The following is a 60,948-nucleotide window of genomic DNA, read 5'->3' on the forward strand; positions in this document are numbered from 1 at the left end:
ATGGGATAATACTCTGAGTCTTTCCCCTGTTGGCATTTATTTTCTTCAAAAGCAAAATTCTTCATTCCACTGGGATCAGGAGTGACTCATCTAATCACAGCCTTACACAGTGGGGCCACTGTCATACCTTATGTCTGCTTCCTGCTGCGACTTTGGAAATGTGCAGGGGCATTTTTTGGATTATCATTAGTAATAGGTAGAACAGCACTTCTATATTAATAGCTGGAGTAATGGAAGACTTAGACTTTCTACAAAGAGCAGGACAGTGTGGCACAACAAGGAAATATCTCACTGGAAAAGAATTATTATCAGAATGTAACATCCTATGCCACCAAGAGTTATCCTCTATGTATTTACATTGGAGTAGACTTCTTTGACTTCAATCATCTCCAAGGTTTTTTTAATAGTGAAAAGAAATTATGGTGAAAATAAAGATTTTTTTCAAGAGATTAATTTTACCTAAATAAGTCAAGACTGGATCTCAGTAACAATGTTAGTTACCTTTTGAAGACAGAGATAATTCTAGCCAGGGGTTGGGTGAAGTGGCAGATATTGTTCAGGATCATTCATCATAGAGAAGTCACATTATGTTGAGTAAATTAAGGAGTAGGCTGTGTTTAGAGGAGCACACTGTGAAGTCACCCGGAACTGGTGGGAAGAAAAGTATGAAGGAGAATATTGCTACTACTAATCTAGTGCTGAGAATGGCTTTGTGTTGTCAGAGAACATGTAAAATGTGGATTTAATGAACAGAGCTTGGTCAGAAGTTTATAGGTAATTTTGAAACAATTTCTTATTGTGAGGTATGGGAAGATAGGATGTTTCATTTACAAATACTTTTGTGGCAGGCACTGTGATTTACAGATATTTCATTTGACCATCAGTCTATGGAATATGGACATTCATTCATTCAGTAGTAAGCAGTAAGTGAAGGATTTTTGAGAATTACATGGTATGAGTTGCACTTTAGGAAGATTAATATGAGAGCATGTGGGATGGCTTATTAAGTTAAAGAGAAACGGGAGGTGCTTAGTAGATAATGGCCATAGTCCTGCTGAGAAGTAATGAGGATGTAAGCCAGAATGAAGGCACTGGAGATAGAGAAGAGGGGATGAGTTTGAATAAATTTGATGAGATATAATGAAAGACTGAGTGAAAATAAGTTCATTTTAGACAGTGGATTTGTTTTTATGGAGTTGTACAGTCCATGGCATTCTCCAGGCCAGAATACTGGAGTGGGTAGCCTTTCCCTTCTCCAGGGGATCTTCCCAACCCAGGGATCGAACCCAGGTCTCCTGCATTGCAGGCAGATTCTTTACCAACTGAGCTGTCAGGGAAACCCTTTATGGAATTGAGGCAGGGTCTAATCAACTGGAGATGTTTTAACAGAATGTAATTTTTAATGACATGCTGACTGCAATAGGAAGATTTATACGTTTGGCCCATCCACCCTCATTCATACTTGGCCGTGGGACTCAGTATATGGACAGTCAGTAGCTCTGGCTTAGATCCCTGTCAGCCACTTTTTTCTGCCTGACTTTGGGCTATTTACTTAGCCAGGCACAGCCTTAGCCTTCTCAGCTACAGTATGTCCATGACAAATGCCTTTTACCTAGAGTCCTTGTGAGACTTAGATATAATTCATGTGCTTGTTCAAAATGGAAGCCTAATAGATGGTTATTATTGTTCATGCTATACTTTGTTTGCCTTATTCATTCTCATTCTTATATGAGTATGCACTGGATTTTTCCAGTGACTGCACGATGTGCTGTATTGGGTTGCAATGGACTGAATGGAGAAGCAGGTATGAGAATTCAGCTGTCTTTTATTAACCCAGGCACAGAATAAATTTGTAAAAATTTAAACAATACTACTCTTCTCACTGAATTCTTATATTTGAAAAACCTTCATAAGAGCAAGAGGAAAAAAGTATTGAGTAAAAAAAATTGCATGTGATGAGTTCAATATTGTCATTTGTCCATAAATAAATATGTGGAATTTGTGAATAAGTATTTAAATATATCTCATTAAAATTTTTTTAATACAATACATATTGACAGATACCATCCCCATAACCAAACATCTCTTAGGGGCTGTAATGATTTTTAGGAGTTGCAAAGGGGTCCTGAAACCCAAAAAATTGAGAACTGCTAAAAAGCCAGACATCCTGGAATGTGAAGTCAAATGGGCCTTAGAAAGCATCACTACGAACAAAGCTAGTGGAGGTGTTGGAATTCCAGTTGAGCGGTTTCAAATCCTGAAAGATGATGCTGTGAAAGTGTTGCACTCAATATGCCAGCAAATTGGGAAAACTCAGCAGTGGCCAAAGGACTGGAAAAGGTCAGTTTTCATTCTAATTCCAAAGAAAGGCAATGCCAAAGAATGCTCAAACTACCACATAATTGTACTCATCTCACATGCTAGTAAAGTAATGCTCAAAATTCTCCAAGCCAGACTTCTGCAATACGTGAACCGTGAACTCCCTGATGTTCAAGCTGGTTTCAGAAAAGGCAGAGGAACCAGAGATCAAATTGCCAACATCCGCTGGATCATGGAAAAAGCAAGAGAGTTCCAGAAAAACATCTATTTCTGCTTTATTGACTATGCCAAAGCCTTTGACTGTGGGGATCACAACAAACTGTGGAAAATTCTGAAAGAGATGGGAATACCAGACCATCTGACCTGCCTCTTGAGAAATCTGTATGCAGGTCAGGAACCAATAGTTAGAACTGGACATGGAACAACACACTGGTTCTAAACAGGAAAAGGAGTACATCAAGGCTGTATATTGTCACCCTGCTTATTTAACTTATATGCAAAGTACATCATGAGAAACGCTGGACTGGAAGAAACACAAGCTGGAATCAAGATTGCTGGGAGAAATATCAATAACCTTAGATATGCAGATGACACCACCCTGATGTCAGAAAGTGAAGAGGAACTAAAAAGCCTCTTGATGAAAATGAAAGAGGAGAGTGAAAAAGTTGGCTTAAAGCTCAACATTCAGAAAATGAAGATCATGGCATCCGGTCCCATCACTTAGATGGGGAAACAGTGGAAACAGTGTCAGACTTTATTTTTTTGGGCTCCAAAATCACTGCAGACGATGACTGCAGCCATGAAATTAAAAGATGCTTACTCCTTGGAAGAAAAGTTATGACCAACCTAGAGAGTATATTCAAAAGCAGAGACATTACTTTGCCGACTAAGGTCCATCTAGTCAAGGCTATGGTTTTTCCAGTAGTCATGTATGGATGTAAGAGTTGGACTGTGAAGAAGGCTGAGCACTGAAGAATTGATGCGTTTGAACTGTGGTGTTGAAGAAGACTCTTGAGAGTCCCTTGGACTGCAAGGAGATCCAACCAGTCCATTCTGAAGGAGATCAGCCCTAGGATTTCTTTGGAAGGAATGATGCTAAAGCTGAAACTCCAGTACTTTGGCCACCTCATGAGAAGAGTTGAATCATTGGAAAAGACTCTGATGCTGGGAGCGATTGGGGGTAGGAGGAGAAGGGGACGACAGAGGATGAGATGGCTGGATGGCATCACTGACTCGATGGACGTGAATCTGAGTGAACTCCGGGAGCTGGTGATGGACAGGGAGGCCTGGCGTGTTACAATTCACGGGGTCGCAAAGAGTCAGACACGACTGAGCGACTGAACTGAACTGAACTGAATTTAGAGACCTGAGAGTGGGATCCAATGGGCTGGTATCTACTTCTCAGAGTCCAATGTCCATTGAAGACTTTAATAAATAGCATTTCTTTTCTGGCAGCTGACAAGTAGCTGAAGAGGTGAGCTTCTGGGAGGGAATGATAAGGGGAATTAGGACTGGGGACTTTAAGGGAAATGATATGCCTGGAAAGGGTGGTTTTAGATGGTGCTAAACCTCTCCATTCAGTTTTTTCTGCCATACCATACTGCTCTCTAAGAGCGCTTTAGGATGAAAGATTGATAGCAATTTCTAAGAATTATTTGTTTTATAGACTTTTTGTCATGCTTTTGGCATGTAAATTGTTCACTGGGGACTATTCCTGGAAAGAGTCTAATTATAACTAGAGAAAGTTATGTCACCACTTGACCCTTAATATGGAAGGACTGAAGTTCAACTGACTCAGTTTAAGTTCATTCAGGTTCCAAGCAGCTTTAGGATAGAAAATCAGAGTCTTCTTTATTTAAAGCTTCTTTCTAAAATCCGGTAGAGGGGGCTTTTGTTAATTTGTGGCAAGTTCCTAAAGATTAAAGGGATGGTGTTCTTCCCCTACTCTTTTCCTTTTTTGAAATAGTTTTAGAAAATTTATTAATGTGATTGCCAACTAGTGTTCACAAGTCAAGGCATGTGTGACAGTTTTTTTTAAAGTCTGTACATACTAGTCATGGTCTGAGGTATTTACTACTGTCTTTTCCTAACCCTGATTTTTTTTTGTTTTTTTTGACAAAAAAATCTTGGCAAACCAAAGGTTAAAGGCTTTAAAAAGAAACAAAACCAAACAAAACTCCTAAATTCCAAGATGTGCATGCTCAGCCTGAGTCTGTCCAACTTTTTGTGACCCCATGGACTGTAGCCCACTAGGCAACTCTGTCCATGGCATTATCCTGGCAAGAATACAGGAGTAGGTTGTCATTCCCACCTCCAGGCGATCTTCCCCCCACCACCCAGGGATCCAACCTACGACTCTTAAGTCTCATGCATTGACAGGTGGATTCTTTACCACTGAGCCTCATGGGAAGCCCCAAAGTAAAATTTGTGTAATAAAAGAATTCTTTTGCATTATGTCACTTGCACTTTCAAAGGTTTCATTTTAATGCAGTCTGATTCTATTACACCTTTTGTAGTTAATTGGAATAGTCTGCTAATTATTGTTATTCCCTAGATAAGGTTGCCAGATAAACTAAGTTAAGCTAAGTGAAAGTCGCTCAGTCATGTCTGACCATTTGTGACCCCATGGACTGACTATACAGTCCATGGAATTCTCCAGGCTAGAATAGTGACCTTCTCCAGGCGATCTTCCCAACCCAGGGATGGTTGGGTGATCTTCCCAGCCCAGGGATGGAATCCAGATCTCCTGCATTGCACAGGGAGATTCTTCACCAGCTGAGCCACGAGGGAAGAATACTGGGGTGGGTAGCCTATCCCTTCACCAGCGGATCTTCCCAACCCAGGAATCAAACCGGGGTCTCCTGCATCGCAGGCGGATTCTTTACCAACTGAGCAATTAAGGAAGCCCTGTCAGATAAAATAGAAGGTAAATTTGAATTTTAGGGAAACAATGAATGATTTTTTAATATGTGTACCATCAATATTGCATAGGATAATGCGTATATTAATGAATGATTGGTTGTTTATTTGAAATTTGAATTTAACATCCTTAGCTTTATTTTGCTAAAGTTGGCAACCCTTACCTAAGCATAAACAGGTTCTCTGTCTTTACTTAGCATTATACAGAGCAGGTTGTATTTCAAATGGTTTTACAGTTAAAGACAAAAATTTAATTTTCTCAGTGAAACAGTGATTAGTTGGTAATGGTAAAATTGTTTCTTTGTGTAGAACAGAAGGGTTAATTCTCAGAAACGGAGTCCTGAGCCTAGTGCCGGGCTTGCAAATCCTGTTTTGCTGCTTAGTTTGGGAAACTCTCTTCTTATGGGTAAGCTGGCTCCACCCAGCTGCTGAGAAAGAGATACGAGTTGTTAACAAAACCGGAAGTTGGATAGGCTGCCTTTGCTTCTCAAGGTAAGTGTCTCCTGTTTTCTTTCTGCCAGAGCTTTTTGCGAGGCGCTTAAGAATTAGTGCCAGCTCAGTGACTGTACTGCGAGAGCAGTCGCTTGTGCTGACCTGGGCTGTCGGAGACGCAGGATGGATGTCTTATTAACGAACTGTGTTCTGGAGCTTGTGAGCTTGTGTTGAGCTAATGAGTGTTCACTAGCGAGTTAGGTTAATAATATGTCCCATGACTTTGACTACAGAGCTTTAATCCCATGAGACATGTTTGGGATTATGAAAAGCACTGACTTTATTCATGCATCAGTGTTTTGCCCTTAATTTTTAGCAATGGAAACTCCCTTTTTACTTAACCTAATGGCATCCTTTATTTGATTTTTAAAGTGTCTTTTAATTTAGCAATCTTAGCTCCCCCACCCCCAGCTCTGGTGTGCCTTTAGAATTTCAGAGAGGCTCTGGGGTGACTAGGTGTTACCTCTGCCTTTAATTTTTTTTTTTTTTTTTAATATCTTGTCGTGCTGTCCTAGGGGTAAAGGGGGGAGTTTTCAGTTTGTAAATGTATTATCAGAAATAATTTTTATAAAGCTAAATTTTTAGTTCAGATATTTTCTTCTTTCTCTGAATTAGAGAAAAGGTGGAAGAAAGCTTTGAATGTTTACTTGGATAGTGCAGAGGTGGCAGGCTAAAACTTGGTCTGTTGATTTACTGAAAACAATGAGCTTGACTTTTTGAAGGACTTTTTAAAATTATTATTAAGGGGAAGAGTTCTACTAAGTCTTTTAATAAGCCAATATGTTGATTCTTTTTGCTGACCGTACCTTCTGTTTCACACTCGTCCACTTAGGTAATGTCAGATTCTCTGGAAGTCACACTGTTGCATTGTGTTGAGTGCTATTTCTGTCTGCTTAGTCATTGTGAAAGGAAATCAAAGAGTAGGATGCCTTTGCTTCCTTAAGACAAGTCAATCAGCTGTGGCAGAAAAATGCATTAACATTTTTTATTAGCAAAAAACTACAGCTTATGGAGCCTCCCAGAAGAGACAAGTTATTAAAGGTTGGTGGAATTAGGCAGTATTCCAAGGAAGAAAGGATTTTATGGAAGATCTGGTTTGTGGTAGACACTGTGCTAAATGCTTCACAGAGGTTATTTTATTTAATCTTCACCAAGGCTCATGATATTGGTATCATAGTTTAACAAAATAAGAAATTTTGCCCAGTGAGGTTAAATAATTTGCCCAAGGTCAGTTACTAAGGTGGTGCCTGCTGGATTCAAACCTGCTGTTGCTAAGTTGCTTCAGTCGTGTCTGACTCTGTGCAACCCCAGAGACAGCAGCCCACCAGGCTCCCCCATCCCTGGGATTCTCCAGGCAAGAACACTGGAGTGGGTTGCCATTTCCTTCTCCAATGCAGGAAAGTGAAAAGTGAAAGTGAAGTCGCTCAGTCGTGCCCGACTTCACGACCCCATGGACTGCAGCCCACCAGGCTCCTCATCCATGGGATTTTCCAGGCAAGAGTACTGGAGTGGGTTACCATTGCCTTCTCCGGATTCAAACCTAGGTCTATGCAATTTCAGAGTCCTTACTACACACTGTCTCATTTTAAATGGACCTTGAAAGAGGCATGGAGGTTTTATGAAAACAAAACAAACAAAAAACAGTAAAAGTAATATAGAATATTTGAAAATCGAAAAAAAATTCTAAACATCTTACAGTTTATTTAAAATTTCTTTACAGTCTTCTGGGGGTAACCGCTATTGAGAATGGTTAAAGGATGATGTTTTCTCTTTTCTCTTTTCTTTTGTACGTAACTTAAGTATCCTTTTGTAGTATGTTGTTTTCATTCATCTCTATGGCGTGAGCATGTCTCCACCTAAGTGCGTGTAGATTCATGTCTTAGGATTTTGTGAAAAGAGTTTATATTTGCAAAGCATTTAAAAGAATTCCTACCTCCTAGAAAGCAGTCAGTAATTATTAGCTGTTATTCCTGTCATTATTTACTCTATTTCATTCTTTTAAATGGATACACAGTATTTTATATTTTATTAAAGTACAGTTGGTTTAAAATGATGTGTTAGTTTAAGTGTACAGGAAAGTGATTCAGTTATATTTATACACACATATATGTTTATATGTATCTATTCTTTTCCCTTATAGGTTATTACAAAATATTGAGTATAGTTCTCTATGCTATTTAGATATCCTTGTTGATTACTTAAGTTATACATAGTGGTGGGTACACATTATTTTAGAATTTGGGGATAGCATAGAATAAGGAGCATCTCAGGTGACTCAGTGATAAAGAATTCACCTGCCAGTGCAGGAGACACTGAAGACACAGTTTCAGTCCCTGGGTTGGGAAGATTCCCTGGAGAAGGAAATGGCAACCCACTCCAGCGTTCTTGCCTGGGAAATCCTGTAGACCGAGGATGGGCCACAGTCCATGGGGTGGCAGATAGTTGGCCATGACTGAGAGACCGAGCATGAGCATGCAAGGCATAGAATATTTTTGTAAACATCTAAACTGTCTTAAATTTTTGTTATTACAAATAATCCTTGCATAACTGTATGGACTTTTCTTTTTATTTTTTGAAAATTGAAGTATAATTGGCCTACAATATCATATTAGTTTCAGGTATCAGTTCAGTCGCTCAGTCGTGTCCGACTCTTTGCTACCCCATGAATCGCAGCACGCCAGGCCTCCCTGTCCATCACCATCTCCCGGAGTTCACTCAGACTCACGTCCATCGAGTCAGTGATGCCATCCAGCCATCTCATCCTCTGTCGTCCCCTTCTCCTCCTGCCCCCATACAACAGAGTAATTCGAATTTATATAAAATATACTCCGTACAAAGTTTTAAAAAATATATCAACTATATTTCCTGTGTTGTTTGTTTTGTGGGTTTTTTTTTTTTTTTGGTAGGATAAATTCCTAGATGTGAAATTCCTCAGTCAAAGGTTAAACATATTTTAGTTCAGTAGGAGATTGTTACATTTCCTCCAAAAATATTGCAGTGATTTACACTCTTCACTGTATAAGAGCACTTACTTCTCCACATCCTTGCTTATATTGGATATTACCAGTCTTTTGCATTTTACATGAAATGATAGGCAATGTACCTTTTTTTTAAAAAACAATGTTCAGATATTTTTGTATCTATTTTTTTTTCATTGAACATATTTCTGATGTTACATGGGTAGGAATTTGATGTGTAGTATAATGGAGGTCCCAGTTAGAAGATAGAACATGGGTAGAAAAAAAGTAAAGTACTTGTTCTAGAAACAAGTACAAATGGTACATTGTTGCTGGAGCATGAATTGGGTTGGACACACATTAAATGCATGATGCTTTTGTCCTTAATTGAATAAGTCTTGAGAAGCTGTAGAAGGTTTTTGGAAAGAGGAGTGATGTAATGAGAATTGTGCCTTAGGGAAATGATCTTGTGGTGTTTTGTAGGAGAGATTAGAATGGAGATGCAAAAACAAGGAGGCAATGGAAAGGATTTCACTAATTTGGGTGACAGATAATGAAAGCTTTATGCTTGAAGGTCTTGTTGGAATGGAAAGCAGCAGACAGATAGAATAGAATGAAAGGTAGAAGAGAGAAGCTGAAGGGATAAGTAGGTGAATGGAAGAGCAGAGGTGGAATCTGCTGAGCTTGTTTGGAAATTGGGATCCCAAAGAGTGTCTGGAGTCAGATCTTGAGAATTTGGGGTTTCAAATCTGTTGACTAGAAATGTTGATAGGCCACCATCAAAATAGGAAAGTCAGATACAAGAGCTAGTTTGGAGGAAAAAATAATGAATTTTATTTCAGAAAAAAAATGAGCTTATTGTCATCCAAAAAGAAGTCTATAGATACTTGGAAATCTGAGTTGAAGCATTATGGAGATGTGGGATGGGGGCAATTGAAAGATTTGGGAAATATTATTCAGGGGTGATAACAGGCTATGGAAGGGATAGTCTGTAGAGAAACGCAGGGGTCAAGGGAAAAAGTCTTGGGGATGGATATCTTCCCAAGTGGCTTAGCGGTGAAGGATCCGCGTGTCAGTGCAGGAGCCACAGAGGATGTGGGTTCAATGCCTGGGTCAAGAACAGCCCCTGGAGAAGGAAACGGCAGTCCATTTCAATATTTTTCCCTGGAAAATTCTAGGGACAGAGGAGCCTGGGGGGCTACAGTCCACGGGGCTGCAAAGAGTTGGAGACGACTGAGCAGTCACACGCTGTACGTCCATTGACAATGACATCTTCATGTAAGAGAACAAGCTTTTAGATGATGCTGTGATTAGGGGAATCAGAATTAGATTGGAGAGCTTCTGGTTCTTATTCTTCAGTGGTTTTCCTTTACCTTTTCTTGTGCTTAAACTCTAAATTCTTTTCAGCCATTTTAGGTTATCACACCTGACAGATGTCAAATGGACTGTCAATGTGCCATTTTTAAAATGCTCTTTGTTTTTCAGAACCTTTACCCAAAATGTCATAACTCCAATTGTTAATTTTAAAAAATCATTTTTCTCTGTACTTCCTGCTGTGAAAATGGAGTATGAAACATTTTTATCTGGGGAAGTGGAAATACTTGACCTGGTTTTCAGTTTCTCTAAAATTTGAGATTCAGCTATCAAAGTCAGTTTAACTCTTGATATGGAAGCTTTCTATGAAAGTGAAGTTAAATTACTGGCAAGAAGGGGAATACATTTTCTGAAATATTTTAAAAGGCTTGAACAAATTAAATACAGATGAAAGAAACACATGGAAATCTCAATTGTTTAACCACAGTGGTGTTCATCAGAAGAACTTAGTGCATAATGGCGATATGGAAAGTGACTAGTGATAATAAATGATGGCAATTACCATTTATTGATGGTGTTTTTAAGCATTAAACTGTTTGTTTTTATATCTGTTGTTTCAGGGGCTTCCGTTTTATGAAAGAAATCTCTACATTGCTTCTCAGACTCATATAGTAGACCCGACATTCTGAATAAAGTAGGCTAATTTCGATTTCTCATTTGTCATAATATGCCCCCACTCACATTGTTTGTTGTGAAATTTGGATTCTCGCTGCACCTTCTGGATCCTCTCTCCAAGGAGGGAGCAAAGATCTGAAGTGAAGAGAATGCAAATGTTGGAGTTAGATTTGGGTTCTAATCCTAAAAGTGTACAGGATTTTGTGTACATTTCCTGGTCTCAGTTTCTTCATCTCTAAAATGATGCTTGTTGTAAGGATTATGTTAGATGTAGTCTCTACCAGTTTATCACCAAATGTATGTTTCTTTTTCTTCTTTTTCACACTATGTCCCCTTTCTCCCCCCCTCTATAGTAAAACTAATCCTTTCCTTTCTTATTGCTATCGAAATTTCATTGCTTTCTGTGTATCTCTTATGCTTAGTCTTATCTGATTTTGTCAGTCTCCTTATCCTTCTCTGGTTCTACCTACCTTTCTAAAACTCTTCATGCCTAGCTCTGCCACTGTAAGGTGAACACCTATGGGTGTCTTTAATCCCAGTCCCTCTAGCCTTTGGTCATAGGCTTAACAGTTTTGCCCTAGCTCCTAGATGAAATCCTGAAATTACAGGTAAAGGTAAGGTAAAGTCGCTAAGTCGTGTCCGACTCTTTGCGACCCCATGGGCTGTAGCCTACCAGGCTCCTCTGTCCATGGGATTTTCCAGGCAATAGTACTGGAGTGGATTGCCATTTCCTTCTCCAGGGGATCTTCCTGACCCAGGGATCGAACCTGGGTCTCCCACATTGTAGACAGACGCTTAACCGTCTGAGCCACCAGGGTACTGTGCCCCCAAATTAATTTATCACTCACCTTGGAATTTCAGTTTCATTTTTTAATGGAAGCATTATTTAAAAATGGTGGTTCTGTTTCTAGGCCAAAACATAAACAAAAGCATGTTTAACTTATAAGCAAATTGAAAAATTTTATACTTATAACAAAGTAAAAGAAAATGATGCCATTGTAATTTTAATTAGTAAAATAAAAGCAATTTTGAATAAAAAGTAGTTATTAATCTTAAACATTATGGAATGTGTTTGATGGAATTTCTGAAAGGAGCATTCAAGTGCTTTAGGGATTGCAATGTTTTTATATTATGGTTATGATGAAATAAATATTCATATTTTATGCCAGACAAGTGAAAGTGAAAATGTTAGGCACTCAGTCATGTCTAACTCTTTGTGACCCCATGGATAGTAGCCTGCCAGGCTCCTCTGTCCATGGAATTCTCCAGGCAAGAATACTGGAGTGAGTTGCCAGACAAGGAACATTTAAACATAAGCTTATTCTCTGCCCCTTTTGGCCACCTATCTCACCTCTAGTGTGCACTGTGCATTTGTATTATGGGCTAACCAGACAAATACCTCCTCAACATAAAGATCAATTTTTCTTCTGGCACCAGTCATGCTACTCTTTTAAAGATAACATTCCTTTCTCAATCCAGTCAGGAGTTGATTACGCAAGGTTGGTTACCTTGTACCTGCAGACATCTTTAGTGAACTCAGATGGTGAAGAATTCACCTGCAAGGTAGGAGACCCAGGTTTGACCCCTGGGTTGGGAAGATCCCCTGGAGAAGGGAATGGCTACCCACGCCAGTATTCTTGCCTGGAGAATTCCATGGACAGAGGAGCCTGGTGGGCTATGGTCCATGGGGTTGCAAAGACACAACTGAGTGACTAACACTTTCACTTTTGCATATGAAGCCAGTATATTATTTCTCCTAAAGATAGCAATTGATGTAAAACAAACTGGTCAGATGACCTGGGGAAATACTGGGTTGCACCTGATGAAAGTCTTTAGCTTAAGTACTTACTGATGTCCTTATTAATGGGGAAATACTGGGTTGCACCTGATGAAAGTCTTTAGCTTAAATACTTACTGATGTCCTTATTAATGTTACTAGTTATATTATTTGTATTCTGCCTATTTTACACGATTATTGTTTTTTGCCCTACCAAATGTGTCACTGACCCCAGGTAAATTCAGTGATGATTAGGAAACCTGAAATGATTGACCATCTATGTAGTATTATAAGCTCAACAATTATAACTCTAGTAGTGGGAAGAAGCAACAAAAAGGAACCATCTCTTGGACTTGTAAGACAGGTGGTCTGGAGACTTTTGGCTACTGTTAACTGGGCTTAGTTCAGTAATAGCACATTGAGAGTCTATCAGTGAAATCTTTGCTGATCTGGGAATGAGCCTTCCTACTACCGGGGCGCAAATTTGTCACAAAATGCTTACTGAACCTTGGTTGAAGTTAAGACAGAAAGGGAAGGGATTGTAAAGAATGTTGCCCAACTTCAGAATCAAGTCATCAGCTGCTTCAGTCGCTGACCTGTGGTATACCCTGAAAGAAGTTCACAGTGAAGATCAGCACGAGGCACTCTGTGCTCTCCAAAACTGGCAGGACAGGCCTGCAGACAGACGTTTTTAGGGGAAAATTTTATGAATCCAGTTTCTTGCATTTTCCCATACTTAGAGGAGCACTGAAACCATTCACTAAGATATCTCCTCCTTGAGAAAAACAGTAAATTTTACCAAGATGTGTACTTGATTGCACATACCCTCCTCTCTAAAAATCATGTAATACTGATCTCTCCCTTTACCTCTTTGGAGCAGTTTTCAGATATCTAAGGAAAGCTAATTTACTAGTCATATTTATAGTTTTTGTTCAGGTTCACAAATGATATAATACAGAATCAGACTTTTTTTCCATTGGATAAGTCCATCTCTGTCTCCAAAATCTTCCTTGTGGCTTGGCTTATTTGTCTCTTCTATAGTTCTGAGAACTCTCCTTTTTTTTAAACTGAAATCCCTGATCCTCCTAAATTAGAACTTTCAAGACTGAACTTTAATGGTCTGGTCTGTATATGCTGGGAAATAATGTTTTCAAATTGCAGGTTAGAGTCATTGGTAGATTATGAAAGAACAATTCTGTTGGATGTAACCAGGGCTTCCCTGGTTGCTCAGTGGTAAAGAACGTGCCTGCCAATGAGGAAGCGTGGATTCAATCCCTGGGTCAGGAATATCCTCTGGAGAAAGAAATGGCAACCCACTCCAGTATTCTTGCCTGGGAAATCTCATGGGCAGAGGAGCACGGAGGGCTATAGTCCATGGGGTTGCAAAAGAGTCGGACATGACTTAGTGACTAAACAACAACAACAACAAGGATGTAACAGGATTAAAAAAAAGGAAGGAATAGAAAATATATGAGTTTATCATGTGTGGTAAAAGTAAATGATGGCTCTTGAAATGTTTGTAAGGTCATAAAGATATTTCTTAACTTTGAGTGTGGTAAAAAAAAAAATACCCACAAGATATAGCAAAAAATATCTTTCCCCAAATTTTTATATTTTTTATAGTAAACTCTTCTGGTTTTTACTTTTTTGTGACTTTTCATAATTGAGAAAACCTTTTTACATCATACCTATGCTTTAATTAAGACTCTCAGTGCCTGCACTCATTTCCTGTTTGATGTGGAGTAGGTGTTACTGGCGACATCCCACAATTTTTTGTGTCTGTGTTAACTTTTGAACTCCTTTGATGCTTTCATTGAAAATAAGTGACTGGTAATAAAAGCTAGAACTTTAATGAAATATAACTAGGCTTGATTAGTTATTTGCTAGCTTACTCATCTCACATGGTTTTCAAAGATGTGCTTCCCTCTCTATTTCTTTTTTCTCACATGTTCTTGGAGTAACACAATTAAAAGATGTTTAATGACTGCTTTATTTAAAAGTATCCTTAATTAACACATACTTTTTTTTACATGTATTTTCAATTGAATTCTTCTCATTTTATCTGAATTTTACTTTGTTGTAATAAATATGTTGTCTTGATTAATCTCTGTAGTTCACAGTCACAATAATAATAATTACATATTCATCCAGGTACAAGAGCTTAGTATTTAAATAATAAAGTTTATTTGCATGTGAGACGTATGTAGAGTGTGGTAAGTGTTAGTCGCTCAGTCATGTCCAACTCTTTGCAGCCCCATGAACTGTAGCCTGCTGGGCTCCTCTGTTCATGGAATTCTCCAGGCAGAGATGCTAGAGTGGGTAGCCAGTTCCTTCTCCAGGGGATCTTCCCGACCCAGGGATCAAACCCAGGTTTACCTGTACTCTAGACAGATTCTTTACTGCTGAGCCAACTGAGAAGCCCAGAGCATGTAAAGGCAGTCATTATACCTTTTTACTAAGTACCTGTCTTCCAGGCAAAAAAGAAAACTGTATAAATCTCATCAGGTTTGGTAATTTTTCAGTTAGAGAATCAGGATAATCTCTCTTTTAACCTTTTAAACGTCTTCGTTGTCTGTTGTCTCGGGATGCCAAGATCCAAGCTCTGGTATCTTTTCTTTTGTTCTCTATATCATACTTATGGTAGGATGCGAATATTAAAAGCCTGTAAGAATCATACAAAATTGGTGGGAGTTTTTCCAGTGCTTGAAGGGTGGTCTTGTAATATAATAGCTCATTATCCACCTTCCACAGTTTTAGCTTAAATGTTTCCACGTATAACTCTTTATTCTTTTTCATAACTATGCAGTCTTATTAGCATAGATTGGTTAATGAATTAACATTATTTTTAAAAGTTGTTTCTTAAATCATTAATTGGAAAATTGTCATTGCCCATTGGAATGAAAATAGACTTTACCTTGAATGGTCAGTATCTGACCAAGGATAAAGAAATTGTTGTTTTCTATTCCTCTGTCTGACCTTGTTATATTTTCCAAATGAGTGACAGTAGTGAATGGTGTCTTAGTCACTTCCCTTTCTCGTCTTATATAGCGTGCTCTGATAATTCCTAGTATGCTTTTCCACTTTGCTTTCCTAAAATTGTAATGTTAGGATTGGACCTGGATTTATCCCAGTTCACTAGTTGTGTTTTGCAAATGAAGAACCTGGAACAGAGATTAAATGAACGGATTGATGTTATTCAGCTACTAAACACATGTGTGCTGTTGCTCAGTCATGTCTGACCCTTTGCGACCCCAGGGACGGTAGCCTGCCAGACTCCTCTGTCCATGGAATTTTCCAGGAAAGGATACTGGAGTGGGTTGCCGTTTCCTCTTCCAGGAGATCTTCTCCACCAAGGGATCAAACCTGGGTCTCTTGGGTCTCCTGCACTGACAGGGGGATTCATAGCAGAGACTGAAAGTCTTGTTTCCACTTTCACCTGACACAAAATCAATGACAAATAGATATTAGTTGAGTCAAACTATTCACTGTAGCGAATATATTCACAATATTCACAAACTTTTCACTATACTGTTCTTTAGGTGAGGCACATTTCTGCATTTAATTTTCATAATAACTTGGCCAAGATCACATGGTTAAAATAATGACCTTGATCCTTTCCAGTAAATCTTGTATGGCCTTAAAAGGTGGTCTGCCCTAAAAAAGGATCTGGAAGCCATGTTTGAATATAACATTTTTCTATTGCTCCAGCAGTTATTTTCTTAAATATTGCTTCCTATAGTAATTAACTGTTTTCAGAGTTACTGCAGAGGATGACTGTAGCCATGAAATTAACAGACTCTTTCTCCTTGGAAGGAAAGCTATGACCAACCTAGAGACTATATTAAAAACCAGAGACATTACTTTGCCAACAAAGATCTGTCTAGTCAAAGCTATGGTTTTTCCAGTAGTCATGTATGGAAGTGAGAGTTGGATCATAAAGAAAGCTGAGCACCAAAGAATTGATGCTTTTGAACTGTGGTGTTGGAGAAGACTCTTGAGCATCCTTTGGACTGCAAGGAGATCAAACCAGTCAATTCTAAAGGAAATCAATCCTGAATATTCATTGGAAGGCCTGATGCTAAAGCTGAAACTCCAATACTTTGGCTACCTGATATGAAAAACTGACTCATTAGAAATGACCCTGATGCTGGGAAAGATTGAAGACAGAGGAGAAAGGGATGACAGAAGATGAGATGGCTGGATGGCATCACTGACTTGATGGACATGAGTTTGAACAAGCTCCGGGAGTTGGTGATGGACAGAAAAGCCTGGTGTGCTGCAGTCCATGTGGTTGCAAAGAGTCGAACATGACTGAGCGACTGAACTGAACTGATTTTCAGAGTTATGCTTTTCCTCTGAGTCTACAGAGAAATCTTTGCTGTTGTTGTTTAGGTGTTAAGTCGTGTCTGACTCTTGGCAACCCCATGGACTGCAGCACGTCAGGCTTCTCTGTCCTTCATTATCTCCCGGAGTTTTCTCAAATTCATATCCATTGAGTCAGTGATGCTACCTAACCATCTCATACTTTGCTGTCCCCTTCCCCTTTTGGCTTCAATCTTTCCCAGCATCAGGGTCTTTTCCATCCAGTCAGCTTGTCACATCAGGTGGCCAAAGTATTGGAGCTTCAGCATCAGTCCTTCCAATGAATATTCAGGGATGATTTTCTTTAAGATTGACTGGTTTGCTCTCCTTGCGGTCCAAGGAGCTCTCAAGTGTCTCCTCCAGTGCCACAATTCGAAAGCATAAATTCTTCAGCACTCAGCCTTCTTTATGGTCCAGCTCTCACATCTGTGCTTGCCTATGGGAAAAACCATAGCTTTGACTATTTGGACCTTTGTGGGCAAAGTGGTGTCTCTGCTTTTTAATGTGCGGTCCAGGTATATACTTCTCTTATGATACAGAATTTTTCAGAAGCTTTTGATTGGTTCATTTGTCCTTTTAGCTTATCTTCAAATGAGAATAATTCTACCTAGCTTCAATGTGTGATAAAAGATAGGGGTATAGAATTGGTTGCCAAGCTACCTAGTTGGTTGCCACTGGTGTAACATGTAGCGCCAGTTAAAGAGTGTAGCTCCAACACAATTTCTTGTGTCTAGTAGGAATTTCTGTAGTTTAGCTCTGGTCCAGTGTGTGGTTGTAATTTACATGATTATAAAAGGAGAATTTGTTCTAGTGATTGTAAGGGTGTTTTTATTTTATGACCAAAGTGACCGTATAGAAAGCTCCCATTGCTATGGAGAATGCACTGCCTCTTGAGCGCTTTTCATCTGTAGCCTGTCCACTCTGTGAACTTTGCTGCCCTATAACATTTCCTACCCATTTACCTCTGTTGTGTGGTGCTGTGCTTAGTCGCTCAGTCATGTCTGACTCACTGGGATCCCATGGACTGCAGTCTGCCAGGCTCCTTTGTCCATGGGGATTCTGCAGGTAAGAATACTAGAGTGGGTTGCCATGCCCTCCTCTAGGGGATTTTCCCAATCCAGGGATTGAACCCAGGTCTCCCACATTATAGGCAGTTTCTTTTACTGACTGAGCCATCCAGGGAAGCCTAAGAATACTGGAGTGGGTAGCCTATCCCTTCTCCAGAGGATCTTCCTGACCCAGGAATCGAACAGGGTCTCCTGCATTGCAGGTGGATTCCTTACCAGCTGGGCTACCAGAGAAGCCCCCCTCTACCTCTAGTCTTATTAAATACTGTGATTTGCAGGTTCTGAATGTATGCACAAAGTGAGTGGTTGATGTGGACTAGACTAGGGCAGGACTCGTTTTCTGTTAAGCAGGTGGTAAGAGGCAGATAAATTGGATGAGAGAAGAAAATTTCGTTGGCTAACAATTCAGAAGTATCTGGACTATTGTTTAGTTGCTAAGCTGTTTACTGCTCTTTTGTGACCCCATGGACTGTAGCCTGCCAGGCATCTCTATCTATGGAATTTCCCAAGCAAGAATACTGGAGTGGGTTGCCATTTCCTTCTCCAGGAGCTCTTCCCAATCCAGGGACTGAACCTGAGTCTCCTGCATTGGCAGGTGGATTCTTTCCCACTGACTCACCAGCGAAGCCCATTTGAGCGATAGGTAATAGAAATACTGTCTCTTGCAATTGGTTGTTATCAGTTTTCAGTGCTACAAATAAAATTCCCATTATGAGTAGCTTAATTGGAAGTTAGGAGAATTCATATCAAAGATTTATTCAGATTATGATATTTAAATTCAGAAGAAACAGTTCTTTATTGTTTAAATTTTCTAGTATGAAATGGAGCAAAACCTTTTGCTTTTATAGTATTATTTTATTATTTCCTGATCATGCTAATGAAAGCTAACATTTATTATCTTCCTTTTCAGACTTTTGGTTGTATCTATTATAGATTTTATTAAAATAGTTTTGAAAGGAGAGTTTTCATTTCCTTATTTTTCAGGTAAGAAAGGAGGCTTAAGTGATTGACCTAAAGTTTCACAGTTAGTAATTAGAAAAGCTGAGATTCAAATCCAGGTCAAGCTTCATATATCACATTCTTTATATTGCATACTTTTGAGAATGTGGTTAAATGATTATTGAAAGCAAATAGTTGTCTAGAACTTACTGTCCTGTGATATAAAAGCTCTTATATTTTAGTTACCTTTGAAAATAATGTATTTTTAATCTTCTTTTTAAGATGACAGCTCCTGGATTTACCGTCAGTGCCTTCATCCTTCTGTTGCATGTTAGTTTTGTGGCTAATTATCCCAGTGGAAAAGTAACAAAGTCATGCCATGGAATGATTCCTGAGCATGGTCATACCCCACAGTATCATCCTGTTCACCACATTTCAGTGAGTCAGACGACATTCAGGCCAGGAGATCAAATCAAAGGTATTGTGCTGGTATTAACAGTTTGCATTTTTCATTTTGCCTTTTTTTTTTTTAACTGTACATTGAATCTTTATTACTGTTGGATTGATATAGTTTCATTTAATCTGTTCATCTGCTTTCATTAGATACCATGATCTTACACTTATTTTTGTGTTTAACTACTACTGATGACTATATTACGTAAGCAGTATATTTACTATCCATTCAGACTAGGCTATTTTTTTTTTTTTGACCACATTACGAAGCTTGCAGGGTCTTAGTTCACCAACCAGGAATTGAACCCAGAGCTCCAGTGAAAGTGCTGAATGCTAACCACTGGACCTCCAGGGAATTCTGCAGAATAGGTTTTAAAATATTTTTGTCATTATTTAATTTATCTTCATTAACAGTACTATTTACTCAGTAGAAGAGGAAAATAAAGCTTATTTTATCTGGCTTAAGGTATTAAAACCTTATCCTACTTACTATTGTATAATTTCATATGTTTCCCTAATTCTTCTGGTACAAAGTAGGCTGAAACTTAAGGATGTATCTATAACAGCATTTTACAAACTCTATTTTCTGTAACGTTAGAAATGCAAAATATTAATAGATATTTTCTAACAAAAAGAGTTTATGGAAAAAATAAATTTAGAACACTCTATGCATTACATGGATTCTGTTTCTTAGAGCTTTATAGGATATAGTAGGTTGTTAAAACCCTGAGGGATCTGCAGTCAAGACACAAGTGTACTTTTAACCAGCATTTTTCAAGCCACTTTGGCCCTGTGAACCACACTCTGACCATAACCGACCTTGTCTTCCCTGTGGAATAGCTATTACACCTCATGGAATAATGTCCTGTGCAACATGGTTTGGAGTTACTTTGACTATGCTATAACTTCTACTGTTTTCTCTCCTAGAGTAGTTTTGTATGTGTACACCTGATTTTGTGACATGTTTCCTCTAACAGTCTCTTTGGGGGATGTTGCTAAACTCTTAATTTACCTTTTTATTTGTTTCTCAGTTGCTTTGTCAGGGCCACCATTTAAAGGCTTTCTCTTAGAAGCACGTGACGCTGAGAATTTGAGTGGCCCTCCTGTTGGCTCCTTCACATTGATTGACAGTCACGTGTCACAGCTTCTGACCTGTGAAGATGTACAGGTTTGTGTTTAGTTTGAAACTGATTTCTATCAGTTTCCATGAGTCTTTTCACTGGAGTGGTGTTGGCAAGATAAACGATGACATTACCTATGTATTGCAAACATCTGAATAGAGTCACGATGAGCAAAGTTTCCACCTAGTTTTTCTACTGGCAATATATTTTTATACATCAACATCCTAGAAAAGGTAGGCTCATAGTTTTAAGAGGTTATAGCTTTTGATACTTTATCAAAATATTGTTTCTTACTGTACTGAATTTTGAAGGATGTTGATATTGAAGATAGAGTTCTAGAGTGAAACAGAGGTCTGACTTTTGTAATTAATTAATTAATTAAATGAACATTTACTATACCAGGAACTTTCCTGCAAGGGATATAGTGATGAACAAGATTTGTTATTTGATGAGTTCAGAGCCTTACACATAAGCAAAGCATATGGACACATGCTATATGACACATAAGCAGAACATATGGATATAGGACAGACACATTAGTAGAATAGTATGATGACTCAGATTAGAACCATACACAGGGTGGGTGAGAAGCATGGCAGAAATGCCACACTGACTGTAGGGAATTGAGTGAGTGCATTTTGGAAGAGCTTATCTAAGCTAGACTTCAAAGGATGACTATCCAGATAAATGAAAGTGGGAAACAAGATTGTTCAAGAGAAAGGAATTACTAAAAGATAATACTACATATTTGGAGGCAGGATTTTTTCTTTTGGTGAATATTCTGCATTCTATTTGTATATATTAATAGAAAACCAGAAGCTTACAGTATAAATGAAATAATGCTTCTGCTGCTGCTTAGTCGCTTCAGTCATGTCCTACTCTGTGCAACCCTATGGGCTGCAGCCTGCCAGGGTCCTCTGTCCATGGGATTCTCTAGGCAAGAGTACTGGAGTGGGTTGCCATGTCCTCCTTCACGGGATCTTCCCAACCCAGGGATCGAACCCAGGTCTCCTGCATTGCAGGCAGATTCTTTACCACTTAAGCCACCAGGAAAGCCCCACATAAATGAAATAATGAGCAGACTCTAAACAGCATCAACATACCCAATATTTGTAACTCTCTTCAGTTCTTACATTTCAGCTGACTCTAGAGCCAGCTACTAATTTGGTGTCAACCAATCAACATGTATTTATTGAGCACCCGAGTCCTTGTGTTTAACAGAATACCAGGGTTGTACAGTGAAAAATGGTTGTAGTTCCAGCTATATTGAGCTATTGAGTAACTGAATGGTAGTTCTTTTCCATTTTCTTTCAGGGATCAGCTGTAAGTCATAGGAGTCCATCAAAGAAAACAGAAATCAAGGTCTATTGGGATGCTCCAAGCAGTGCCCCAAATCACATAATCTTCCTGTGAGTAGAAGAATTTGCAACTCTATAACTAGTATAATTGAAATAATGAGAGTCTGCATCATTTTTTATAACTACTGAACATTTACCAGTATGTCAGAGGTTTGGTATAGAAATGACACCAGTTTACTGATGTAAGTGGTGGTTTTATTTGTTTTTTTCCAGCAGTATATACTGAGTACCTAGCACAGGACCGAGGACCTAATAGAGACTTAATGGACATTTGTTGAGTGAATGAAGAATGGTAGTGCCTTCAAACTAATAACCTGAGTCTGTATGGTGTATGGATGAATACTTTTTAAAGTTTTGTTCCTGTATTAGTATGAGAATATGAAAAAAAGCAGTCCTGAAATTTGAATGACTTTTCTTTCCATGGTTACTACTTGCAGATTAGATTGTCAGAAAAGTAAGATACTGTGTGTTCCTCAGAATTATGAAATTCAGTAGAATTAGAACAGTACTTCTCTCTTAATCTGACATGCAAGGAAGAAATGGAATGTCATAAAGGGGGATTCCATAAATGTCATTTAAGGGGAGAATTGCTCTCCTATCCTGTCTCTATTTTCTGCTTCACTTTGTACACAGTGTACACTTTGTACATTGATCTGCGTACACCTGTGTGTTGAGCGGAATGTGAAAAAGGAGATTTGACCCCAGTAAGAGCTGATGGTTGCTTGTGCAGCCTCTGTATAGCTTCTCTCTTAAGCTGCTTATTGCTGCTGCTAAGTCACTTCAGTCGTGTCTGACTCTGTGCTACCCCAGAGACAGCAGCCCACCAGGCTCCCCCATCCCTGGGATTCTCCAGGCAAGAAAACTGGAGTGGGTTGCCATTTCCTTCTCCAATGCATGAAAGTGAAAAGTAAAAGTGAAGTCGCTCAGTCATGTCCAACTCTTAGCGACCCCATGGATTGCAGCCTACCAGGCTCCTCTGTCCATGGGATTGGATTGCAGCCTGCCAATGCAGGAGATATGAGTTTGGTCCCTGGGTCAGGAAGATCCACTGGAGAAGGAAATGGCAACCCATTCCAGAATTCTTGTCTAGGAAATCCCATGGACAGAGGAGCCTGGTGGGTTAGAGTCCATTGGGTCGCAAAAGAGTGAGACACAACTTAGCAAATAAAACAATTTTAAAATTAAGATGTAGATATTGTTTTTTAGATATAGTGCTATTGCACCCTTAATAGACTACAGTGTAGTGTAAACACAACTTTTATATGCGTTTGGAAAGCCCACAATTCTGTGACTCACTTTATCATAATATGTACTTTGTTGTGGTTGTCTGGAACTGAACCCTCAATATATCCAGGAAATATCTGTATTAGGTTGTGTGTCCCTAGTTAGTTATCTTTTTTGTTGTTGTTCGCTTTATGATGAGCCACAATCATGGTTCTTTCTAAGCTCGCTGGTACTGCATTTCAGAGCCACAGTCGTTGAGAAGTACAAAATCTACTGGGTGAAGATTCCTGGTCCTATAATTTCACAACCAGATGTACTTCCTTTTACAACACCTGAAGCTACAATAGCACCAATGCCAACGGTACCTTCAGTCTCCCATTTAACAAGATCAGTAAGTAGAGTTTTTATAGTTTCATCAAATACAATCTAAAGGAACAGCTTCCTTAGAAATTGTGGTTCTGTGCTTGAGAATGTTTGTAAAGGAGTAGCTGTCCTGGGTTATGGTAGCAGGTTTTTGAATGCCTGTCAGGAAATCAGGAGAGAGTCTTCACTACAACTTTATGACTTATAGGTTAGAATAAGAGGAGTGCAGGACCCTACATGTTCAAGGTGTGGTTGTGACATTCACATGTAGTCTATACTAGCAGTGGATATTTTCACTTGAAAATAAATCTGAAGCAGCAGGGTTTAATTTCTTTTTTAAAATACAGCCAAATAGCAAACCTGAAGAGGGAGCTTAAAGCTGAAGGTAAATTTAGGTTTCAGCTAAACTGGGAGGGGTGTGGGGGTAGAATATTAAAATGGTGATATAATTCTTTACTCTTATTCCAACTAAGGCCAATGAGTACTGCAGAATTCTACAGGTTGAACTCTTGCAAGCTCATCATCTAGAATTCTACGTAGGCCTTCTGATTCAAAAGAAGTGCAGTTAAAAGAACACATCTTGGAAAGGGTTATTCATGTTACAAACATTGGAAAGGCTTTACTGAAAGCAATTCTGATGAATTAGACTTCTCAATTCAGAAGTGACTATAACAAAAAATGTCTTAAGGAAGGTTATTACAGTCAGAAGAACGAATTTGGGCCTGAATTCTGATTCGTTTAATTTCTGTTTGAGTTCGGACAAATTACTTAAATCTTAAAGTCTCAGTTTCTTCATCTATAAATGAGAAATAATAATATCTAGTTCTTATAGAATCATATATTACTGTGAGAACCGAGTAGAATGAATATAAGATTTCTGATTGATTTATACTTAATAGGTATTTAGTAAATATTAGTTCATTTTTTCTCTCCCTTCCACTTTCTTGTCTCTTTATAGCTCTTTTTTCTCATAGGGAAGGCTAAATCTGTGCTCCTATAGAGTGTCTTGTTTTGTTTATCTTCTTTTCCACATTATGCAATATGTGATGAGCCATTTGATTACATCATTATGAACTTTTGTTTGACCAAGCAATTCGATTTGTTGTTTGCAGTAATTCTCAGTTTGTTTAGTCTCAATGTTTATTTATTTTAAAATTGCTTTAGGGGATTCCCAGTCAGTCCGGATCTGAGCTTCCCAGGAGGAATCTATTAACAATCTAAAAAAAGATTGTTATCTTTTCTTATATTCATATAAAAAGGCATTAGCTCTTGTTGGAGATTTTTTATTGTATCTCTGTACCAAGTTTAGAATCTCCAATTATGGAGAGATTCATTCAGAATCACAGGATGTTGGCACTTGTAGAGAGCTAGAGGAGGCCTCCGGGTCCCTGTTGCATAGTTAAAGATAAACAGACCCTGAGAGATAAATTCTTTAGCAAACATGATGGAACGGTGGAATAAAGGGGAGAACAGAGACAGACTAAACCCATGTTTCCAGGCTTCTAGTGGCTTATTCTCTCCACTCTACTATACTTTCTCTTTAAGTTCCTGTGAAATAAAAAACAAAAATTATATATATATATTGGCCTCTGCTTGGTTTCTGTTGCTAGTTGGCCTTTTGACCCCAGTTCCTGATACAGAGCTGCTAAATCCTTTGGAATTTCCTGAATGATGGGGTATCTTTTGTGTTAGGTGACTCTTGGTGGACTCCTATATGGGGGCTGGTCCCCCAAAACTGATCCATGATTAGAAGCTTGCTGCTTTCAGCCCACTGACCCCATTCTCCAGAGAAGGGAGAGAGGCTGAAAACTGAGCTAATAATCCTTTATCCCACATGATAGTGGTGGTGGTTTAGTCGCTAAGTTATGTCCGACTCTTGTGACCCCGTGGACTGTAGCCTGTCAGGCTCCTCTGTCCATGAGATTCTCCAGGCAAGAATACTGGAGTGGGTTGCCATTTTCTTCTCCATCCCACATAATGGAGCCTCCATAAAAGTTCCAAAAGTGCAGGTTTCGGAGAGCTTCTGGGTTGCTGACCACATGGAGGTGCGGGGAGGCTGGTGCCTCAGAGGGATCATGGGAGCTCTGCACCTGCCCCTTCCTGCATGCTTTACTCTACGCATCTCTTCCATCTGGCCATTTGTGGGTTGTTATCCTTTTATAATATACTGGTAATGTAGTAAGTTAACTATTTTCCCAAGTTCTGTGAGACATCTTTATAAATTTCCTAACTCAAGGAGGAGGTGCTGGGAACCTCCAGTTTATGGCCAACACTTCAGAAGTACAGGTGGCAACCTGGGGCTTGTGATTGGCATCAGTGATGGACATCTGAAGTGGGTGCAGTCTTGTGGGGCTGAACCCTTAGCCTGTGGGATTTGACACCAATTTCAGGCAGATAGTGTCAGAGTAGAGTTCAATTGTAGTACACTAAGTTATGTCATCAGAGAATTGCAGAATTGCTTATTGTGGAAAATGCCCACACTTGTTTGGTGGCCAGAAATATTCCTAGAGTAGAAGAAGAAATGAGAGTTTTTCTGTATAGTTCCCATTAAATCTAGTTACTTAAACTCATGTTTAGCTCTCTTCTGAAATGTGGTGTCACACCTCATTCTAACTCAGTATGACTGCTTGTTTGCTCTGTCAAATTGTAGAGCTGACATTTTTCAATAGTCTTTCTTATTTGCAGTACCAAGAAGCTCTGAATTAAATCATAATAGATTGTTTTTGCTTCTTCTCCACTAAATTGTTATTACTATTATTGGAGCAGTGGTATATATGGGAGTAACCATTTTTTTCTTACGTTATTTTAATGTCAAACTGAACTTGAATTCTAGAGGCAGAGTCCAGGATCTAAATATAAAAACTTGCTAAGGGTTTGTTTAGTTTTAAAATTCCATCTCTGAAAGCTAGAGGATATCCTTTAGGCAAGAATGTCAATGTGGACTTAAATATTCCCTAAGGAATTTCTCAAAGTTTACTCGAAACTTTGCTCCAGACATAATTAATGTGAAGTATTCTCTGTATTAAAGGGATCTTAATACTCATGTGTAATTATAGTCCAATTAATGTTGTATCTTCCAAATTTTAATTTATATTAATTAAATTTAAAAGTTTACAACCTAACTACTGCTTTGATAATTTTTAATTTGGGATATGGTCTTTTCCCCCTTGTTTGAATCCTTATTATGAAAATGTATTCTTGTTAAAACCCATACTTCAAGGTAGCAGCTCTTCTGTCATTGGAGATGAATTGCCTGTTTGATAATTAAGAGTCTTTTCCCCCCTGTCATTTTTCTAGTTCAATGCTTCAGACTGTGGGAACAAGAAGTTCTGTATCAGGAGTCCTTTGAATTGTGACCCAGAGAAGGAGCGTGCCTGTGTCTTCTTGTCCTTCACACGAGATGACCAATCAGTGATGGTTGAAATGAGCGGTCCCAGTAAAGGCTATTTATCCTTGGCATTTTCTCATGACCGATGGATGGTTTGTACCTCTCACTTACATCAGTGGTGATGAAAGGAGAGTCAGTGGAGTGAGTGATAATCAACAGCAGTTTAACATTTGTTCCAGGGTCAGATTCTCATACTTTAGGGAGGAATGGGAAGGGCAGAGAAACTAACTTGGATTCTCAGTTAAGTAGCGTTGAGTCGAGCCATTCCATATTAATATCTCTAAGGACAAGGCTGTCCTGAGGAAAGTTAGGAAAAGCATTTTGTTTCCAGTAGATTTGCCACTTTATCTGTCTACCTCTGCTTCTGTGATAAAGCAGGAAGTGCAGTTAAGAAAAAGTTGCTCTTCATAAAGTCTCATGTTGTTTGTGATGCTCTTCAAGTCCTAGTTTCCTCAACTGACTACAGCCTGGATCGCTGCTCTTGTTGTCCCCATTTTGATGGTCATGGCACATTTCCCCAACAGGGAATTAAACCTAGTGTCTCCAGGCATAAATGACTTCTTTACTGGGTCTACAAAATGTCCCACTCTCCTTGGGTAGTGCTGAACAGATTAAGAGATTCTGTAGGTGGCAGCCTTGTGCTGTGGTGTGGAAGAACAGAGTCCTACACTAGCATTCTGATTTCCCAGGAGAGGAAGAAGGCTATAAAGGCCAGGACATGTGTCTATCCTGTTCGAGCAGAGCTGACTGTGGAGGGGTTGGCTACAAATGGAGAAAGCCTCTCATTTCCACGTTAACAAATGCAAGGAGTCTTTTCTTGAGAGTTTTCTTCCTGTTAGGTTTTAAACTTAACATCACTTTTTAAGGAAATCATTATTTTTTAAAAAAGAAAAGGAACTCTGATTTCCATATTAACAGATGCAAGGAGTCTTTTTTTTTTTTTGGCAAGGAGTCTTTTCTTGAGAGTTTTCTTTCTGTTAGGTTTTAAACATCACTTTTTAAGGAAATCATTATTTTTTTTAAAAAGAAAAGGAACTCTGAGATTCTGTGATAGAAGAACAAATATTTTCCTTCAAAGTGCATGCTAATCGCAGTAATCCTTGTTATGCTGGCTGCAATATTTCAGGGAGCCAGGTGTGACGTTTTTGGGCGTGGATGACATTGCAATATGTGATATGACCTGTATATTTTAAAATGTAGTTTCACAATGCACTCATTATCTTTTTTCATTCAACATAGGTTGTACCTTAAACCTATGAGATAGAAGATATTTAATAGGCTTCTAAAAATACCATAAAAAATTGTGACTCTTTCCCTTTTAAAGTTGCTTTTATGGGAAATTTTATACTTGATCAAATGATGTTGCAATTCTTCAGAACATTTTCCTCACTTTTCCTTTTGTGATTACCATTATACTTACAGCATATCCTTTTGTTCTCAATTTTGGCAAAATTGAACCTTATTCATATGGTGCATGAGGAGGCTGGGTTAAAAATAAATATGACTGTAAAGCTATAAGGAAAGATGGTGGTAGTGCCTGTTATGTGAATGGAACTGGCTATGAAGGAAACTGAAGATGAGTCGAGCAGGGGTTAACAATGATAGCCTTGTTGGAATAAGTGTAGGTTTATTAAGGTGCATGTGTAAGGTAGAGTACACATTTAGATATGTATTCTAGTCACTTAAATAAAAGAATTCTAGCCGAACTCCCTGCTGCTGCTACTGCTAAGTCACTTCAGTCGTGTCCGACTCTGTGTGAACCCATAGATGGCAGCCCGCCAGGCTCCCCTATCCCTGGGATTCTCCAGGCAAGAACACTGGAGTGGGTTGCCATTGCCTTCTCCAGTGTATGAAAGTGAAAAGTGAAAGTGAAGTTGCTCAGTTGTGTCCGACTCTTAACGATCCCATGGACTGCAGCCTACCAGGCCCCTCCGTCCATGGGATTTTCCAGGTAGGAGTACTGGAGTGGGGTGCCATGGCCTTCTCTGAAACTCCCTGCGGTAGCACACTAACATGTTTCCTTTTCTGGTCACATGAAATCTGTCAGCCAGAGGAAAAGACACTATTGTTACAGAGAGTGTTGTGATGAGGAGCCTACAAGTAGAACAATTAATTCTGTTCTAAGTCGTAGGCATAGATGACACAAAAATGTTTACCTCTAATTCAAGATATATTTATCTTACTTAGAAATCTTATGTTTCTGGTATAGTACTCATCAAACATGTTTATAAAAAGACTTAATTATACAGGTGCAGTTAATTTATGGAGCAAGCCTATGTGATGATTAAAATCATCTGTACACCTGTTTGCCTAAATTGGGGGAAATAAATCATCACCAAAAATATTTGTAAAGTGGTTGTTTCTATTTTTGATTATTTTTAAATTCTTAGGATATTTTTATGACCTGCAGTTTCTTATCAGTATGTCTTATAAGTTCAATTACCAAAGGTATCTGATGTTATGAATACTGATTAGATAAGCTAAATTATACCTTTCTTCAATTTTGTTTGTACATTAATGATAGCAGTTCTGTTTTGCTATTAGACCTCATTACTAAAATTGAGAGTAAAACTTTCCATATTTTTTCTAACAGAATTTGCTAATATCTGAATTTTAACTGAAATTCAGAATATACATGTCTCCCTCATCTTAGATATTTTTTTTTGTTCTCTGAGATAAAGTATTCAAGTATACACACTGTATTAGCTGCTGTTCTCTGTTTTCCCTTGCGCAGTGTTGTCTTATTCTGTATATAATGTCTTAACACTCAAATTCCAGAATGCTCCCAGTGCTGGGAGCTCCCTCTCTTGTGTGTCCAGTTTGAAATTTCCAGCTTCTGGGTGGTTACTTCCAGATGAGTGTTCTGGACAACACAGGCCATCATCTACAAACTGAATTTATTATCTACCCTTCTAACATCCTTTTGTGTTTCCCATTCTTGGTGATCAACAACAATAGTAAAAAAGTAACTACTATTATTGATCTCTTCTTTTCAGATGCTGTATGGGAAACTTATGGACTGATTAACTCATTCACTGCTGCCACCATCTTCTCTGGTGTTCAAAAAAACTTTTGACTTGGATTCCTCTCTTTTATTCACCTCTCAGGTTCTTTTACCCACCATAACTTTTTGTTTTGAAAAGTTTTAAACCTATGTGAAAGTTGAGAGACTAGTATAATGAACACCAGTAAACCCTTCACCTGCATTTGTCACTCTCTCTCTCTTTCCCTGTGTGTGTGTGTAGATTAACTTTTTCACTGTATATTAACACACATTTTTTTCCCTGCAGTATTCTAAAATTAATTTGCTATCATGACATTTTATGTTTCCTTTTCAGCATGTATCTCCTAAGAAGGATATCCTCCTACAATTATCATAATATCACCATCAAATATATAATATAATAATTTTATTCAATATAGTGTATATTCAAATTTCCCTAATTGTCCCAATAAAGTCATGTGTGTGTGTATATATATATATATATATATATATATAATCTCCAATCCAGACTAATCAGTTATCACTCAGTGCATTTAATTGTTATATCTCTTTAATCTCCTTTTCTTAGAATGTTTACCCTACCTTTTTTCTTGAGTTTTTTTTTTTTCCTGGCTGGTTGTTTTATAGAATGCCCCGCAATTTTTACAATAGATTCAGGTTATGATTTTAGACCACATTTGAGGTAACCTCAATCCTAGCCCCCAGAGCATTTGTGAACCTTTAGTAGTTACAGGAAAATATTGTTCTCTTTAACATATTTTCAAAACTTTTCAAAGTCCTTGTTGGTACTTCTGGCCTTGTCCTGTATATGTTTTAGCTTTGTGTTACCTGTTTCCTAAAGTTTCCATATACTTCCTATATTTATATATCTTTGGTTCTAGAAGTTCCTCAGTTTGAAAAACCTTTCCCTTAATTGCAGCTCTACCTTATCCACATGTATTTTTTATTCTCCGAAGCATAGTTAATGCTATCTTTTCTGATAAGCCTTTTTCAATCCTTTGACCCTACCTAATTTGTCTTTCTATAGCACTTTGTTTAAATCTCTACTTTATCATATTTCACATACTATTTTAATTGTCTCCTCTATTAAAACACAGTCTTTGATCATAAGAACTTTGTTGTCATCTTTGTTTCTCTCACTTGATATTTTCTTATAGAGTGCATTCTAAATGCTGGAACTGAGAGGAGCAAACAGAGGTAGGAGGTTCTGTCTAATTCTGGAGTTTGGTTGGAACTTCTCATGTGTGTTCTAGCATGCTCCAAATTTGGGGTTTCTACAGCTGCCTGGAGCATAAGGTTGTCATAACACCTTCTCTTCCCCTCACTGTAGAGCCATGAAAACTGAGAGTTACCTCTCCTTCATCCTCATCACCTCACCAGTATTTGAGAAGTTTGCCTTAATGACTTAGTTGACTTACCCTCAGTTTGCCTCAAAATCAACCATTTTGCTGTATTAAATTTTGTTTGAAATAACAAGAAAATTCTATTGTTTCATTGATGATAAACATTCTAGAAAATACACATTGTTTAAATCAGAGATCAGCCAACTTTTGCTGCAGAAGGTTAGATAGCAATGACTTCAGAATCTGTGGGCCGCATGGTCTCTTTGTAGTTACTCAGCTCTTTTATAGTGCTAAAGCAGCCGCAGACTGCTGTAAATTAGTATGTGTGGCTGTGTTCCAGTCAAACTTTATTTATAGGCACTGAAATTTGGATTTAATGTATTTTCACTTATCATGAAATATCATTCTTAAAAAACCATTTAGATATGTAAACACCATCCTCAGCTTGTGGCCTGTACAAGAACAGGCATTGGGCTAAAGTTGGTCTGTGTGCCATAGTGGGTAGTGATTTAAATTATGACAACTCCAAATTTCTTGAGTTGCACCAATTCTGATTTGAGTAGACGATGTGTAACAGGGAACTGCTTTGTTAATGTTATGTACTTGAGAGTTAAAACTGGAACTTTTTACAAGAAATTTAAAATTTTTTGTAAATTTTACAAATGTTAGAAAATCATATTGGTATTTTTAACAAGACTTTAATTATAGCTTGTTAGTCTTGGGTCTTGTTTAAGGAATTTAGCGACAAAAGCTGGTTAAAGACCTTGTTAGATAGTTTATGGAGAACAATTTAGAATAGATGAAAGAACCAAAACTATACACAATAACTTAAAATCCATATTATTTTTTTGGTGGTGGTAGTGGTGTTTATCGTTGTCATGTCCAACTCTTTGTGACCCCATGGACTGTAGCCCTCCAGTCTCCTTGTCCATGGGATTCTCCAGGCAAGAATACTGGAGTGGGTTGCTATTTCATTCTCCAGGGGATCTTCCCGACCCAGAGACTGAATCCATGTCTCCTGCATTGGGAGGTGGATTCCTTAACTGCTGAACCACCAGAGAAGCCCTGTCATTCATTTGTACCATAACTTAAATGCACTTTAAGGAAGCAGTCTGCTGTCTGATAATCACTTTAAATAAGATTTAATTTTTAGGAATATTGGAGATTAAAGGAAAGATAAGAATTTGACTGACAAAGAATGCTCCCTTGTTGAAATTCCCTTGACCTTTTTTTCATTTGTCATTGTTTTTCAGGGTGATGATGATGCTTATGTGTGTATTCTTGAAGATCAGATTGTCCACATACAACCTTCCCATTTGACAGGGCGAAGTCACCCTATCATGGATTCTGGGGTAGGTGTGAAGATTCTGGAACTGTCCACCTGGTTGGTCCATCTTCTGGCTATATGGCTGACAGTGCCATGGCTGTGGTGCAAAATAGCTTCCAAACCTGCAGCTAGCAGCAAAGACCAAACAGCGTTCTGGTAGCAGAGTTCCTATCTTACAGTCTGGCAGATACCTTTTTGCATTTTATTATATATATGTGTAAATTGTATGTATTTAAGGTGTATAGCATGATGTTTTATACCCCTCTCCATAGTGAAATGGTTGCTAAAATCAGGCTAATCACTATATCCATTGCCTCAGTTACCTTTTTCTTTTTTTGTGATGAGAACAGCTGAAATCTACTCTCTTAGAGAATTTCCAGTATACAGTCCAGTAATGTAAACTACAATTACCATGCCCCTTTTCTATGCTTTAGAATGCACAGGAAAGTTTTCTTTTTTAGTAAAAGATGAATTCTTGTTTGTTTCACGTAAATTCTTTTCTATTGCATCTGTTAAAAATATTTTATCATTTGTTAAGAAGGTCAAAAAAGCTTGCAGACAGATTTTTAAGACGTTTGTTCAGTTCAGTTCAGTTCAGTCGCTCAGTCGTGTCTGACTCTTTGCGACCCCATGAATCGCAGCATGCCAGGCCTCCCTGTCCATTACCAACTCCCGGAGTTCACTCAGACTCACGTCCATCGAGTCAGTGATGCCATCCAGCCATCTCATCCTCTGTCGTCCCTTTCTCCTCCTGCCCCCAATCTCTCCCAGCATCAGAGTCTTTTCCAGTGAGTCAACTCTTCGCATGAGGTGGCCAAAGTACTGGAGTTTCAGCTTTAGGATCATTAGTGACACAGAATTTCTTGATTGATGAGAAAGAGGTGGATATATGGTAGGTGCTGGTTCAGTGCCTTGGGCAATTGTCTTAAGTGCCCGATGTTGACATCTGTGCCAAATGTGGCCTATTTCTGGTAGAGAAGTGTCATTTTGACACGACAGTTGACAAGCAAATGAATTCTGAAGGGGCAGTAGCTACCACCTAGTGACATGTTCTCTGCATAGCTTTCTTGTGAGGTTAGAGCTTCTCACAAGTTGCATTTTGGCTACTAGTGTATTACTTGCTAAGTATTTCTTTAGTGTTGTTGATTGTATGTTAGGGGCCAGATGGAGTTAGTGCATCTGCCAAAGTTTCTAGCCTAGGTAGTAGAAATACTATTTTTGCCAAGTGGGATAAACACAAATACTGGGAGAATGTGTTTCTTGTACTCTTCAAAGAGGAAGTGGGAAAACAATGACACTGCAGACAAAACATGCACAGAGGATCTTAGAGAAAGGAAATTGAACAGGTCCAGGATTTTGATCACATCTTATTTTTAGCAAATATTTGGAATGTGCTGAGAAGACCCATTGTATGTGTTTGCAGGATCCTCTTGAGGACATGGCTTGGAGGTTGGCAGATGGTGTTATGCAGTGTTCTTTCAGAAGAAACATTACCCTTCCTGGGGTTAAGAATAGATTTGATCTAAATGCAAGCTACTACATATTTGTAGCAGATGGTGCAGCTGCTGATGGTAAGTATATTGATAAAAAACTATCTTTTTAAGGTTTGTCTCTCATTGTTTTTCTTTCCCTCTATTTTTTGGAGAGACTATGGTAATTGCTCTTTTTTTGAGATATGCATTTGTGGATAAAGAGTTATCAAACTCGTTTCCATCTTTGCCTGACAGTTTGACGTCAGTTGACCTTCTAGCTTTGTTTCCCTGGAAACTAGGTAAAGGTAGTGTCAACTATGTTCTAAGGCAACACAGTAAAAGTGATTTCTGGCTGGTAAACTGCATTTAGACCAGGAAAAACTGTAAATACCTGATCAACAGCTGTATCTTTGAGCTTCCTTGGATGTAGTGACTTTGGCAGTTTCCTTGCAGGGGCCCTAAAGGCACGACTATGTGAGGTTTTTGCAGGAGATATTGGCTCTTGTGGATGACCTGTCCAATATGAATCTCATCTCCTTGGACCTGAGCTTTCTCCAGGGTGGAAGAGAGGGGTAAAGGGGATAACTCCTTAACAGCTGAGTAAGCTTCTACAGGACCTCCCTTTGAAAAAGGATGCCTCATGGTGCCCTGCAGGTGTTCTGTTTCCTGTCTCACAGCCTTCTAAGTCAGTCTGATGCCAGGTATAGCTCAAGGAAGTTTTATGAGTTTGAATGTTTAGTTTATCTTTAATATAGCCCTGGTAGGTATTGAAACACATTAAAAAGAATAAATAGATTTTGTTTAAGGTCTTAGCTAATGATATTCTGAAGAATTGCAGGAAATGCCAAGATCATGTTGTAGTTAGTGACTCATCTCCCAAACTTAATATCCCCAAACTTGGAGCATATGGCCTACTCTGAAAGTGGTGAGGCACTGGGCGCATAGAATGGAAGAATGGGGGTAAAAGAGGAGGAGGAACAGAAATGTGGTGCGGGCAAAATTGTGAAAAGCCTTGCTTGCATAGTCTATCATGTGGTTTATTTATCTTTGATTGAAGTACAGTTGACTTACAGTATTGTGTTAGTTTCTAGTGTACAGCAAAGTGATTCAGATATATATTTGAAACTATACATGTATTTCTGAAAAAAATATATTCTTTTTTAGATTCTTTCTACTATAGTTTATTATAAGATATTAAATATAATTCCCTGTGCTATACAGTTGGACCTTGTTAATTATCTGTTTTGTATATAGTTGTTTATATTCTATCATGTTGTTTAGACTTTATACTATAGGTAAAGTAGAGGTTCAAAAGGTTTTAAAGCAGGATGAAATATCTACTCAGTGTTAGAGAAAATTTAGGAATATTTGCAGGTTGAGTTGTGGGTGATATGTTTGGTTGTCTTAGGCAAATCGTGTATTCTTACTTGCACCAACAACAGCAAATGTAGCTTGAAAATAACTTTGGTTAAATGATAATAATGGGTAAAATTACTTAGTACTTAATGAGGCCAGTTGTTGGCTCAGCACTATCATTAAGGTTTTCATTTTATCTTCATAGAAACCTACACAAGATATGCATTATTATTATCCCTATTTTACCTGGAAGGAGACAGGCTTCGAGAGGTTAGGTCATTTGCCCAGACAAGTAAACAGTGGAGTTGGAATATGAACCTAAACTCTTTGAGCTCACAGCCTCAGTGTTCAATACCTTCTAACATGGGAAATGTAGGAGATGAATTTTTAATGGGGAAAAACTCAAATATTTGCATTTAAAAACATATTACTAAAGTGCAGGTAATTGTATTATTGTTATCTGCAGCTGTCACTTACAATAAATTGTATGTATTGTTATTTCTTACAGAAGTTTTTTTTTTTAAACTATACAGTTTAAGAAATACAATTTATTAAAACTTTCTTTTAAGATTTCTATGTTATTTTAATTTTTGTTTATTTACTGACTGTGCTGGGTCTTCCTTGCTGCGTGGGCTATTCTCTAGCTGTGATGAGCGGGGGCTACTCTCCAGTTGTGGTGAGCAGGGTTCTCACTGGGGTGTCTTCTTGTGTTGCAGAGCATGGGCTCAAGGGTGTGAAGGCTTCAGTAGTTGCTGCGCAAGGGCTCAGTAGTTGTGGTCCTGGGCTCTAGGGCACAGGCTCAATAGTTGTGGTGCCCAGGCTTGATTGCCATGCAGCATGTGAAATCTGGGATTGAAGCCTGCGTTGGCAGGTGGATTCTTTACTACTGAGCCACCAGGGAAGCCCTCACAGAGATCTTATGAATAGATATTATATTGCCTGTTTGTAGAGATAAGAGAACTAGAGCCTAGAAAGGTGAAGCAATTTGTTCAAAATCACACAAGTAGCAGACTCAGGAGTTAACCCCAAGTTGATTCCAGTTACAAATGCTGTGCCCTTTTCATCGTATCCAGCTACTTCCTTTGGTGCCCAGAATGTCATAGGTACTCCAAAAATGATTATCGACTTGAATGGATGACTTAAATTCCTAGAAGATTTAACAGTTTGCATTTTTAAAAAGTTCATACTTTAAAAGAAAAAGTATCACTTATTTTTAAAAATTTCTTTATTTTTAATTGAAGAATAATTGCTTTACAATATTGTGTTGGTTTCTGCCATATATCAGCATGAATCAGTCATAGGTATACATATTTCCCCTTCCTCTTGAATCTTCCTCCCACCTCCCACCCCTTTAGGTAGTCACAGAGCACCATTTTGAACTTCCTGAGTCATACAACTAATTCTCACTGGCTATTTTACATATTATAGTGTATATGTTTCCCTGCTACTGTCTCCATTTGTCCCACCCTCTCCTTCCTCCCTGCATCCCCTGTGTCCGTAAGTCTGTTCTCTATGTCTGCATCTCCATTGTTGCTCTGCAAATAGATTCAGCAGTACCATCTTTCTAGATTTCATGCATATGCATTAATATATGATGTATGTTTTTCTCTTTCTGACTTACTTCACTCTGTATAATAGGCTCTAAATTCATTTACCTCATTAGAACTGACTCACATGCATTCCTTTTTATGGCTGAGTAATATTCCATTGTACACATGTACCACACAAGTGATAGATACTATACACAAGTGAAGTCACTTAGTCATGTCTGACTCTTTGGGACCCCGTGGACTGTAGCCCACCAGGCTCCTCCATCCATGGGATTCTCCAGGCAAGATTACTGGGGTGGGTTGCCATTTCCTTCTCCAGGGCATCTTCCCGACCCAGGGATCAAACCCAGGTCTCCTGCATTGCAGGCAGACACTTTAACCTCTGAGCCACTAGGGAAGCAGATACATTTAAATAGGTGAATTCCATTGTATTATAAGTTATGTGTATTTTTGGGTGTATGGTGATGACAGCTGTTTCTTCTTAGTCCAGCATTGTAGAAATTAGAATGCATTTTCTGATAGAAACAGTATTTTAATTAATTAGTATTTTCCTGGAAGAACCGAGTTCATGGATGATACATGTGCAAAATAGAGGATTGTTTTATCTCCCTCTTCTGCTGGTGTTGCTATGGTCATGGCATGGTAGGGAGAGTCTCTATCATGTTTTGTGGTATTTTCCAAAGTGTGGGGATCAAATAACCTGCTTCAAAACCACTTAGAATGACTGCTGAAATGCACATTCCTGAGCTCCATCCCAGACTCACTGAATCTCTGTTGTTTATGCTTGGAATCTGCATTTTAACAAGCATTTCAGGTGATTGTTCTGTATACCGTGGTTTGATAACTCAGTGCTCTAGGACTGTGTTCTTCCAATGAAGGTGTACATATTGTAAGATAGTCCAGGGGATACAGAAAACAATGTTAGAACTTTCTATTTAGATTTATTTTATCTCACTAAAAATTTCTATTTTAATAGTGTTCACAGTGTACAATAGAACAATGAATATGTTTCTTAACAAACATATACATAAATCACAGACATTTCTTATTTTAACTTGTAGAGTGCAAAGCAACCAAACAAAACTGCAAAACAAAACAAGTCAACCTGGACATTATCGTTCAGGGATTTCAGTTTTTAGTTCCTTTGTATTGGGGAACAAAATACAGTTGCCCCATAGGTCATTGTTGCTTTCATTATCTTTGTTGTTGTTTAGTAGCTCAGTTGTGTCCGACTCCATGACCCCATGGACTGCAGCATACCAGGCTTCCCTGTCCTTCACCATCTCCTGGAGTTTGCACAAACTCATGTCCATTGAGTCAGTGATGCCATCCAACCATCTCATCCTTTGTCATCCCCTTCTCCTCCTGCCCTCAATCTTTCCCAGCATCAGGGTCTTTTCAAATAAGTCAGTTCTTTGAATCAGGTGGACAAAGTATTGGAGCTTCAGCTTCAGCATCAGTCCTTCCAATAAATATTTAGGGTTGATTTTCTTCAGGACTGACTGGTTGATCTTCATGCTGTCAGGGGACTCTCAGGAGTCTTCTCCAACACCACAATTCAAAGCATCGGTTCTTCGATGCTCAGCTTTCTTTATGGTCCATCTCTCACCTCCATACATGACTACTGAAAAAACCATAGCTTTGACTATGTGGACCTTTGTCGGCTAAGTGATGTTTTTGCTTTTTAATATGTTGTCTAGTTTTATCATAGCTTTCCTTCCAACAAGCAAGTATCTTTTAATTTCATGGCTGCAGTCACCGTCCTTAGTGATCTGGAGTCCAAGAAAATAAAGTCTATCACTGTTTCCACTTTTTCTATATCTGCTTGCCATGAAATGATGGGAGCAGATGCCATGATCTTAGTTTTTTGAATGTTAAGAGTGTTAAGCCAGCTTTTTCACTCTCCTCTTTCACCCTTATCAAGAGGCTCTTTAGTTCCTCTTTACTTTCTGCCATTGGAGTCGTATCATCTGCATATCGGAGGTCATTGATATTTCTGATGGCAATCTTGATTCTAGCTTGTGATTCATCCAGCCTGGCATTTTATGTAATGTACTCTGCATATAAGTTAAATAATAAGCAAGGTGACAACATACAACCTTGATGTTCTTTCCCAATTTTGAACCAGTCCATTGTTCTAGTCCATTTGTTGGCTGGTCATATGTATGTGGATCACTTATATGCTGCACTCTGCTTAAAAACAGTGAGACTTTGTGAGGCTGAAACCATTTTTCAGAGCAATCATATCTCTGTAACCCATGTACACATAAATAGAACAAGGTCGTCCTGGGCAAATTTGACAAGCTCAGGAGACAATGTTTAGTAATGCAGATTGAAGGTCAGAGGGAATGTGATGCTGAATCAGAAGCTTCTGATGATTTTTACAGACTATGCTAAGCTCCGAAGGATACTACGTTATTAGTAAAAACAAAAATTAACCAGTTTCTTTATCCAAATATGCAAAAGTGATTCAGCAAAAGTGATCAATATTAATATACAGATGAAATTGCTTAATGTTTTCAGATTTCAGGTGAGTTTTAAGATTTCAGATAAGTTTTCAGATTTTCATTTTCTACTATTTTTTCTTGTTATCCTTATATTTGGTGTTAAGCTGGCATATAGCTATCTTTCTGTTCTTTTTCTAACTGCTGAGTTGTTTTACTTTTTTACCTTTTCACAGGAAATTTAATTCTCTTCTCTGGGTATCAACAGTGATTGTAGATTAGAATTTGAAACATTCAGAAAGCAGATACCTGAATATTGTCACATTTCTTTACATCATGTTGTCCAGTTGCTAAGTCAAACCGTAGCTTTGACTATATGGACCTTTGTCAGCCAAGTGATGTCTTTGCTTTTTAATACTCTGTCTAGGTTTGTCATGGCTATTCTTCCAAGTTACCAAATCATGATGATTACATGACTATTAAACATTCATGTCTACTAAATGCAGTGAACAAAATGGTATAAATGTTTACCCAATTCCCTTGTAAACAAGGTTGTTTTGCACAGTATTAACAAATGGAATTAATGTATAACACAATGCCAGTGAGGAAAAAACACCTTCTCTGTAAATAAATTATTCTATTTACATAAATATATTCTGATTTTTTTCAGCACACATTTACAAATGAATCAATGAAAAGAAACAAGGCACTGGGATGACCCAGAGGGATGGTACGGGGAGGGAGGTGGGAGTGGGGTTCAAGATGGGGAACACGTGTACACCCGTGGTGGATTCATGTTGATGTATGGCAAAACCAATACAGTATTGTAAAGTAATTAGCTTCCAATTAAAATAAGTAAATTTATATTAAAAAAGAGAAAAATTTGAGAAATGATCCACAATGGGAGAAATCACCTAGGAAAAGGGGTCAGAAGCAAACAAAAGATAATTGAGAGTTAAAAGTATTGTCATATTTAGTAAAACCCATTTAAATCCTTGTTTTAACTGCTATTTTACCCCCAGAAAGCTTTGTCTTATCGTGAAATAAGCCATCATGTGAAATGCTGAGTCTGAACTGAAAGACAGAACTCATCTGCGTGAATAAGTTATTCATAATTAGAAAATCTACCAACTTAGATAATTAATGAAGTAGAGACCCCATTATCACGCGACCTGTTATTTTGGCAATTTAGGAATAACACTGTAGGAAGTGAAGTGAAAGCATTGTATGCATGCGCTCAGTTGCGTCTGTCTCTTTGTGACCCTGTGGACTGTGGACCGCCAGGCTCTTCTGTCCATGGGATTATCCAGGCAAGAATTCTCAAGTGAGTTGCCATTTCCTTCTCCAGGGGATCTTCCTGATCCAGGGATTGAACTTGCATCTCCTGCACTGCAGGCAGATTCTTAACCATTGAGGCATCACAGTGCTAAACATGAACTCAATGTCCCTTAAAGCAAAACACCAAATTTATAATGGAGCCATGCAATGGAACACCAAAATTATATGGATTTCTGCTTTAATGAAGGTTAAGTTCATGTTAGTCCATGGCTCCATGGAACTTCAGTTTAAAAACACTTTTCTTCCAACTTGACTCTCAGGCTGTTAAGAATGTGGTCTGGTTTTTATCACTACCACTGTACTAATGCAACATTTTTAGATTCTTCAAAGCCTTCCTTGTAATTTTCAATAATTTATTTTTATTATCTTCTATTTGACATTTTTGTAACTTCTGATAGCTATTGTCTCCTTTTTCTTGACACTAGTCACTAGGTATTCACTATAAAAACTTCTAATTTTCTGCTTTATCTCTGATTTTCTCTGGTATAATAAGACATGATATAATTGTATTCACCAAATGAATAACCAGGTGTCCAAACACTAGTTTTTGAACAGTCCATTTCTTCTCTACTGTTTCTAAAGGTTCTTTATCATACACTAAAATCTGTCAGTAAGTCACATTATTTCTAATTTATTCTCCATTGATCCATTTGTCTATTACTGTACTATTTGAATAATAGGTTGTAAGTTTTGATAAAGCATGATTCCTCTCCTAGCCTTCTTTTTTTTCAGGAATTCTTGCCTCCTCTTTGTGTATCTGCTCTTCTTGATAAAGTTTAGAAATGATTTGTTAAGTTTCATTAAAAATCTTATTGGGTTTATGATTGGAATTGAAATTTTAGATTAATTTGTGGGATAATCAGCATCTTTGAGTCTTCCTATCCAGGAATATATTGGGAAATTGCATTGATTCAGATCCTGAGGTTTTCTTCATGTCTTCCTATAGGGCTTATTTATTTTTGTTACCTTGTTCCTAGGTATTTAATAAATTTCTATTACATACTATTGTGAGTGGAATTTTTTTCTAATATTTTCTCAATTTGTTGATATTTAGGAAAGTTATTGATTTTTGAATGCTTATTTTGAAAGTAACCAGCTAGTTTTCCAAATGAATATCTTGGATTTTCTAGATAAAACATTGTGTTTTGTGCAAATAATGACATTCAGTTCAGTTCAGTTCAATTCAGTCGCTCAGTTGTGTTGGACTCTTTGCAACCCCATGAATCGCAGCACGCCAGGCCTCCCTGTCCATCACCAACTCTTGGAGTTAACTCAAACTCACGTCCATCGAGTCGGTGATGCCATCCAGCCATCTCATCCTTGGTCGTCCCCTTCTCCTCCTGCCTCCAATCCCTCCCAGCATCAGAGTCTTTTCCAATGAGTCAACTCTTCGCATGAGGTGGGCAAAGTACTGGAGTTTCAGCTTTAGCACCATTCCTTCCAAAGAACACCGAGGACTGATCTCCTTTAGAATGGACTGGTTGGATCTCCTTGGAGTCCAAGGGACTCTCAAGAGTCTTCTCCAACACCATAGTTCAAAAGCATCAATTCTTCAACTCTCAGCTTTCTTCACAGTCCAACTCTCACATCCATACATGACTACTGGAAAAACCATAGCCTTGACTAGACGGACCTTTGTTGGCAAAGTAATGTCTCTGCTTTTGAATATACTATCTAGGTTGGTCATAACTTTCCTTCCAAGGAGTAAGCATCTTTTAATTTCATGCTGCAGTCACCATCTGCAGTGATTTTGGAGCCCCCAAAAATAAAGTCTGACACTGTTTCTACTGTTTCCCCATCTATTTCCCATGAAGTGATGGGACCAGATGCTATGATCTTCGTTTTCTGAATGTTGAGCTTTAAGCCAACTTTTTCACTCTCCTCTTTCACTTTCATCAAGAGGCTTTTTAGCTCCTCTTCACTTTCTGCCATAAGGGTGGTGTCATCTGCATATCTGAGGTTATTGATATTTCTCCCTGAAATCTTGATTCCAGCTTGTGCTTCTTCCAGCCCAGCGTTTTTCATGATGTACTCTGCATAGAAGTTAAATAAGCAGGGTGACAATATACAGCCTTGACGTACTCCTTTTCCTGTTTGGAACCAGTGTGTTGTTCCATGTCCAGTTCTAACTGTTGCTTCCTGACCTGCATACAGATTTCTCAAGAGGCAGGTCAGGTGGTCTGGTATTCCTATCTCTTTCAGAATTTTCCACAGTTTATTGTAATCCACACAGTCAAAGGCTTTGGCATAGCCAATAAAGCAGAAACAGATGTTTTTATGGAACTCTCTTGCTTTTTCCATGATCCAGCAGGTGTTGGCAACTTGATCTCTGGTTTTTCTGCTTTTTCTAAAACCAGCTTGAACATCTCGAAGTTCATGGTTCATGTATTGCTGAAGCCTGACTTGGAGAATTTTGAGCATTACTTTACTAGCATGTGAGATGAGTGCAATTGTGTGGTAGTTTGAGCATTCTTTGGCATTGCCTTTCTTTGGAATTGGAATGAAAACTGACCTTTTCCAGTCCTGGGGCCACTGCTGAGTTTTCCAAATTTGCTGGCATATTGTAGCCCTCATTTTCTTTCTTTTCTTGTTTCACTGCATTTCTTACTTCTCCCAGAAAAGTGTGAATGATAGTGTAATATGGCAAATATTCTTGTCTTATGCCTGATTTTTATGGAATTGCTTCTAATATTCAGTGTTGTATCATGTTTATTGTATTTTTCTGGGGGAATATATTTTATTGTGTTTAGAAAGAGTTCTCTACCTTTACAAAGAGTTCTTGTCATGGGTGTGTGCTGAATTTCATCTACTGTCTTTTAGGCAGCAACTGAGATGATAGTTGATTGTTACTTTTGTATATGTCTGAACAGTGAACAATTCTTACTTTCCTGGGATGAAAGTGCTTGATCATGTCTTATTATTCCCTTAATGCAGATTAATATAATTCACTAATATTTTATTTAAGCTTTTTGCATCTATATTCATAAATGTTTTTGATGTATGGTTGTGGGATATGTGTGTTTTTGTGTATGTGCATGCCTATCTCATGTTGGTTTCAGTGTTATGCTAATCTTATAGAAAGAACTCAAGAAGAGTTTAAATAAATATGAATTTTTGAAGTTAAAAATTTTTTTAAATTGTATGATAGAACTCATTTATATAACAGCCTGAGACTTAGGGATGGAAATATTTGACTAATTCAATAAAATTTTATTGTTATTATTCTCCAGATTTGCTACTACTTTGATCAATTTTTGTAATTCTAGATTTTCTCAGATATTCATCCACTTCAGTTAGATTTTGAAATATTTTTGGCTGACTTAAAGTTGTATATAGCATTTTTATATAATTTTAAGGAATATCTTCATATCAGTAGCTATGTCACTGTTTTCATTTCTAATATTGTTTGTGATTTTTTTTTTATCTTGTGGTCAGATTTACCAAAAACTCAATTTTATTGGCTTTTACAGAATTAATTTTTTCTCATTTTTAGACTGACTAGTTTATTAACTTCATTCATTTATTTTTAATCCATCTTGTTTTCTGGTGTCCTAGGTTATGTTTTGTAGTTTTAAATGCATCTTTAAATAAATTATTTACTTCAAAGTCTTCTTAAATTTTTTAAAGAAAATGCTTTAGAATGATTAAAAACTTTTGAATAGTACCTTAATTATATCACCTGTGTTTTGACATAAAGTGCCTTCATTGTTATTTGTTTAAAAAGGTTTGTAATTTTAGTTTTGACTTCCTATGTATCCTAAGGATTTTTTAGAAGAGTTTTATAAATATCTAGCTGGACCACTTTTTCCTAGCTTTCTTTTGTTAATTTTTATTTTGCTTAATTTTAGTTAGATAAATAACCTGTATACATATTTTTTTTTGGAAGTCATCGAAATGTAGTCTGTGGTCTAATACTTACTTGAGACAAAGATTCACACCATATCAAATTTCTTAATTATTTTTGACACTTGTATTCTAAAATTTATGTATGTTCCATAATTTGTTTACTCATTCTTCTAATGATGGACATTTAGCTTGATTGAATTTGTTTGGCCAGTGTAAAGAAATGTTTCTGTGAACATTCTTGTATATATATCTTTGGTTAAAAAGGGAATATTCCGGTAAGATAGATTCCCAGAATGGACACATGCATTCATAGTGACATAAACAAACTAGCTGGAATAGTTCTATACATTATAGATTTTATTTTATAAATAATGAATATTATTATAATATATTAAGACTATATATTAATATTACATTAATACATGTTGCATATTTATAATACATGTTGCATTAATATAATGTCAGTATATAATATTATATATCATCTCTACTGAAATTTATTTTTTATTACCTTAAGAAATTTTGTTTTCAAGCCATGTCATTGTCTCTCCATTCCTTCTCTCCTGAGAAAGTAATTCATCTTCATTAAAAAAAAAAATTTCAGGTCGAATTCATAAGCATTCTCAGCAACCTTTGATTACATATGAAAAATACAATGTGACAGGTGATCCAAAGAACATAGGAGGATCCCGTTCTTTACTCCTTCTGAAGGTTCATGGTAAGTTACATGTATAATATTATCACTACTTTGTGGAATAAACTTAACTTTGTGGGATAAATTTAATGCTGTTTAGATTGAGAATGATAACAGGCACAATTTAGCAAATATCCATAAATCTTCTAAGTTTAGGCAACAACATTGCAGGTAGCATTATCTATCTTAATGTTTGCTATTTTTTTCACAAAAAGAGAGTAGGGGTATTTCAGTGGTTTTAACCCTGACTTATATTAAAATCACCAGGGGAGCTTTTAAGATATTTATCAATAGAATTTTTAAAAAGTACACTTCACTTCACTTCAGTCACTCAGTTGTGTCCGACTCTTTGCGACCCCATGAATCGCAGCACGCCAGGCCTCCCTGTCCATCACCAACTCCTGGAGTTCACTCAGATTCACGTCCATCGAGTCAGTGATGCCATCCAGCCATCTCATCCTCTGTCGTCCCCTTCTCCTCCTGCCACCAATCCCTCCCAGCATCAAAGTCTTTTCCAATGAGTCAAGTCTTCACATGAGGTGGCCAAAGTACTGGAGTTTCAGATTTAGCATCGTTCCTTCCAAAGAAATCCCAGGACTGATCTCCTTCAGAATGGACTGGTTGGATCTCCTTGCAGTCCAAGGGACTCTCAAGAGTCTTCTCCAACACCACAGTTCAAAAGCATCAGTTCTTTGATGCTCAGCCTTCTTCACAGTCCAACTCTCACCTCCATACATGACTACTGGAAAAACCATAGCCTTGACTAGATGGACCTTAGTCGGCAAAGTAATGTCTCTGCTTTTGAATATGCTATCTAGGTTGGTCATAACTTTTCTTCCAAGGAGTAAGTGTCTTTTAATTTCATGCTGCAGTCACCATCTGCAGTGATTTTGGAGCCCAAAAAGTTGTTTCTAATTACAGCCAGGATTGAGTATTATTGGGTGAATTAACTTTTATGAGACTTTAATTATGCCATTTATTAAAATAAATGGTAATAAATTAGTAGTTTGTGATTGTGATTGTTTAATTATAACAGTAGTTCGGTTTCAAAGCTTCCCTGGTGGCTTATATGATAAATAATCTGCCTGCAATACTGGAGACCCAAGTTTGATTCCTGGGTTGGAAAGACCCCCTGGAGAAGGGAATGGCAACCCACTCCAGTGTTCTTGCCTGGAGAATCCCTTGGACAGAGGAGCCTGGTAGGTTATAGTCCACGGAGTCGCAAAAAGTCAGACACAACTGAGCAACTAACATTTTCACTTGGTTTCAAAGATGTAATTTTTGTTGTTGTTGTTGAAGAACTGGTCAACGTACAAGTATTTGAGGGTATACAAAGTAACTCAGTGCTATCATTATGTATCACATACTTAAAATAAATGGAATCAAGTAGGAAGAGCAGTAGCCTAGAAATAAGGCTCTGATGTACTCTGGTTGTACAAGTAAAAATTGATTCCATTTGAAAAGAAGTCCAGTTATTGTTGAAAAATGAGGTTAAAAATAGGAGAATAGTGTAAGTGTATACTGTACTATACTGTACTTTTATAAAATATTAATACTAGCAGGGAACTTTCCTTAATAGGTGTATTACCTTTATATACTCCAGAATTATCCACTCTAGTGGGAGTTTCAGTAAAACTTGAAAATATCTTTATTGTTGTTATTTAGCTTCTACTAGTAGCTCTAGTTGAGCAGTAATTGGATTCAGAAATAATATGCCAGTTTGTTTTCCATTATTTTTAGGAGTAAAATGTGAGATGATTCTGATAAAGCTATAGGTAGGCTGTATTAATGTAATGATTAACCACACAATTAATTAAAAAAAGACTGGATTCAAATTCTGACTTATAACCTTGGGCAAGTTACTTAATTTCTCTATGCTTTCCTTCCCCATATAGCAAAACTGGAATAATAATTGTAGATATTTTATAGGAATTGTTGTTAGGATCAGTTAGATTAATATGCATAAAGTACTTGGAGACAGTGCCTGGCATGAAATAAGAGCTTTGAAAGTGTTGGCTAGTAGAAGTAGTAGCGGTGGTAAAAGCATTGATATTTAGGTTGTGTTTATTATGTTAGCTGAATGTCTTCTGTTGATTGTTTACATTTTCTAAGCATTTGGATTGGTCATTTAAGAAACAGCTTTATTAGACTGTGTTGTCAACCATTGCGTTTTCTCACCTGTAGGTGCCTTAATGTTTGTGGCATGGATGACCACTGTTAGTGTAGGTGTACTGATTGCCCGGTTCTTCAAACCTGTTTGGTCAAAGGCTTTATTTGGTGACGCAGCTTGGTTTCAGGTAGGTGGAGAAATAGTTTAATGCAGTTTCCATATTACTTAAATGTTGCAAGATGAAAACATATGAATTAAGTGGATTTTTGGGTGGTTATAGTTGTAATTTTGGAATCCTTGTAATCTCTTTTTGCCGTTTGGTTTCCTAACCAACTGAGAATAGACATAAGATACTTGATGGAGATAAAAATAAAGACAGCTTTATGAAGGATCAGGCTGAGTTGGAGCATGTATTATCACCATGTGTATTTCTTTGGAACACAGACCTTGGGTTCATTTAACATGATCTTGAGTTACATGTCTAGTTGCAAAAGAAGATTAGAAGAGCATTCACCCACTGCACTGAGTACAGATGGGTCCAAGAAGGCATGGCATGCATGTTCAGTCGTGTCTGACTTTCTGCGACCCCATAGGCTGGTAGCCCACCAGGCTTTTCTGTCCATGGGGATTCTCCAGGCAAGAAAATTGGAGCTGGTTATCATTTCCTTCCTTAGGGGATCTTCTAGACTCAGGGATCAAACCTGCATCTCTTGTGTCTCTTGCATTGACAGGTGGGTTCTTTATCAGCTTAGCAATCAGGAAAGCCCAGGAAGGCAGCAAAGCAGAAGAAAGAAACAGTGGCTGCTCACTATGCTGCAAAGCAGCAGTCTGTCCTCTGGTTGATGGGCTAGTGACCGTTAGGCAGTCCCTCACTCATCAGTCAGTTCAGTTCAGTCGCTCAGTCATGTCTGACTCTTTGCGACCCCATAGACTGCAGCACACCAGGCCTCCCTGTCCATCACCAACTCCTGGAGTTTACTCAAGCTCATGTCCACCAAGTCAGTGATGCCATCCAACCATCTCATCCTCTGTTGTCCCCTTCTCCTCCCACCTTCAATCTTTCCCAGCATCAGGGTCTTTTCAAATGAGTCAGCTCTTCGCATCAGGTGGGCAAAGTATTGGAGTTTCAGCTTCAACATCAGTCCTTCCAATGAACACCCAGGATAGATCTTTAGGATGGACTGGTTGGATCTCCTTGCAGTCCAAGGGACTCTCAAGAGTCTTGTCCAACACCACAGTGCAAAAGCATCAATTCTTCAGCTCTCAGCTTTCTTTATGGTTCAACACTCACATCCATACCTGACTACTGGGAAAACCATAGCTTTGACTAGGTGGGCCTTTGTTGGCAAAGTAATGTCTCTGCATTTTAATATGCTATCTAGGTTGGTCATAACATTTCTTCCAAGGAGCAAGCATCTTTTAATTTCATGGCTTCAGTCACCATCTGCAGTGATTTTGGAGCCCCCCCAAAATAAAGTCTGTCACTGCTTCTACCGTTTCCCCATCTATTTGCAATGAAGTGATGGGACTAGATGCCATGATCTTAATTTTCTGAATGTTGAGTTTTAAGCCAACTTTTTCACTTTCTCTTTCACTTTCATCATGAGGCTCTAGTTCATTTTCACTTTCTGCCACAAGGGTGGTGTCATCTGCATATCTGAGGTTATTGATACTTCTCCCAGCAATCTTGATTCCAGCTTGTGCTTCATCTGGCCCAGCGTTTCTCATGATGTACTCTGCATATAAGTTAAATAAGCAGGGTCACAATATACAGCCTTGACTCGTCAGTCAAGATTATGTATTTTCTGTGTAGGCAGGAAGAGAAATTGAAAGTGTCCTTTTTCATGCTGTCCTTTCCCTGGGGGATGAGGAGGCAGTCTTTTAATAGAAACATGGGCAAAGGTCAATAAATACCCCTCAAAACAAAATAAAACAAACCTTACCTTTCATTTGTCATGGAGTATGGATATTTGCGTATACAGTGAAAGATCAACAAATATGTGTTGAGATAGAATGTGCATGTCTGCTTGTAGAAAAAAATATCACTATTGTAACAGTTTTGACTTTAGAAGAAGGTTTTCTTGAAACTTCATGTAAATTTGTAGCTTTTAAGATTTACTTTGTCTAATATCATTTCTCAGTTTTGGCCGGCAGTGTTAATCTGTTTTATTTGTTCTCACTACTGATTGTCGTATGTCTTGCTCCTGTCTGTCTCTGCCTTTGATTGTTCTCTCTCTCTTTTTCCTCTTCTCATGTGGATATTCCCAACTGGAAGAATCTTTGTCTCCCTTTCAACCAATTCAAGTCCTCCACTGTCTTCAAAGCTATAATATCTGCACATATTGCCTGGCTATAGGTCCTACTTTCTGGTGACTATATATGTGTGTATATCTATACTATATTTAGTGACCATAGGTCCTACAATCTTTGGGGTAGTTTTGGTTTGCACCAGTTATCCTGGAATAATCCACTATCAGTGCCCATTTTCACTCTCAGTATTCTTCTTGTTTGAATAATGAATTATATATTTCAAATATGTTTCTCTTATCTGTGCAATTAAACCCCAAGCTCCCCAGGAAACAGTATTTTCTATATCCTTGCAGTTTCATTGTATGTAACCAGTTTGCTTGGTGGTGGAACTTAATAAATGTGTTTGGAAGGAAATGAGTTTGGCAAGTAAGTGCTCTCTGTGTGTGAAAATATCCATTCCCGCTGTTCTGTGCAGGTGAAGTCTTGGCAGATGCTTTTGAGTGATGAGGTTGGCAGCTTAGACTTTTCTTTAAAGTTCAATGCTATAGTAAGATTTTTTTTTAACTGACAACAAATTGTGGTTAGATGTCAACTGAATGGATAACTTCTGTGGTATCCATTCATCTTCATGGTTACACCAGCTTCTTTCTTTTTTGTGGTTCTCTCTCTTCTCATTTGGCATTTCACTCTTGCAGGTACATCGAACTCTCATGCTCACGACTTCTGCCCTCACCTTTATTGCTTTCCTTCTGCCTTTTATTTACAGAGGAGGCTGGAACTGGGTAAGTAGATCTTAAACAGAATGTTTTTTTTATTATATTTATATATTTAAAATTCATTTTGATGCCAAAGGAGGTTGCTGCTTTTTTTTCTCAAATGATGCCTAAAAAGATATATCTTCATGTCCCTCTTTCTCTCTGTTTTGAATCATCTGATGAGTGTTTCACATGGTTGGTGTCAGGGATGGAGTTAGAATGTTAGTGCAGATTACTTGGTAGTGGAATGTTTTTTTAGACAGTCTCGAATTTTAACTATATATGTAGTATTAATGAATTTTCTCACTATAGAATGGTGAAAGTTGAAAGCATGATATCTAAGGAACATGAACACTTTAAGTGGTTTTCTCTAATACTGTGACTATCACTGTTAATATTAGTTGTATTCCTACTATGGGAGCAGCCATGCTAAGTGCTTTACATGTGCTCTCAACTTTAAACCTCAAATAAAGTCATTACTGATGATAATCCTGTGTCATTAAAGAAGAAATGGAGGCTTATTCTCAAATGTGGATCTCAAGTTTAGACCTTTGCCCTGACTTGGAGACTCACACATCCAGCTGGCTACTCAGAAACTCAACTTGCGTGTCCAAGACATCTCAAGCAGTTCCCTTCTTGGGCCAAAACTTTGGAATTATTCTTAACTCTGCTCTTTTGCACACCCTGTGTCAATTCCATCAGGGAATCTCATTGGCAATACATGTCAAATAACAGCACTTTTAACCAACACTGGTACTACTCCGTGGATTTGAGCCAACATCATCTTTTTGCCTAAATTGTTACAATAGGTACCTAATTGGTCTCTCTACTTCAACCCTTGCCCATGTACAATCTGTTTTCAATCAAGAAACAGAGTGATTTTTAAAAAATGTAAATCAGCTTATATCATTCCTATGCCCCAAACTGGTTTCTCTAATGTCTCAATTTTATCCCAAGTTAAAGCTGAAGTCCTCCATGACTGGTTTCCAGGTACTCTCTGGATTGGTCTCCTCTTCCTTTCCTCACCCATAGCTCATTTAATTTCACATTTGGCTAATTCTCAGCATGTTACTGATTTGTAGTCTTTACAAAGATTCTTTCTTTTTCCTAGGTCATGTGTCCTCTACTCCCTTACCTTCTGCAAGTCTTTGCTTAAATGATAGTTTCTCAAAGAGCCCTGCTCTGCTCTATTTTTTTTCCTAAAGAAATGTTTACCTTATGTAATTTAATATAATTTACTTAAATAATGTATTTTTTCTTTTGTCGTCTCACACTAGTATGTGAACTCTATGAGAGATGGGGTATTTATGGGTATGTTTGCTAATGTATCTATAACACTCAGATCAGATTCTGGTACGTGACATGTCAGTAAATATTTATCAAATGAATGAATGAGGCTTATTGAGAATCAGAGATGTACCTAAACTGAGTTTCCAGTATACTCTTCTAGTTTAACAGCCAGTCAGAATTTGATATCAAAATTTAATATTTCAATTTGGGCTGTTGCTACAAGGGTAAATATGGATGAATCTTGGGTCATAGATATTACTAGGAAACCTTCTTTATGCTTTTTAAGTATTTTTAGACTGGTCAACCTATTTTTTAAAGGAAATTATGAAGATTTTCTGATATGACTTGAGACACTGGGACTTTATTTTCTCCAGGTACTTGTGACAAGTGTAATGCTTACTTTATAAACTTTGTAGCTTGTTGTCTTTGTAGTTGTGACAAGGGTGGTAAAAAGCATAATTCTATAGCTGGACCCTTGGATTTGAATCCTCATGTCATCACTGATTACCTGAGATACCTTGGGCAAGTTGCTTAACTTCTCTGTCCCTCAGTTTACTCAAATGAAGATAGTAGAGTATCTATCTCATAGGCTTTCTGAGGGTTGATAGTTAATTAACTGAATGCACTTAAAATAGATCCTGGCACATTCTAAACATAAAAGAATTTTGTCGCTGCTATTACTATTTTTTATTAGATAGGGACAATTTTCGTCTCAAGTCCAGGTTGTAACTTATCTGTATAACTGAGTCCACAGTTTGAAAGTTTTATAGTGCTTGTCTGTCAACTTTTAGTTCCTAATTTGCAGAAGTTTCCTATCTTGGCTTAGAAACCGTATGGCCTTGTTCTAGGTCACAGATTTTAGAGCCTACCCAAGCATGGTAGTCAGTGACAATAGACTGAGATATCCCTCTATCTAAATGTATTATGGATTAGAGCATCTTTGTAATCCTTCTCTTAAGTTTTTAAATGCCATAATTGTGCAAAGTGGTCTAATCCCACTCTGTTGATTTGAGCTGACACACATCACTGAGGGAGGGGTGCAGCTGAAACTATCAAGATGTTGCCTTGATGGTTTTTCTTGGCTGAGACCTTTGAGTGACTAGACTCTGTTAAGCCACATGGGTTGCTTCTGCTGCTAAGTTGCTTCAGTTGTATCTGACTCTTTGCGACCTCATGGACTGTAGCCTGCCAGGCTCCTCTGTCCATGGGATTCTCCAGGCAAGAATACTGGAGAGGGTTACCATGCCCTCCTCCAGGGGATCTTCCCGACCCGGGGACAGAACCTGCATCTCTTATGTTGTCTGCATTGGCAGGTGTGTTCCTTACCACTAGTGCCACCTGGAAGCCCAAGTCACATGGGTTACAAGGAATCACATAGAATCTTTGGCCCCGGGAAACATAGAGGTCTGAACAAATAATTACGATACACTGGGTTGATTGTTCCTTAAATGCAGATACTAACTAGTCTTCAGTTCAGTTCAATTCAGTCGCTCAGTTGTGTCTGACTCTTTGTGACCCCATGAACTGCAGCATGCCAGGCCTCCCTGTCCATCACCAACTCCCAGAGTTTACCCAAACTCATGTCCATTTAGTTGGTGATGCCGTCTAATCATCTCATCCTCCGTCATCCCCTTCTCCTCCTGCCCTCAATCTTTCCCAGCATCAGGGTCTTTTCGAATGAGTCAGCTCTTTGCATCAGGTGGGCAAAGTATTCAGCTTCAACGTCAATCTTTCCAATGAACACCTAGGACTGATTTTTAGGATGGACTGGTTGGATCTTCTTGCAATCCAAGGGATTCTCAAGAGTCTTCTCCAGTACCACAATGCAAAAGCATTAGTTCTTCAGCTCTCAGCTTTCTTTATAGTCCAACTGTCACACTCATACATGACCTACTGGAAAAATCATAGCCTTGACTAGATGGATCTTTGTTGGCAGAGTAATGTCTCTGCTTTTTAATATACTGTCTAGGTTGGTCATACCTTTCCTTCCAAGGAGTAAGCATCTTTTAATTTCATGGCTGCCGTCACCATCTGCTGTGATTTTGGAGCCCCCCAAAATAAAGTCAGCCATGGTTTCCACTGTTTCCCCATCTATTTGCAATGAAGTGGTGGGACCAGATGCCATGATCTTTGTTTTCTGAATGTTGAGCTTTAAGCCAACTTTTTCACTCTCCTCTTTCACTTTCATCAAGAGACTTTTTAGTTCCTCTTCACTTTCTGCCATAAGGGTGGCGTCATCTGCATATCTGAGGTTATTGATATTTCTCCCGGCAATCTTGATTCCAGCTTGTGCTTCTTCCAGCCCAGTGTTTATCATGATGTACTCTGCATAGAAGTTAAACAAGCAGGGTGACAATATACAGCCTTGACGCACTCCTTTTCCTATTTGGAACCAGTCTGTTGTTTCACGTCCAGTTCTAACTGTTGCTTCCTGACCTGCATACAGGTTTCTCAAGAGGCAGGTCAGGTAGTCTGGTATTCCCATCTCAGAATTTTCCACAGTTTGTTGTGATCCCCACAGTCAAAGGCTTTGGCATAGTCAATAAAGCAAAAATAGGTATTTTTCTGGAACTCTCTTGCTTTTTCGATGATCTAGTGAATGTTGGCAATTTGATCTCTGGTTCCTCTGCCTTTTCTAAAACCAGCTTGAACATCTGGAAGTTCAAGGTTCATGTATCTGGCTTGGAGAATTTTGAGCATTACTTTACTAGCATGTGAGATGAGTGCAATTGTGCGGTAGTTTGAGCATTCTTTGGCATTGCCTTTCTTTGGGATTGGAATGAAAACTAGTCTTCGGTGGGCTTCAGATGGCTGTGCTGGTGTTAGTGGTCATCTAACATACTGGTGGAAAGGGGCAGCATTCTGTGATTGGATTCCATCACAACCATTTATGCATTGTGTGGACCTGGGTGCATTCCTCACCATCTCTGAGCCTCAGTTCCCTCATTTGTGGAAGTGGGATATTGATAACTAACCATTAGGCATCAGAGTAAGCATTAGTGATGATGTGTATAAAGTATGTGCCTGGCATAGACACTCAGTGAACAGTGTTTATTATTATTAAATGTTTACAGCTAGAGAAAATCCCTAAGAAACTGCTTCTGTGTGTATTATTTTTAATTTGTGGATTTGATGGGTAAGATTAATATCATTAAAATGATATAACTTTGTTCAGCATGCAGGTTATCACCCATACCTTGGTTTTATAGTGATGGTTTTAGCAGTTCTTCAGCTTCTTTTGGCAGCTTTCAGACCACCTTTACATGACCCAAGGTACTTGTAGTCTTTATTTATAAATGCTCTTAAGGTAGATATCATTAATTGGCAAGCCAATTCCTTTTTTTTTTTGCATTTTATAAAATTCAGTGATAAATTATATTTACTTAAAAAGGTTTTAAAATGTATTTCAGATAGCTGATGCCTAAGCAATAAGGGAAATTACATGCTTTTTATTCTCTTGGGAATTTATTGTAGTTCCATCACTTTAAAGACTACTGACTGGTTCTTTATTTGGTAGAAGGAAAATGTTTAACTGGACTCATTGGAGTATGGGAACAGCTGCTAGAATAATAGCAGGTAAGTAATTGTGATGCCACTTATTCATATATAATTGAAAATTGTTTATACTGCAAGTTGTAATTTGGCTTAGATGACTTTTAGATGCATTAGTAACTGGAGTAATTGGTTATTGAGGAGAAATCAGTCTTAAGCATTGAAATCCAGAAAGTAATTTCTAAAGGTAACTATTTAAGCTATTATTTCAGTTTCAAGGTTTTAAAAATGACTTTAAAACCCTCCTTTTAAGACTTCTTTTTAGCATTTGCCTTTGCCAGCAGAATAAGCTATGCTGATGACCAAACATATAAGCAGCTCAGCTTGAGGGTCTGTCATGGATGGGGCTGAAATAAGCTTGGGGACCCAGCCCTCTGTCTCTAGGTTTTCTCCTTGTGAATGGTACCTTCCAGGGCAAGGTGTTTGTCAAACATCAAGTATGATTCTGTAGTATTTTTTTAAATTAATTTTAATGGAGGATAATTACTTTACAATATTATGATGGTTTTTACCATACATCATCATGAATTGGCCACCGGTATATATGTGTTCCCCTGCCCCCATCCTAAACCCCCTCTCCCAGGTCCCTCCCCACTCTATTCTTCTGGGTTGTCACAGAGCGCTGGCTTTGGGTGCCCTGCTTCATGCATCAAACTTGCACTGACCATCTATTTTACATATGATAATGTATATGTTTTAATGCTATTCTCTCAAATCATCCCACCCTCCCCTTCTCCCACTGAGTCCAAAAGTCTGTTCTTTACATCTATGTCTCCTTGTGATGCTTTATGTGATAAATACCTAAGCTGATCTCCTGCCCTCACATTTCTACGTGGAAGAGGAGGTATAGTCAGAAATGGCTTCCATACTTTTTCCCCCTTCTACATTGCAGACTTAAAACATTTTCAAAAGTTTGGGCACCTCTTTCTTAACAATTGGTAGATTGTAATTATAATTTCCCATCTTAGCCTTTCTAGTCTTAGAATAAAAACTAAATTAACTACTTGGTCTTAGTTATTAATCTAATTCATCTCATAAACTCTTTTAGTATATTTCACTTGATATAATTCACACATGTATGCACACACATATATAATTACCTCTTGAATTGTATTTGAATATGTGTATTTTCTTATAAATGTAGTGGCAGCAATGTTCCTGGGAATGGATTTGCCAGGACTGAATCTTCCTGGCCCATGGAAAACCTATGCAATGATTGGATTTGTAGCCTGGCACGTTGGGACAGAGATTATTCTGGAGATACATGCTTACCGACTCTCTAGAAAAGGTAACCTGCTCAAAGAGCAGTGTTGTAGAATCACTTTTATACAAACTGTTGGAATATAATTAATTTCTCAACACTAATGGTTGACTCTTACATAGTACCTTACTAAATTTTGTTTCCATCACTCAGTCTATGATAAAAATAGTGGAAATTTTCTGCCTTTGTTTTTTATATTCATTAGTATTAGAATTTGTGAGTAAAATGCAAGGGAAAGATGGAAGCTTTTAGGGAAGATGCCTTCTTTGTGAGTACTTTTTCACTTTGCATGCTGGTCTGACATGGGGCTAGAATGAACTGAGAGCCCTGAATGACTGGAGCTGAGAGACCCCTGAGATGGAGAAAGAAGAGATGCTCATCCATAGTTAACACAGGGCAAAGCTGCAGATTAATTTTACCTACTGAACAGACTTCCTGTGTGCTATCACTTAAGTTGCCATCTGCATTATATATAGCTAGCTAACCAGCATGCTACGTAAGAAGGACTTAATACTTTGCCAGTTCTCTCTAGTGGTAAGGTCCATTTTGGCCCCAGTGCCAGGCAGGGTAAGATACCTGTAGCCATTAGGAGTGGAGAGATTAGTAGAGAATCAGTGACATGTTAGCCTGGTTTCTAGGCTAACTGTCCTTTGTGTCCTAAGGTGGCCTTCTAAAAACAAAACCTCTTTGTTGTCTAGTGTGTGTGCTCAGCAGCTTTTTTGGAACTGAGTAGTAAAAACTGTCCTACCATTTTCTGGCTCTTGATAGGGTAACATACATAGGATTTGAATCTTTTTTTTTTTGATTGGAATAGTTGATTTACAATGTTGTGTGGGTTTGACCCCTGAAGGGACTTTTGATAACCACTAGATTATGGCTTGCTATTTAAAAAATATATATGCATTTAACACTTGGATTGTTAGAACTCTGACTAGAAGAAAGTCCTTTCACATGTATCCTGTAGCCAGCTTGACCTGATTTGTAAGAGCCTTAAACATGCAAGAAGTTTGCCACGTTTGGTCTCTTGAAATGCAAGAATGTACATCTTGGAAATTGGCCAATGCTCCAAATCAGGGCTTTCTTTGAGAATGAGTTTACTTGCATACCCACTGGCCTTACAAACCTTTATTCTTGTTCTTGATAGTTGAAATACTGGATGATGATAGAATTCAGATCCTCCAGTCGTTTACCGCAGCTGAAGCAGAAGTAAGTTCTTTATTCTTATTTATTGGCACAAACCTTAGTGATTGAAGTTTCCTTTTTTCATATCTCATTTTTTTTTTCTTTTAGGGTTATGTTTTTAAAAAGGTGGTGTTAGCAATTTATGTTTGTGGGAATTTGACTTTTCTCACTATGTTCTTATCTGCAATCAACCGTCTATGAGCGAGCGAACACCTTGGCTTTTGCAGACCAGGTGATAATCACCATCAAGCCAAACAACGTGATGCCTGTCCTGACTGCCTGGAATGTATTCATGAATTCTAATTAGGGAAGATCAGATCATGTCTATAGAGAAATTCTGAAATCTGATCTTTAGAGATCAACATTCAGTAGGGTCCTATGGACTATAAACTGATATAAGGTTTTATATATTATTCTGAGTCTTAATGGGAAGATTATGTTTGAGGAGAAATAATTCAAATATTTTTTATGCTGAAATTTTAATAATGTTAGCATTTAAGAAAATAACTGTTTTAGAAAAACAAAAGGATGTCATTAGGATAAAATGGAGACTGTATTAAGGTAAATATCTTTTGGACTTAAAGGTGCTGTTGTACTTTAAAGAAAACATTTATTTTTTACTAGTTTCTATGAATGGTCTTTCTTAGGACTTTTTCCCTTTCCCCTTTCCTAAGAATTTTTGAGAAACGTATTTTTCAGTCCAGTTTTTTAGACATGTCCTTTGTTTTATGTATTTTGTTACTTCCCTGATAAAGGCAAAAGTGGGGTTAACACCATTTCATTAACATTTGAATATATTATTAATATTATAATTTCTTTCTTAACAGTGAAAGCACGTGTGCATCTTTGATTCAGTGTCTTCATATATTTAGCTACAGAGCTAAAATGACATTTTATATGTTAATTGTTTTGACTATGAGATAAAGTCTTAGTCTTTGGAGATTGTAGACTTGCATTTCAAAATTAATAAAATTCATTCTTGTGAGCATTTTAAGAGTTACTCTCTTCTTTTGTGCTAATAAAATAATATGGATGATTCTGTTTTGTTAGAAGTTTCTGATACTACAATGAATTAGAATCATCAGTATTATTTTCCTTCCTATTTCAGTAATTTCTCTTTTATGATTGGCTCTCATATTTGCTATGGGGATTTCTAGCCAATGGGTGGCACCGTTAACACTACTACTTTGCTCCTGTTTCCTTGTGCTGATTCATTTTCAGTACTTAATATCTTGGGGTGGCATACCCCTTAAAATTCACCAGCTCTTAATATTTATTTGAAAAATTTCTGCCTTTGAGGGAATGATCACAGTTATAGGTTAGAACTGAAATTAGGGACCAATGTTGTTATTTTCTGGTTCTATCTGTTTTCTAACCATGTTATTTAATAAACCATTGTTTGATACTTCTGTTTACATTTCTGTGACCTGGTAACAAATGAACACAACTATCTTAGATAGATAAAACAAGCAAAACTCTATATTCTTAAAATAAAAAGTTTAGGGAAGCATCAGTTTAGTTCAGTTCAGTCACTCAGTCGTGTCCGACTCTTTGCGACCCCATGAATCGCAGCACGCCAGGCTTCCCTGTCCATCACCATCTCCCGGAGTTCACTCAGACTCACGTCCATCGAGTCAGTGATGCCATCCAGCCATCTCATCCTCTGTCGTCCCTTTCTCTTCCTGCCCCCAATCCCTCCCAGCATCAGAGTCTTTTCCAATGAATCAACTCTTCACATGAGGTAGCCAAAGTACTGGAGTTTCAGCTTTAGCATCATTCCTTCCAAAGAAATCCCAGGGCTGATCTCCTTCAGAATGGACTGGTTGGATCTCCTTGCAGTCCAAGGGACTCTCAAGAGTCTTCTCCAACACCACAGTTCAAAAGCATCAATTATTCGGCACTCAGCTTTCTTCACAGTCCAACTCTCACATCCATACATGACCACAGGAAAAACCATAGCCTTGACTAGATGGACCTTAGTCGGCAAAGTAGTGTCTCTGCTTTTGAATATTCTCTCTAGGTTGGTCATAACTTTTCTTCCAAGGAGTAAGCATCTTTTAATTTCATGGCTGCAGTCACCATCTGCAGTGATTTTGGAGCCCCCCAAAATAAAGTCTGACACTGTTTCCCCATCTATTTCCCATGAAGTGATGGGACTGGATGCCATGATCTTCATTTTCTGAATGTTGAGCTTTAAGCCAACTTTTTTTCTCTCCTCTTTCACTTTCATCAAGAGGCTTTTTAGCTCCTCTTCACTTTCTGCCATAAGGGTGGTGTCATCTGCATATCTGAGGTTATTGATATTTCTCCTGGCAATCTTGATTCCAGCTTGTGTTTCTTCCAGGCCAATGTTTCTCATGATGTACTCTGCATAGAAGTTAAATAAGCAAGGTAACAATATACAGCCTTGATGTACTCCTTTTCCTATTTGGAGCCAGTCTGTTGTTGGAACCAGTCTGTTGTTCCGTGTCCAGTTCTAACTGTTGCTTCCTGACCTGCATACAGATTTCTCAAGAGGCAGGTCAGGTGGTCTGGTATTCCCGTCTCTTTCAGAATTTTCCACAGTTTATTGTGATCCACACAGTCAAAGGCTTTGGCATAGTCAATAAAGCAGAAATAGATGTTTTTCTGGAACGCTCTTGCTTTTTCCATGATCCAGCAGATGTTGGCAATTTGATCTCTGGTTCCTCTGCCTTTTCTAAAACCAGCTTAAATATCAGGGAGTTCATGGTTCACGTATTGCTGAAGCCTGGCTTGGAGAATTTTGAGCATTACTTTACTAGCATGTGAGATGAGTGCAATTATGTGGTAGTTTGAGCATTCTTTGGCATTGCCTTTCTTTGGGATTAGAATGAAAATGGACCTTTTCCAGTCCTGTGGCCACTGCTGAGTTTTCCCAATTTGCTGGCATATTGAGTGCAGCACTTTCACAGCATCATCTTTCAGGATTTGAAACAGCTCAACTGGAATTCCATCACCTCCACTAGCTTTGTTTGTAGTGATGCTTTCTAAGGCCCACTTGACTTCACATTCCAGGATGTCTGGCTCTAGATTAGTGATCACATCATCATGATTATCTGGGTTGTGAAGATCTTTTTTGTACAGTTCTTCCATGTATTCTTGCCACCTCTTCTTAATATCTTCTACTTCTGTTAGGTCCATACCATTTCTGTCCTTTATCGAGCCCATCTTTGCATGAAATGTTCCCTTGGTATCTCTAATTTTCTTGAAGAGATCTCTAGTCTTTCCCATTCTGTTGTTTTCCTCTATTTCTTTGCCTTGATCGCTGAAGAAGGCTTTCTTATCTCTTCTTGCTATTTTTTGGAACTCTGCATTCAGATGCTTATATCTTTCCTTTTCTCTTTTGTTTTTCACTTCTCTTCTTTTCACAGCTATTTGTAAGGCCTCCCCAGATAGCCATTTTGCTTTTTTTGCATTTCTTTTCC

At 38.1% G+C, this 60,948-nt stretch overlaps 1 protein-coding gene across 1 annotated transcript; it reads left to right on the forward strand.

Moving 5' to 3' along the window:
• The first annotated feature begins 5,619 nt into the window (after positions 1–5,619).
• FRRS1 (ferric chelate reductase 1) lies at positions 5,620–58,496 on the forward strand. The gene is made up of 16 exons (XM_040232240.1): positions 5,620–5,730; positions 19,104–19,299; positions 20,306–20,442; positions 21,710–21,804; positions 23,221–23,368; positions 26,638–26,820; positions 32,329–32,427; positions 33,826–33,973; positions 45,013–45,126; positions 47,287–47,399; positions 50,158–50,244; positions 54,683–54,780; positions 55,025–55,083; positions 56,204–56,347; positions 57,465–57,526; positions 57,611–58,496. Exons 2-16 carry the CDS (start codon positions 19,104–19,106, stop codon positions 57,701–57,703), a joined length of 1,776 nt encoding a protein of 591 aa, XP_040088174.1. The 5' UTR covers positions 5,620–5,730; the 3' UTR covers positions 57,704–58,496.
• The last annotated feature ends 2,452 nt before the right edge of the window (positions 58,497–60,948 follow it).

Source organism: Oryx dammah, unplaced genomic scaffold (assembly GCF_014754425.2).
Source record: "Oryx dammah isolate SB20612 unplaced genomic scaffold, SCBI_Odam_1.1 HiC_scaffold_28, whole genome shotgun sequence".
Classification (NCBI taxonomy): domain Eukaryota; kingdom Metazoa; phylum Chordata; class Mammalia; order Artiodactyla; family Bovidae; genus Oryx; species Oryx dammah.

Excerpts from the sequence above, each read along its gene's own strand:
- FRRS1 (XM_040232240.1), top strand. The coding sequence starts at position 19,104 with ATGACAGCTCCTGGATTTACCGTCAGTGCCTTCATCCTTCTGTTGCAT. Across the intron at positions 45,127-47,286 it reads ACTCCTTCTGAAGGTTCATG|GTGCCTTAATGTTTGTGGCA; the intron begins GTAAGTTACATG and ends TCTCACCTGTAG. Across the intron at positions 56,348-57,464 it reads TTACCGACTCTCTAGAAAAG|TTGAAATACTGGATGATGAT; the intron begins GTAACCTGCTCA and ends TGTTCTTGATAG.